Genomic DNA, 72,089 nt, shown 5'->3' with positions numbered 1-72,089 from the left:
CAGTGAATTATATTATTACTTTTGTCAGTTTCAAGTTATTTCAGTGACCATTGTGGGTTTTTCTTTCTTTAACGGAAGGGTACCAACAATTTTGCCTACGTGTGTATTGATAAATTCTGGGGCACTGGACCAGCTTAGCGGAATCCTCCAGAGCTGCATTACGCAGTGGCTTGCAACCGGTAAAGCGCGGATCTATCAGTCTCAAAACGCCACCGTTTAGGGGGACAGGGCCCGCAAACTTTGAATGCACCATGATCTCTCTGGGTACGATGGTCACGCCACTGACCGGAGGAGGTTGCATGTTTAGCAATACAGAAAGCCTGAGAGCCTTCATTATATTCCGTTATATTTTGAATTGTCACCTGTCACCTGAATATAGTGTTTCTTCCTTAACATAAATGAAAACACTGACACTGTATTTAACTGAGGAAGAGGAGCGCTGCTGCGCGTCCCTGTATGTGTGTAAAAAGCAGAGTGTACGTCCGCTGTAAACCTGCCTATGTAGACTCGTCGTACTATCTGAATAATGCGCCCAACAAGGTGCCTGACCACACCTCATTTTAAGACCAACACGCCCATGGGTGCAAGTACATTTGCTACTTACACAACGTGGGCGCTAGGCGTGAAAATGACAACCGCGTCGTTCTGAAACTAGCAATGACCATTGTGCTGCGCTGTGCGATGCTTTGCGCCGGGTGTAAGATAGGGCCCATAGTATCAAAGGTCCCCATGCTGGAATCAAACTGGCAACATTGCAATTATGCGGCATGCACTGTAACCTCTCGGCTACCAAGATGCTCCAGTACAGTGCATTTTTTTATCAAATCTTTGATAGGAAAAGACATGTTCACTGTTGTCTTTGTGATGTCACTGAAGGGGGGGCTTTACACCCCTCGACATGGTACAACACTAAGCTGATGTTGTGCTTTAATTTACTACTTGAAAGCTTAATGATCCCCATGTGATGTAGAACATCATATGGGAACTAGGGCTGTCAATGGATTAAAATATTTAATCGCATGATCGTCTATACTTAATCGCAAATTAATTACACTTTTTTTTTATCTGTTCAAAATGTACCTTAAAGGGAGATTTGTCAAGTATTTAATACTCTTATCAACATGAGAGTGGACAAATGTCCTTGCTTTATGCAAATGTATGTGTATATATATTATTGTAAAAAAGTTAACAACACAAAACTATGACATATATTGTCCAGAAACCCTCACAGGTACTGCATTTAGCTTAAAAAAGCAACAACAGCTGTCAGTGTGCTAACTTGACTTGCCCAAAACTGCATGTGATTATCATAAAGTGGGCATGTCTGTAAAGGGGAGACTCGTGGGTACCCATAGAACCCATTTCCATTCACATATCTTGCGGTCAGAGGTCAAGGAACCCCTTTTGAAAATGGCTATGCTTTGGCCAGTTTGGAGCGTTATTTACCCTCCTTCTCGACAAGCTATGATGATATGTTGGTACCAATGGATTCCTTAGGTTCTGTAGTTTCATATTGTGCCAGTATCTTCACTCTAACTTTAAATCTGAGCCCGCCACAACCTGAAAATTGCAAGTTGCGTTAATGCATTAAAGAAATTAGTGGCGTTAAAATTAATTTGCGTTAACATGTTATTATCGCATCAACTTTGACAGCCCTAGTGGGTGATGAAATATCACTTTTTCACACTTTAGTTTGTAATTTTAAAGTTTATTTAAGGTCATCAACATCGTGACTTGAAGTTGAGCACTTATACACATTTAGCACAGAACCACTAACATGACTCAGCTTTATTTTCTAAACACAGTCGCACCACATTCTCCTGCTATTTTGAGTCAGATGTGACCTCAAGTTTCTGGCTTTTAGTCCTGTGAGCGAGAGGAGAGTGTGGGAGTAGTTTCCACTCCCTGTGGGAGGAAATTCTTAAATTTGGTGCCAACTCACAGATGCCCTCTCTCCCTCCTACTCTTCATCATGACTACCATCTCCGGCATCTCTGAAAGCTGTACTGTCAGATATGGACTCAGGGGTCACTGGAGGCTTCGGGGCATCTCCACTCTAGGAATACAGAGAGGTTTGAAAAAGCAGCTGGCCACATAATTCCGACTGGGACCTGTTGATATCGATCTTCACTTGAGGATAAGGTCTTCTCTCTCCATTTCTGGCTTTTGGTGATAAGGAATAGGATACACATTTATTTTTTACCTCTGCTGTGGAATAGTTCTGTGGTCACCTGCTTTGATATGAAAACTGTACAGCACAGTATGTACTGTTCACATGTCAATATTTTTACTCATTAAATAAAATGCCTTGTTCTGAGTGACAAATTTGTAATGAGATGAGACTTAAAGGTGAGATTAGATGAGCAGAAATGTCTATATGTAGTAAATGCATGCTGGGACAGGCTCCAGCTCCACATGATCCTGAAACGGATGATCAGTTGACATAATGGGATGGATGGGAATAAAACTGAATGGCTGTTAAGTTATTCCACCTGGGGACTGGACTTAATGAGAGGAGAAATGGGGAACCTGATGCTTGAGCAATTGGAAACCACAGATCTTCACTAGCAAGAAAAGTGGTCATTGATACATTCAGTCACATTAACCCCCCTGACACCCGCAAGATCAGGGGCGAACCCGACTGACTTTACTGTCTTTCAGAGGCTCTAGTAGGTTCAGTTATAGGGCTAGAGTGAAGACAGATATCATACGAAACTAGAAAAACCTAAGCAATCCAGTGGTACCAAACCATGTTGGGCAGGAAGCTAAATTGCGCTCCAAAGGTGGGCTATATTTTGGTGAGGAAAAACTGGCATGGCCATTTTTTAAAAGGGTCCCTTGACCTCTGACTTCAAGATTTGTGAATGAAAATGGGTGCTATGGGTACCCACGAATCTCCCCTTTACAGACATGCCCACTTTATGATAATCACATGCAGTTTTGGCCAAAAAAAACATTTTTCATGCAGTGTAAATGTATTTTTTTGCCGATTCTAAAATGGTGTAATTGAATATTTCTGTATACTGGGGTCCCTAAACAGTCCTGGAATTACATAAATTGGGTACCACTTCTATGTGACATCTACTGTTGACCTGCTATCGCCCTCTCCCGCTAATACCCCCTGTACCCCCCTAAAAAAAGAAAAAAACGTGTCTATTGTGGGTCTGAGAGGGTTAACAATATGTAAATTCAACAGGATTTCAACCCGGAGAAGCAGCTGCATGTCATTTTTTTTGTTTGCACATCCAACCAGGCAGAAAACGAATATCAAAAGGGATTTTTTAAAATGTACTGTCAAGATATTTGTGCACGGAGAAGTGAGATGCAATGTATTTGTGGAATAATAAGTACCTCAGTTGTCAGCATTATCAGATCAGAATATATGAATATATAAAAATGAAGTTATACCAAGTTTTTACTTTAAATAAGCATTTTGCTTCTGCTTGCAGTTATTTGCCATTACATTGTGGTTATTGCCTATACTGTTATGGTATTTGCACCCATTTCGAATGTTATCAGTGGTTATCACTACCAGTGTGCTGCTCCAGACCGGCCAAACTGCACCTACAGCCCGTTCTCATTCCCAGGGCGTTAAATACCGAGGCTTTGTCACGGCTGTGTCATTGTCATGTTACCGCCGCACACAGAACCCTTTTTAGTGCCGGTATGAATCGCACCAGGCGTTCCATTAACTGTAATAAATGGAAATCCGTCCGCGGCAACAGTAAACGCACATAGAAAATATGCCAGGAGTGTGGTGGCGTAGTTTAAAGAGCGAAGGAGACGCATCAGATGGGTGGGAGGGGGGTGGATGCGTCCAACACACACAAGGCTTTCACCCAGGAGACCGCTGTTTGTGTCCCATGCTAACCAGGGATACGTTGAATGGCGATGTTTTTTGCATTCAATTGAGCAAGTGACGTAGTTTAAACAGCAAAACGAGACACACTGAGTGGGAGGAGAGGTGGACAGGTCCAACAAACACAAGGCTTTCATCCAGGGGACGTTCGATGTTATTTACACTGTACAAATCGAGTAGTTTTGAGTCCTACTAGTTCTTTGCTAAACCTAACTAAAGCGGTTTTGCTGCCTAATCCTAAAGTGATGCCATGGGTAACTATAGATGTTTTGATGCCAACAATAAAGTGACGTCAAGCGTGACAAAGCAGTAGTATGTGACGAGTTGGGATGAGAACATGTTGGCACCTATCAAATTGTGAAAGTGAAACTTAACGTTGTGAATTGCAACAAAACTACGTGGTTAGGTTTAGCAAAAGATCGTGGTTTGGGTCAAAATAACTAGCCTACGCTTGTTACATTAGTGAAGTACGCAAGTTACATTACAAAAGTGTGGTAAAATAAGTCGATGTTGACTTTTGGTTTCACATGGGGCATGAACAGTTGAGTCCTGTGTTTGTTTGACCCATCCATCCTCGCCCCCGACAACCAGCTCATGCAGACTTTGTCACTCTTTACACTACGTCACCTGGCTTCCTCCTTTGCTCCTGTCATAATAACTACTGCCACTAGCGGTTGATGTCGTCGTCGTCTTCTTGTATTCAATAGATGATAACGGCCTTCTGAACCTACTAATAGGTATAGCTGACCCCTTCTAACCAATATCTTTGAGGGTGATAACCGCTGATAACACCCATTCAATCGTCTGATAACATTTGAAACAGATGTTGTTTTCACAACTGTAACTCAGTTAATTTTGTTCGCCCCACCTAAAAAAAAACAACCAAGAGCTGTAAACATGAGGTATGGGCAGTTTGACGCTCGTCCCCATTAGGGGAAATCCAGTTCTGGTGACTGACGGCACGTCATGCTGCATTTTACTGTGCCTTCTGGGTTTATTAATTATTTTTTTATCTTCTTATCACAAAGAGCTCACAAAGAACTGATTATGAATGATAATGATGCAACTGAATACTGCAACTAAGGCGATATTGCATTTTTTTTTTTTAAATCTAATTTTAGGAAAACTGTCGTAACATAAAGAACACACCACCATACGCATAAAATCTGAGTTAATTTCTTAAAAACTTTTTTATGCAATCAGAACAGGAGCTGCATTTTCATTTGTCACAGTCCTTATAAACATCATGGCACTACATTGAGAGGGTGCATCTCTTTGCAAATGAACTTAAGTATTGACTTAGTTCATCTTCCATCTTTGCATGTAAACTATTAATTAAAAATCAATACAGAAACACAAAACAGAATATTGCACTATTAAATTTTCCAATATTTTGTTACACCCCTACTATTTACTGTAGGTCAGATTCAAGTCCGCATGGGTAAATTCTAAATTATTTTTGGTGGAAATACATAACTTATTAGCTAACTGCAACTCCATAAACAAACAGAGTAGACAGTATTTTCCCAACTTCCAAACTTTTATTTCTCACACGAAACCCCAAAGTGCTTCTCAGGAGATGTCACATCAGTGCTTAAAGTTGGATTCTGACATCGTTGTTGAAGGGAATGGCAGCTTAGCTATGTTTATCGTTGCTCGTTGTCAATAAAATGCTGTTACAAAGGGGTTAATTGGATGAGGCAGCTTCCTTTCAGAGAAGTGTATTCGGCACGAACTAAGAAGACGCTTTGAAGACTGTGACCTTGTCAGCAGCCGGCGAGGAATGATGGACTGCTTTGACACGCGAGGCCCTCAGGATCCTTATAGCTCAAGTCAAGTCGTTGCTTATTCAGAAATGGTGTGCGTGCCCTTGTTTTGCACACAGCCCAGTGTGCCTCGTGGATGTTATCTGGCTCAAATGTGTGTGTGTGTGTGTGTGTGCGCCTCTGTGTTTCTGTACGAGCGTCTAGCCTGCAGAGGAGGCTGATCTGATCCTTGAGAATATCCTCTGTGACAGCACATCACCACTACAGCCTCTCTCTTCGTCTGACATCCCCCTCTCATTACTGCACTGCAACTCTTTGACTGTTCATTCATTGTGTTTTGTCCAAGTCCCCCGTCTTGAAGGGGATGATGTGACAACCCACGAGCTCTGCGAATTTAGAAAGCGTACCAAAAAGAGAGATGGAGAGATTAAGTGGATGGACAAAAAAGAGTGGAAAGACAACCGAGAGTAAAAAAAAGGTTCTTATGAGTCTCATTCTTTTATGACTTTGGTTGGATCACTTTCATCCTATGATGAAATTATTGCCTGAAGGTAGCAATGATTTCCAGGATGCTAATTTTCCAAGACGTACAGGCTGAGTTGTCAATGATAATTGAGCTGCAGTTATTATGCTTTCCTAAAATGCTCATTTAATGTTCTGTGCGACCGATTTAAATCGGAGCAAAAGCCTCCCGAGTGAAAATGAAGCAAATGATTACTGACTTGAAATCATGTTGAGATAGAGACACTATTTTGTGTTGCTGAGAGATTTCAGGCATCAGATGGTGTTGTTAGATAAACCCCAAAGTTCCCCAAAATAAATACAAATCCAAGACGCATCTTACCTTGTCACCATAGTTCAAAGCCAAGCTTGACCAGTCTGAAGCCATTCGGTAATTTATTGTAGGCTACACTGTAGGCAACCATGTCCTGTTATATTTACACAACTAATTTGTTTTGCCAACAATTTAAAGGGACTATATGTCATTTTTAACACGTATAAACATGTTTTAATATTTTTTTAAATGTCAATGTTACCTTCCGCAACTTTCTGGGTTTCCTCTATCAGCCTTTAGACTGCTTTTAATGTGACGAACGCCAGCCCGTTTTTTTCCGGGTAGATCCAAAGGATGTGACATCATGTACGCTCGCAATTGCCTTTATTTTCAGCTCCGCTTCAGGGTTAACAGTGTGCAACCATAGCTAATGTTTGGTTAGAAATAGTCTCTACTTAACGCTACACAACCAGCCACCACCTTAACTCAGACTCCCAACACAAACTCTACGCTGATTGTCGTTGACTTAACAGCCACAGGTGTCACTGTTAACAAGCAATTTCTTACAAATTCTTACATAGAGTCCCTTTAAGGGAAATGTAATTGCTGCTTGGAGCATCTTCACTGGCAACTTTTTTTTTTTTTTTATCACAGAAGGAAGTCTTCTTGTACCACACAGATGTTGTAAGGTCGGGGTTGGTGGGTGTTGCTTGTTCGCATCCTATATCCTATAGTTTTAGCTTTGTACTTCTTATCTTCATGTTTTCAATATTTAACCAAGACAACAATCTAACCATAGAGACATAAATCATGCTTTATTTGCTATGAATGGATGTACAAATTCTCAGGGTGTAAAATACAGATGCTTTGTCATGCCCCTCAGCATGCGATACAAAAGCACAAGTTACCTTTTAGCCCATGAGACATATCGGCTTTCCATTAACTACAATGTACAAATGCTCAGAGAAAAGTGCTCACTGTGGTGAAAAGACACACACAGGGCAGGAGGGGAGGTTCCCGCATGTTAAGATTCACTTTTCACTTTACAATCAGCTGTTCATTTGTGTCCCGTGTTCACAACATTCAGTTTCAGTTTCATTCTCACTTTTTTCCTAAACATAACTAAAGTGTTTTTTGTTTGAAATCACAACATTAAGAACATGTTTACTGCGACCATGAAGTGATGCCAAGGGGTCTGATAAAGCGTATTATGTGTGTCATATGTTACGAGTTGGGACGATAACATGTTGGTATATTGTAGGGAAAGCAAATGAAATGAAGCTTATGCGAAAGTTCAGACAGGAAGACTCTCTTTACGCTCTTTCATTTACAACATTTCTGTCTCTCTCATCTCTACTGGCTCCTACTCAATCAGCTGACTGTGGGTGGTTCATTCGTAAATAACAAACAGATTTTGCCACGTTGTCTCTGAGCCAATAGCCATATCGTTGCAATCAAATTTTAAAACTGTTCTCCTCTTAACTGCTGTCAGTTGTCATTTCAGTGCGACTCGATGCAACCCGCCTCCATCCCATCACCTCCTGTCTTCATCCGATTCAGTGCCAAGGCCTGCTCTACATCCCTTCATTAGATCTTCAGCTACTCCCTTCACCACCACCACCAGTGTCTAGACTCCGGTGGGGGGAATACACCTAATCTCATCACGGAATCACTACCCCCTTTGATATACTACGTCACAATGGAGTGTAATCGCCAAAGACTTTGCACTATTCTTCTTATCATGCACCATGTAATAAATTATTGTTGAATCGATACGGGGTCTCCTGATTAAAATACCCTGTGTGCCAACGTTTTGCAGATGCGGTTCGTATGAACATTTTGCAGATACGTTATGTTATCTTTTCTCATTATGTTGACAAGGCTATTGTTTTCAATTCAGGTAGCATTATATTTCATTACTTTTTTTTCTTAATTAGTTGTTTAATATCTAAATAGTGAAAAATGCCCATCTAAGTCCAAAGTCACATCTTCAAATTGCAATTCAAATTTTGTCCGATCAACAGTCCAAAACGTAAAGATTTTAAATGTACAACTGATATAAAACCTTTAGTCAATGTTTGTTTAATTAGTTTTACTTTAATATATTATCATCAAAATTGTTGTCGATTAATTAATTGTTGATTTTCTGCACTATTGTATACTTTTATATTGTCCCCAGTGCCGCACTGGAGCGATGGAAAAGCATTGAAGGTAGTCAGGCTACTGCATGGAGTGAATACTGCACCATGATTTCAGAAGAAAAAAATATATACAAAACACATTTGTGTTCAGTTAAGCATATTTCAAACAACATCAGATGGAAACTGAGTAAACAACTGCACACCTTTCACAATCACTCATGGTATATGTCACATAAAGACAATTATAACTCAAACAGCACAACACCAAACCATTGTCCTCCTGAACCGAGTTAGTCTGATTACCCACAGGTGCGGATAATGAGCTGCTGCTGCAGAGCACATCCCTCTTCCGCACAGCACTGATTGGATTAAGGCTCACTGGTCACCAGTTTTGCATTGAAATTACTGCAGATTACAAACAAAACAACAAAAGATTAAGCAACGAATGGCCACCGCTAATGAAAATGTGCAGTCAACTGCCACTAAAATAACTTTAATATGTCATGATATTAAAAAATGAAACCTGAAAGGATCAGAAAGAAAATGTAGTGATGAGCACCAAAACCTTCACCAATGCTTGAATAGGAATTTCAGCTGATTCTTGCATTATTTTTTGCATACTCTTAGCAAAAAAAACTGGGTGGGGGGGTTGTTTAGTGTTTCATATGAAGACTATTATTCTACTTTTGGCATCCTGTGAAATGATAATGCTTTAGAGGTATTTTCTCTCTAGCTGAGACACTAATGGTTCAGTGTACAACTGGCTGGCTTATGCTGAGATCAGGCTATTTGAGAATACTTCTCTCTCTGATAACGGTTAGCTCTGCGTCCATTGAATTAAATAGTTTTCAGTTTAATCACGAGGAGCAATTAAAGCAGCAGAGTTCCCCCCCTCTTTATTATTTCTAAGTGAGCGCATCATACTGCTGGGCTGTACACTGCGGTTTGCTGCTCAGTCAGGTCTCCCTGCGGCGATGTCGGCTCTCCTTTATGAATAGCTTAACAGCCACTGTAGATCACAGTGAAACCAATTACTGAGGTGAGTCAAAGGGAGCGGAGATTGAGCTCGCATGAATTCAGATCAGGAGACCTCAAGCTTGTAGCTTGGTGTTATATCACTGAGATATTCCGAACAGATCAGAGGCATTTCAGATAATCCTGATTAAACAGAGGTCCAAAATTGCGCTTAGATCCTTTGATCGCAGTGGGTGGGTATTGTTGTTTTCACCGCAGCGTATTGTGATGATGATGGGGGGAATCATAAACCAATTCAGTCGCTGACAGTCGTGTAATGGGGGACATAAAATATTCAAAAGTCCCCACCTTAAAGTTTGATAACTTGGTTTCCTTTCTGTTGCCTGCTCACTTTGTAAAATAGCAGTTGACAAGTCGATTCAAAGGGAAGATGGATATTCTACAAGAGATTGGTGAAAAGCTAAAAGACCTGAAGTCCGTATTGAATTTGATTCAACCAGACTTGAATATTTTGATCAAGGAGTGCCCAAAACAGAGAGGATAGAAAACAAAAGGTATTTTTTCTTTTTACTTGTCATAGCAGGGGAAGCACAGGTGGAACTAACGCTAATGATGGCTCTGCTCCATTAAGCTGACTAGTAAACCATGCCAGTTAGTCAGCATGCATAACACCAGGCTCTGGGATCTGACATAACTCAATTTAATTCCACCTGTAATCCCACTTGATTTTGTGTATTACCAAATTCTTTAGTGAACAACCCAGTTTGCAGTAAGGATTATTATACTTATGAGCCGTTAAGAGACTAAATTACAGCCCTCTCATCTAATTATGCAAATGACTGCTTGAGTCCCAACAATGCTCTACAATAGAAGAAAAAACGTCTTGAAGAAGTCTCATTTTAGTTCAGTTTGCCACATGCAGCAGCTCGCATGGATGACTCTTCAGATTTCCTCAAAATATAGATTAAATACAAATTGAATGGGTTATTTATGCCATTGAACTTTGTGCTTATATGATGTGCTATTCCTTATGGTACATGTACACATGGGCATTCCTGCATTGGATGCTTGATGGGCTGCCACTAGGCAGGCTGGTCTCATACACCATTCGTAGCTATGCATATGAAAAGTAATGCACTTTAATTTGTGTATATCCACACAGTTTGTGTGTAATTAACGTAATCATGAACCAGGAAATAGAAATAGCGTTGAACGCTACATAGGGAGGAGTTCGGGGTGGATCAAAAAATACTGGACTTCGCTTAGGAGGCTGGCATCCATGTCCCGTGTGAAACCATAAGTCAACATTGATTTATTTGTCACGTAAATTACGTACTTAAGTAACGTCACTTTCGGAGGTATTTTGATCCAAACCACGATCTTTTCCAAATCCTAACTAAGTAGTTTTGTTACCTAATCCTAACCGAGTCAATCTTTTCCTAATTTTAACAATGTAGCTTTCTTGCCTATACCTAAGGAAGTTGTTTCCTGTGAAGACGGAAGTTTATTTTGAAAAGACTGTATGCGTGTAATGAACGGAAATTGGCACATGTTGCATGGACGAAAAAGGAGGAATAACTTTTTCATAAGATACGAACCATTGTATGCAAATACGCACTAGGCACTCTGCACTCTGCACCTGATTGGACGAATGCTTTCCCTTGTGGGCTGCTGCTCCCAGCTTTCAAACCGGAACCAACATGGCGGCTCGTTTGGACTTTTTTTTTTTCTTATATTACAAAAATAGTTCACTGAAATGTGTTTCTGAAAACCTTTTTAAATAAATTTAGTTAGTTTAAGAGTTTTTCAGGAGTTTCCAGAGGTGGCGTGTTGCACCAGACGCCCTTGTTTTGCATGAAGTAGCCTAGACCTCAACTTTATGCCAATGAGGAACAGGAATCGAGACGGTCCTTTTCTCGGAACGCAATGCTACGATACCATAATGCATAGCACGGCTGCTTACATAGAATGGGAACCGTAGAAAAGACGGATACTCTGGACAAGTAACATTGTCCTCTCTTTCGCCTCAGCTTTTAAAATTTTAACGTAGGATATTTAAAAAAATGGTAAACATGTATGTAATATGGTCTGGAGACGCTGGAATTAGACAGCTATATGAATGAAAGTATGATTGTATCAATGTACTGGACTAACTAAGGTCAATCAATCAAGTTTGTTTTGTTGGATTTTTGAATATTTCATGATAAAGTAAAGTCAATAGTCCACACATTGGGACTACCTTATATCAACCTGTTTGTGGTGTGTGCAGTCTCAGTAGTACTACGTCTTAGATCCAGTATGTTCTCATTTCAAGCACACAGTTTGTCGAGAATATAAATACCTTTGATGTGCAGTGTTAACGCACACAGAAATAGGCAAAGAGTCTATTTCTGTTTTGTAGGAAGCATGTGTGGGTGAGGAACACAGTGGGGGGGCTGTTTGAGTCGGATCGGTGTACCCCCATTACACAACACAGTGCCTGGGTTAAATAAAGGGTGATACCACGTCTTATTTGTCTCACAGCCAGAACCTTTCAAGAGTTCTGACTGTGATCAGTTAATGAGGTGAGCATCTTCTTTTTGTCCAGTCTTTAGCGCTTCTGTAGCACATAACAAGCCGTGGCTAATAGACATACTTCCTGTTTAGACGATGCATGTGTGTGTGTGTGTGTGTGTGTGTGTGTGTGACATCATGATGTAATCCTATATGGTTTTTCAGTTGTGTTTGCTGCTGCACAGCTGTCACTGATGACCACAAAGATTGTGTAGCACACAGCACACCGTAGACTTACAAAATAATTGTTAATAGTGACACACATTCAAAAATCATACTAATTATCTTGAAATGAAAACAATTTGATTCAGGCTATTTTTGATTTGTGATGTAGTCAGTCTTATTGCCCAGCTTTAGCCAAAGCACATCAAATGACACCCTTTCGCACTTATATAAAGCACTGAGATGAACATTAAAGTTACTATGAAGAGCTTTTAATTGGTTATGAAACTGCCTCAATTTAATATTGATGCCTTTATATGACCTACATAAGTAAACAAGACCATCAGCGAGAAGTTTGTCTATTTCTATGGATTGTTTTTAAATATTATTCTTTATTTAACCAGAAAGGTCCCATTGCAATACAATATATTTTCTGTCAGGGAGTCCTAGTCAAGATGGTCAGCAAGTAAACAAGTTTCAAATATGAGTACAAACAGCCACAGATAAAATCACAAAGGAAAAACATACAGGAGTCAGAAGCTAAAATAATCAATAACGACACTTGTTAAAAGTGACTACATTGTTCTGTAAAAAATAGATTTTAAGATATTTTTAAACATATCAAGAGAGGGTAAAGATTTCAAGTTAAGTGTGCCTTGCAGCTTGTTCCAAGCTTGCGGAGCGTGAAAGGAAAAAGCAGATTTGCCATGTAGCTCTTTTCGGGTGATTCTTTGTGCTTGTCATTGGTGCCACCGGGTCTGATTCCAACAAAGTCAGATGAAATCATGCAGGTTCACCAGAAACTCCTTCAGCTCAGACCATGCAGCAGGGCCTCCGGCAGCTACCAGCCCACCGTGGACAGACCCAGATCCGGCTCCGCTGCTGCTTTTGACCTGCAGTCGGAGTTCCGGCGGGAGGTGGAGAGCTCGGTGTAATTTCTCTATATACATACCCACACACACACACACTGTATCTGAAACCGCTTACTATAGTAGTAGTACATACTGAATTGACCAAAATGTAGTATGCAGTATGCAAACATAAGCAAAACTTACAGTATGCCGAAAATACCCAGATGTCATACTGATTTAAAAAAAATCTCCAGAATGCATCCCACAATGCAAAGCGCTGGAACGATATATGCTTGCTGCTTGCTATGGTCATAACAACAGCAGCCAAAAAACGCCATGATTTTAAAAATTTGCGTAGCTATTTCATCACTAAATTCACTTCTGAAAATGTTTGAGGCGAGAAATCAACTGTGCATTTTGAATATTAGCAGTTATATGATATTAGATGGCGAATCGAACATTTGCCACCTTGCCAGCTGGGCAGTCACACTCACGAACCGCTATGAGTTGGCCGGAGCTCTTTCGAGACACCGGTCTCATCAACAAGAGGATTTTATTTCCTTGTTAACAGATAGTTTGTTTAAATATCAAAACACAAATGTCCATTATAAAATTAACGGGAACCTGCGATTATCTACCTTTTGAGTTAAAAAGCTCCCCAATCGCCCGTGGGCGTAGCTCGCTCAAGAGCCGGCCAGTCCCGCTCACAGACTGGCTACAGAGCAGCAGAGTGGCGAGGGGAAGAGAGAGATACCTGCTGAGACAACATTATTTGCAGGGATATCACTGTTTTGTTGCTGTAACTGAAAAAGCAGTTAATTTTAAGTAAATTGTCGATCAGTGGTTTATATTTACTGTTTCCCCTCGTTGAAGATCCTGTTTGTCTGACTTGACCATGAGCAGTTAGAATAAATAGTTTAATGGGTGGTGGAGCTAAACCTGCAGTATCTTATAAATTAAACAAACATTGGTCCCAAATGTTTTTGATAATATTTTAATAGTGGTACAAGTTATGTTTTTTGTACAGTGCTTTAAGAGCTTGTTTAAATGGTAAAACCTGGTCTAGCATACGGCAAAATAAATCGCTTTAATTGTTTCATACTGCATATACTACTGAGTAACGCAGTATACAGTGTGTACTGTATACTACATACTGTGTTCGTCAGTATGTAGTAGGCGGTTTTGAATACATCCACAGGTCTAATCTGCCAGATTAATTGATTGTGTGGGTGTTCAGAGGCTTTAACAGAACCACACAGTGTTGGACAAACAACATTATGTAACATGAAACTCTAAGTATTTATATACCTTAATGAGCTCTCAATGAAAACTCGTCACCTGACAATAGAAGAGTTAAACGGTCCGGTAGCGAGGATGTGCCAACGAGGGAGTGAGCGCTGAAAAACAGATTGCTGCTTTTTAGGGGTGTTTGGGTTTACAGAGAGAAAATAATGGGGGCAATATGGCAGCAGTGTATTTTGCATTTATAATTCAGTCCCAGGATTACACAAGAAAGCTGACCACCTGTGCAATATAATTCATAACCAAACAACCAAATGAACATAAAAGCGCAGCAGGGCAGGTCAAAATATGCAGATGTTTGTTATTCCTGGTGCGTAAAGTCATTTGCATTTAACAACAAGCTTTTAAATGTGTTTTCTCCAGTTTGCTAATTAATCTGATTTGTTGAACAACTGTTCACTTTCTGCACAACTCAAAGTAACCTTTTGTTAACATGGAGTTAGTTTCAGAATCTGGGTTTCAGTAATAATCTCACTGGCTCAAGTCGTAAATTGGCAAGTACCAAGTCCCACAGACAAACAAATGCGAGGCCAGCTGCTCCTCTCTTCTCCGCTTTGTTCTGAATCACATCCAATCAACGGATATGGTAACAGGTGGACTCCAATCAAGTTGATGAGACAACTCCTGTTGCAAAGAAACTGGTTGCACCTTATTTTTTAACATTTTCTTTATATATTTCAGGCCTGGAATGTTAAAGTGTCTCTGTTCTTTTGTGGTAACTTTTGGGGATTTCTTAGATATCATTTCATGATATGAATGCTGCCACCAGTGAGAACAAAACCTCTTCCTCAGATCAGAAGCTTAAAATAAGGATGGATGTAACCGTGAAGCAGACATGGGAATGTAACACATGCAGGACTAATTTCCTTTGTTTGTTTGTGTCTACTGTATTCATTAAAAATGTTGTCATCTCTGAAGTACTTGTCATTCACAAAATGCTACTTTCTTTTGATGAGGCCTTGCAAAAATATCTCCATGAATTATGTTACTTCCCTTGCCATCACAGACAATTTGAGAAATATGAATCAACTACATAATAAATTGCATAAACAAAGCTTTTACGCCTTGTCAATTACGTTTCGAGTGAAGCATATTTTCTTTTGGCATATCACAAATATATTTCTACTCCGCAGAAGGAGGTCGGGTTGGATGGGTCAAACAAATACAGGATTTATCCAGGTCTCCGGAATGAAACCAAAAGTCAACGTTTACTTATTTTAATGTTATGTTAAAAAAAAATTGTGTTTATCGTTACGTATGTTACTTCAATGACTTAACAAACATACTCATTTTAAGCCAATCTGTGATGTTTTTCTAAAATTAACCAAATAGTTTTGTTGCATTGTTGTTTTGATTTGTTTCTATTCACAATGTTAACCACACGTTTAAAACTACGACCATAATCCGGGAGAAAATATATTTCCCTTGGAACGTAATTGAGAATGCAGTTTAGCGTGCCACCAGCCCGCTGGAACTACTGGCACTGGGGTTTTCATCGGCCAAATCTGATGCGCCACAGCTGCTAATTAAAGCTCATCCCCCGGAGCCGATGCGTGTTCCCCTCTCGGCGAAGCGGTCCCCCATCAGCGGGGAGGACGAAACAAAAATACACGTTATCCCCTTCTATCTGCCAATCTATTAAAACGTGATGTTACGTAGACTGTACAGCCCCCGGTTCGTGTCACAGTGAACACACAGATGGTTAACATTAAATAAGCCAACGTCACACGTGTAGATTGTAAAATGACAGTGTTATTTTGACCGGCTCTCAGTGTTTCAGAAATTTGGTTGAACCTTTTAGTAGTTGGATGTTTTTTATATAACTGAGGGCTGTAAATTATGATTGTATGGACCTAGTAGAGGTGAAATACTGCCCCCTATTTCTTTAGAGCTGGTGGCTCAGTATTACACGTTGCACCTTTAAAACAGTAGATGGCATGTTGAGCCATTTTCAACCCTTGAAATGCAGATTCTTTATAAAATCTGTAGGAAATATCATCATTAACACCAGCATTGATGTGTTTCATCATAGTACAGTCATATCATAGAGTTCAAAATACACATTTAAGATTCCAGTATAACTTTAAATAGCACCACCTGTATAACGATTGACCATAGACATAATAAAAAACCTGGGAGAAGTTTCTTCATCTGGTTTCTGAACTTTAAAAAAAAAAAAAAGTTGTATTTATTTTTTTTTTGCTTGTGAACTTTTTGCTGGAGAGAGGATTCTCAGCATGGCAGACAGACTAAAGGTCACTCTGTCCAATTTAGTGCTGTCCCAGATGGAAGTTGACAAGCGTGACGTCCGTCCACATCTACAACACTACCAACTGGAATACGGCATGAGATGATGTAGGATGCACTGTTCGATGCAACATTATTAGAGCTCTTAAGTGCAGACGGGTGATTTAAGTTGACTCATTTATGACACTGTTTTACCAGATATTCATCGCCCAATCTGACATGCCGCAAATTTGATATTGGTCAGTCTGACACAGATTGGAACCAAGATTTCATTACACCCATTTTGCACAGTGTGACATGCAATGAACCTGCTGTCTTCACACACACTGGAGGACACAATGGGCTTGGTGTTTGGATATGATGTTGTTATCCTCTCATGAACATGGGGATCAAGGAATCTCAGTAATGAGAGAGGCTTTCACACCTGGACTACCGCAGATCCCTTCTGTCTTCTTTTCTTGCTACATGTTCTATCCTGCTGCATTGATCACTTAAATCCAACCATTTATTTTCCACAACCATTGTATGTGTTGTGAAGCAAGAGGGAAATACAGCAAAAATATATTTAAAATTTCAATAAAAACAATACCAGTTTGTTGTATATGTCTCTTTCAGTGTGCACGATTACAAAACTAAAATATTTGTTGTCCACCTTTTGTATTGGCTGAGGGAGATGTCAATCGAGCACAGTATGCAAATGCCCATACAGTTCTGGCAGGAGGTTTAATCAGACAAAATAAGTGAAAACAGCTGTGTGGGTGGAATTTAAGTATCAAGTCCCCGGCTGCAGCACTAGCTTGGTTGGGCACTTCATTTAACACTGTTGGCAGTGTTTGCGGTTGAGAACCTGGCAAGGGCTCGTGTCTTTCTAGCTGGACAAGCAACTGCTGAGGCGTATCATGAACCATTTGTGTCCATCCCTCGGTGAAGGCCATATCATCAATAACAGCTCTAAGGGAAAAAAAGTTAGTTAACAAGCTGCATTTGACCATATCAAAGCTGTGAGCCACGGAATACAATTTCATGTCATGTTACATGGCTGCAAAATGAGCAACCTTCAATAACCACACACTTTATTCTCGGTCCAGATGCCCCAATTACACTATTAAAGCCCCCCTCCAGCCAGTTTTACTTCCTGTTTTTTGGTTAACTTTCTTTCTCAAACAGAGAATGGAGGTGTGGTTAATAGTCAGACGTAATCCATTACCACGGCAACCAGATTGCATCGTTTTTCAACCCAGTTTAGATGAATTTACTGTTTATCAAACCACAAATGAGACAAGAATTAGCGCAACAAACCGACTCTCTCTCACTCGCTTTATACCGTTTCGGGAAGGTTAGGAGGTGCACCTTGCCTCAGCTCCAGCACCGTCTTTTCTCGCCTCAGCTCCAGCACCGACATTGCACCGGGCTGCACGGAGATTTGTTTATTTCTCTAACGGGACTTTTCTCTTGTTTTCACTTGGGCTGAAGGTTGTGCTCCCCATCGTCCAGACCTGTTAGAGGCTTGCAAACCTCCGCTATCGGCTGCCGTTAATTTATCTCCAGGAGGAGATGTTACAGAAGAGAGCTAGTGAGAGAGGCGGTCAGTGTGTTGTGCTAATTCCGCTGGTGGGATTTCATGTAATCCACTGCGTTGATTTCACCCGTTATTGGTACACACAAATACCATTGTGAAAATAAACACACTAAACTAAGTTGGAGGAAATTACAAATAAAATGAAAACTAGAATGGCACTCGGAGAGCGCAGACGTCCGCCAAGGTGCCGATTGCCCTCCCTCTCCGTTCAGCTTGCACCATCATCCACGTGTATTCTTGTTTATGTTGAGATCAGCTGTACGTAGCGGAGCATCGTAAAACACTTCATTCAAACTGGACAGAAACAAAACAAAACTCACCTAAACCGTCATCATTACTCTTTCCAACAATCACCAAGTGTGCTTTGGTCTAACTCCACTCTAATTTCACCGAGTTTAATATGAAAAAACGCCAAAACTACAGGTTTCCCCCCCCCCGCCCCTTCTCTCTCTCTCTGAAGGAAAGAGGCTGGGTCATGCGTCATCAACGCATCATCAGTTACGCTGTGCATGTGTTATACCCAGAGGTCTTAATGTTCTGACGGATCAGAATCCTTAAAAAAAATCCTGAATCCGGATCATGATCCAGTTCGCCACCAAAATCTAATGGATTGTTCTGGACTTTTTGCAGAATTGCGGACTTTTGGAGTAATCCTGCTAACAGACAAATACACAAACCAACGCCGATGAAAACATAACCTCGTTCCTAGGCCTCCGGCCTTGGAGGAGGTAAAAACAAGTTGGGCTAGCTAACTACACCTAACTAGAAAGACAAACTGACAGAGAGATAAACAGATTTATCAGTTTGCTGCTGCTCAGACTCAAACGAGCATGAGTGCGCCTGCAGCATGGAGGATAACGTCTGACCTGCAGCTTCTATTATAATCATACCTCATATTTCCATTTTAGCTACAACCTCCTTTTTTAACTTTGAGCACAAAATTAAGTTATTTGTCAAAAAAGAAATTGGCAACAGTGTGGCTAATCAAATTTGTCAGGAAATGACTCAAATAAATATGAAATATCATAGAAATGCCCAAATACACTGGAGGGGGGCTTTAAAACCTGTTTTTAATTTCCATTATTATATCAAAGCAGAATGATTTCCAAAAATGACATTCTATTTAAGTTTGTTTTGATGTAGGCAGTGTGGCCTTAGTCACTTGTCAGTGTTGCGAATCTTCTATTTTAGTTCTTCTGTCTTTGTTGTCTCCCCTCTGTAAGCATCATTTCACCACAGTGAATGCAGTTTTTTGAAAAAGAGTGAATCAATCCAAGGGGATTTAAAGGGGTGCAAAGCGGTAATAGCAATGGATTAAGAGGGACTCAGTAGAGGTTTGAGTTAATATTGAGTTGCATTGCCAGTGCTGCAAAGCAATTTTTGACAGGCGCTCTAGAGGAATACAGTGACGGGAGTGAAAATACATTGATATTGAATTTTCATGAGGACCTTCAGAGCAGTGCAATTACTATGCCTGTTTTTTCAGTTGTAGCACAATTGCACTGGGGATATTTTCACTCAGTGCCTGAATAGGATCAACTGCAGTGGTTAGCTGACCTTCTAATAAAATATTAAGCCAAGGCAATAACTGCCTAATCTTAATGAAATTTTAATTTAACTTTTTTTTTCTTAGTATGAAGGACATGGTAGATGACGTGTGCGTGAATTGAATTCATTTCTTTTTACATTTTGGCAAAAAAAAAAAGTTTATTCATGACCTTCTCGCATAAATGTTGAATTGTGGGAAAACTATTTTTTTTTTGTGGTGCTTTAGCAACCATATTATAAAAGAATTGGCGAAAAGGGTCGTGGCGAACGCCAGGTAGGGATGAGGTCTTGGTGGATGGGTTGCTCTATAAACACCAGATTTTCACCCGGGAGACCGGCATTTGTTGACTTATTTGTCACGTAACTTCCATACTTCAGTTACGTCACTTCTGGTGTTATTTTAACACATATCACGATCTTTTCTTTAACCTAAATAAGTATTTTTTGTCACGTAACTTCTGTAATAAATTTACACGACATCCGTTGTTGCGTAACCACTTCCTGTGTGGGGTAAATTAACTACGATCTTTTCCTAAACCTAAGTACGTGGTTTTCTTTCTTAAACCAAACAAAATAGTTTCCTGGGAAGACGGAAGTCTATTTTGAAAAGACTGGAGCGTAAATTGATGCTGGACATTTGTAGGAAAGCACACGAAAATTGAGGATTAACATTTCGGAATATATCATACAAACTGTTGTGAGAATATGTAGTAATTATACAACCAAAGACAAAGTGTGTATGCATCCAAAGAGCACAGACAGTGCCACAGTGAAGAGTTTTAGCTTCACAAAGGGGATTTCACACACAAACTTGGTTGTGTAATTTGCTTTATAATTGATTGTCACACTGCCTCCTCTGCTTCAAATAAATTTGACAAAAGGTTAAATTCAAGGCTTAAATTAAATGGAAATATTTCTCAAATTAAGAATGAATGTTATTTCTTTTTACGATGGCTCAACGCCTACAGGTGAGACATGCTGGTGATTCTTTTTCAAAAACATTAAGAAAAACTCTGACACATTACACAAGTAAGCTCTTTCAGCCCTAATTAAATGCAGATGTCCTCATGCAGGAAGGTTTCATGCTATCATGTCAGATAGCCCTGCAAAAAAATAATTTGTCTCGAATACCTTTGGCCCTCTGTTAACGCCACAGTCTATGGAAGATGTATCATTAATTTATCTGGAGAAATGATGGACAGAAATGGAATATGTGTGTCCCACATTCAATATGTATATAGCTTTTCCCCCTTGGTCAGTGTCTAGTCTTGAGGTGTAGGTACTCTACATCCATGCAGTAAGAAGTGTTCACATTAAATTTGCATCACTTTCAGTGCATACATTTTTTTGTAGGCAGAATGTGGTGTCCCTCTCAGCAGAAGCTCTCTCAGGAGAGCTGTTTTGATCCGTCGGGTACACCATCTTTCTCACCGGTCAGCGAACCTACCCATCCACACATGCAACTATTCTCATTGACCACATGCATTCGGGAACAGAGCTGCTTTGGGTTCAACAAAAACAAGTGAACATTAGAATTTCAGTATTTTGTTCATACTGTAAATGAAAAGGCTGACCAAATGCCATGTTTGCAATGTTGCTGCCCCAACAGACCCAGACTGACGGTCTTTCTGTGACACTATGCAAAACATTTTGTATACCTTACAAGTATGAAATTCTTGGTTCTTCCTTTTCCTTCTTCTTCCGTTAGTTGATTGGGATATCCAGATTCATATAAATGTCAAACACATGAAATTTCATTGGAATGGTTCTCAGTAAGAAGCTTTATTTTCATTGTTGGTATACAAATAACAAAAGATTCAAGCTCTTTAGCTAAGCCTCACTGTTTGCATCTTTACCTACAGTTTAATACTTTACATTAGTTTACACGTGCAAACAAACAGCTGCATCACAGGTGTCTTGCTAAACTGTCTAGTTACTAAAAGTTAATATATACCTTACAGCCGATCAGAATTGAGAATTTACAGTGGCCATGGTATAAATAGGAAATATTCTTCTTAGGAACCATTGGGCAAAATGCCATAAAACACTGGGCATTTCATCAGTATATCACATTATCAATATACTTGGAAATGTCTGTACATTGTTCCATAACTACCGGATTATATGATACTTTTCCTTACATCGGTACAAAAGACATTTCAACATGTACTGTCTGGCCATGTACAACTACTTTTGAACATAAGGAGTTGAATACTATATTCAGTAGACGATATGAGGGGGGATGCCATCCTCCTTGTAAGCAAAACTACCAAAATGCATTCCCCTTGTTATCCTGCTATCCCCCTTCTCCATCCCCTAGTAGCAGAGACACTGCAGAGTGGTTGTTTAGTTGAATATGTTATTTGTGTGTATGTCTAGTCTGCCTGAGTCATTGATCTGACTGAGGTTTGCAAAAGTTAGAATATATGACCCTGATTATGGCCCTGAAATATCAGTAGCCCAACTATGTTTTGTATTGATGAATCTGTGGCGCTGTCCGTGGTGCTGAAGTAACATACAGATTTGTAATTGCAATTTTCTGTCAGTTTCGTCTTGCATCTATAATATTCTCTAAACCAGCTTTTCTCAACCAGGCCTCAAAGTACCACCTAGTGGGCCGCGGAGGTACTGCCATACAGTTACAATTATTATTTATTTTTTTTGGTAATTTACAAAGTGTATATCTAAATGTACTCAAGAATTGATAATTCCAGTGACCAGTTATGTTTGCATATAACCACATCAATCACAACACATCATCAGGAAGAAACAAACGTATCTTGCCACTGTTAGCTAGCTAAGGTTCCCTCAGATACACAAAATTGATTGGTTTTGAAATGAATAAATGATGTGGGAGGGAACCCTGCACCAGTAAATGTTCCAAAGCGTGTGATGAGGAAATATGAAAGATAAAAATGTTATTATTTTATCATGTTTTTTTTGTTGTTTTTTTGTTTTTTGGGAAGGTGGTCCTCAGAATTTACAAAAGGTTGATGAAATCAATTTGTGTGTAATTCTAAATCACAAACCAGAAAATAGAAATAGCGGCGAACATCCCACATCGAGAGGAGTTCCGGGGGTGGATGTGTGCGTCAAAAAACACCAGACTTTCTCCCAGGAGACCAGCGTTCATGTCCCGTGTTAAACCAGAAGTCAGCATTTATTTATTCGTCACATAAGTTACGCACTTAAGTAACGCCACTTCCAGAGTTATTTTAAGCCAACTCACGATCCTTTCCTAAGCCTAAGTAGTTTCTTGCCTAATTCTAACCAAGACAATCTTTTCCTAAACCTAAGTAAGCAGCTTTCTTGCCTAAACCTAAGGAAGTTGTTTCCTGTAAAGACGGAAGTTTATTTTGAAAAAAATGTCTGCATGTAACGATCGGAAATTGACATGTGTTGCTGGACACCCGTAGGAAAACGAATTAAAAAAGTGAAATAACTTTTACGTAAAATATCATACAGACTATAACTAACTACTAACTAACTAATAACAAACCATTCAAGAAGCACAAAGCATATTAATGTAATACAGTGATTCAATTAACCCTCCTGTTGTCTTCGGGTCAAATTTGACCCATTTTCAAACTTCATTATATCATAAATATGGATGTCTTTCACCTAATTGCCCCAAAATTACATAGATGGTTCCCTTATATGGTCTTTGCAAAAATATAAATAATGACCACTACTTTCGTTGAATTTGGGGTATTTTATCCAAAATTATAGCACATGTGGTGTTCCTGGGTCAATTTTGACCCGGTGGTGCAATGTGTCAAACCCTCATTAAACTTTTTTTTAATATTATAATATTTGTAATATTCTGACTAAACTTTGACATATACCGGTCTGTGATTATCCATCAACGTTATTCCTCCATTTTTGAGTATAGTCCAAATAATTCATAATTTCTGCATTTTTTCCTTAAAAAAAATGAGGTTTCATTTCATATAAATTAGGTTTATTGACCATGAATTCCCCAAAAAAGTGTAAAACTTGTGGTCATGAGTTGAAATGAAGTTGGCCAAAAAGGTGTAATCCAGAATTGGGTGATAATTTATAATGTATACTTTAAAAACAGTCAAACCAGACTGGGTCAATTTTGACAACAACAGTTGCATGGTCGACGGGAAGACAACAGGAGGGTTAAAGAGAGTTATAGTCTGCATGTAGATTCACATTTAGCCTTGACAGATTTGCCAGATTTGTATTAAGATAATAATATACATGCATCTGTAAAATCTAAGTGGAGCAACAAAAGCCTTAATACGGTGCCATATGTTGTGCACCAAACAAAAGCAGAAAACCACTTGGCAGCAAAGCTGCTATGTGTAAATTGTTAAATCAATTTTGTCAATTCAATTTCCCTTATTGCAGAGTTGCAGTCCATATAGCAGAGCAAGATAAGACATAAAAGATAGAGAATAAGAAAACAAGATCTTATCATAGATTATTTATATACACAGAGTACAGTTTGCTTAGAGAAGCAAAACGGATTAAGATAGCAGCTACCACTTCTAGCTTTTTTTCTTGCCATTGTAGACCCTCTCACAACCTTTGTTTGGCTGTCGTTAATCCAGTTGAATAGAGATGAAATTAGGTCACGGCCAGCTGATAAGACAATAGCCCATGAATAAATGCTGTTGAGGAGCAGTAAGCCCACTTCACATACTGTACAGGCCAGTTCTGCTTATACAATGCTTTTAAAATAAACAATTTAATGTCGGACTGCACAAAAGACATCACACGAGAAGCTCTTACCGAGTGGAATGAAATTACAACAGTGCCTAATCAATTTGGGACTTGGGCTTTGGTTCATAATTCAGTTTTAGAAAGACATCAGGGAACAGTGTTGTGCTTGATTGTTTGCAGACAAAGGACCTAAAACTGTGTGTATAGTGTGTTTTCATTTCATTCCCATATACACAGAGTAAATCATTATTGTTATTATGTTATTACTATTAACTTGGTGGTGGGCAAATTTACAGAGAAAAAAAAAAAAAATGCCAACTAATATTGATTCAGTCCAAAAGCCAGGAAAAAAAATGTTGCCATTGTAGGTTTCAAGAAATTGAAATTGAATGTTGTTGTTTTTGCATTCGGTCAGAGCAAGTGACGTAGTTTAAATAGTAAAAAGAGACACAGCGGGTGGTCGGGAGGGGAGATGGACGGGTCCAACAAACACAAGACTTTCATCCAGGAGACCGCTGTTCGTGTCCTCTGGGTCACGTTACAATCAGTTGTTCGTTCATGTCCCGTGTTCACAAAGTTCAGTGTCATTGTCAACGTACAAATGTAGCAGTTTTAAGCCCAACCATGTAGTTCTTTCCTAAACCTAACTGAAGTGGTTTTGTTATGTTATGTTTTTTCTAACCTTAACCAAGTAGTTTTGTTGCCTTATCCTAACCAATCATTTCACAACGTTAACCACGTGGCATTGCATTTCTGCAAGCGTGATACAAGGCTGATGTAAAACATATCTTTGGTTCAGAAACATCGACATTCAAGGAATCGGTGGTTTGCAGAAATGTCCAATACCAACATTTTCTTCTGGCTACTGGGTCAATTGATTAATCACTGAACAAAAGACACTATGAACCTGGATACAAAACGTGTCCAGTTACCTCCATAAGGGAAGGGTAATTACAAAGTATGCACAAAATAAGCTAGTACATTTCTTAAATTGAATAAATACTACTCTACTTTTAAATGCTAAAATGAAAAGTGGAATTCAAAGAGATTTTAAGTAAATTTTGCCCTACGTGACTATTTAGTTTGTGTATTCATTGGTTTGACTCCAAATTTGCTAATGACTCACTTGTGGGCTGAAACTGGAGAATATTGGGTTTACCAATATCTGTGGTCTGGAATGCATACAGTACGTGCATGCTGTATATTTCATTATCCATCTGTTTCTAGCTTCCATTGCTGAGTGCAGGCAGGAACGCAGCCAAGGGAAGGTTAGTTATAATTCAGTTTGAAATAGACTTTCAAAGTAATGTGTGTTTTTGAGTTCTCCACAGCACTCCTCTGAGTGAGTCCATAGAAAAAGGCATCATATGTATTATATTCTGGTATGGCATGTTAATGCAGGGACGATAAAAACGGTGTCCTTTGTGCTTGCTGTTAATTTGTTGTTATAGGTTTTTCTTTCAGTTCAGGGTTTTCTCTTTGTAAATGAGGCAACCATTTGTATGTGGTGCTCAGTTCTCAGACTGTCAGCCATTGATCTTGGGCTGCTGGTTCGATCCCCCAAACTCCTAGCTCAGAGATTTACATTTCAAAGTCGTCTTAGCTCAAGGCTACGAATCCCAAATGGCTCCAAATGTATGTCTATAGAAAAAAATGTCACTTGGAACAAAAGTTTCTGTAAAATAGATGCAATGTATTTCTAACAATGGCACTTATAATAATACATTGTAAGAAGAAGTAACCACCAGATGTATGTGGGATATGCTGTTAGGGTTTCTGATGTTGATGAGATAAATGAAAAGCTTTTAAACTTTAAAGCCTGGCAGTCTTGTAGAAAATTGAAATGCAATTTATTAGAACTTGGTGCTCTGAGTGAGACGTTAAAACCATGCTAACTCATCCTATAGGGCTGTATGGAAAGGTTTCCAATTACAAGACGATTTCCAGTAAACACAAGAGCTCTGCAGCACCATGCTGCAGAAAACAACTTGGACAAAGGGAGCTAGCTTGCATTTAAGATAACCGCTTTTCTCTCAATGAAATGACAAAGTCTTTTTCTTCTCATATATGGCTTATAACCAAACCAGACTGTATTGTGTTTACTTGAATGTCTTTCATTTTTCTATTAACACTGAATGGGATATTTCTTGTTTGTCGAGCGTTGAAGCAGAAAGTGCAACGTAAATATGGAAGGAGGGGAGGCTTGAGGAAGGTGCTGGGTGAGGGATGGGAACATAAAAGAGAATGGTGTGCGAGAATGAAGAAGTGCATTTTCTATATATCAATTTTTATTCTCACTGTACACTCAATGCAAAATGGGAAACTCCATAGGAAAAAAAATACTTTTCAACAGTGCAGCTTTTTCCTCTCTTTGCAAGATGAAGGTTGGTGTCTGTCTCTCCTATCAGCAAAAGGACGAGCTCTTGGAGGAGGTGCAGAAAATGCCCCCCAGGCATGTTTGATGTGTTGGATTTCAATGAAGCTTCTCCTGGGCCCCCCCCGGTCAATGAACAGCCTCACTGGTGCGACTGCCTGAACTGACAGGAGATGCCTGGGAGCAGAATAACTGCAGAGGGGATGCAACAAACCGCATCAATAAGATGGCCTACTTAAACCTTTTTTGTGTTTTTGACAATCACATCTGTAACTGGCATCAGGCATCAGGCGAGGGGATCTCTAATGTGGAGTTACTGCAGATATAAGGTAAAATCTGTGGTGAAAATAGTTCTCTTGACTTCCCTGTAGCTCTGAGTCGATTAATAATCAGGTGGAATAAATATGCTCAGATCTCAAAAAACATATAAAATGTATTAGCAGTGCCCAAGGCTGTTAGTGATGTAATTTTCTACATTTGAAGGACTAATTTCTGCTAGTTAACAGTAAGAGATCAGTATTTCAGTTTAGCTTGATTGCTTCCCTTTTCTTGGCTGATTTACCGCATGACCAAAAATTACCTGTATGGTTTGTTTTTAATTATTATTTGGGATTTGCTTTACCTTATAAGTATCACAATGTGTTATGTCAACGGGGAGATATGCTTTGAATAACAGCGTAGTTAAAATGTAAACTGTCAGACACAAGATACCCACAAACACCTTCACCCTTATTGAACCATATTGCAGTACTTTAGAAAACTGTTATTTCTCTCAACCTTTTGAGGAGATCATCAGCCTTGTATGGAGTATATCGCTGTATCAATGTGCGCAGATTAATGCAAGGTTGTGGCTTTCATGTGCATCTAGCCATTTTTAATAAAAAAGAACCTTCCACTGCAGGTGAGCTGCTGTGGAAGCAATTGAGATGAATGCTACGGTCAAAGAGCTACATTTCTCTAAGCTCTCACAGGTCTTTTATTGGCCGATAGTGGGAACATTAGCAAAACACATGCCATTACCCTTGAGATTTTTAGTCTCTTACACTGATGCTAATATGTGGAATAGCTTTTACAGGTTAGTCATAAAATCACAACTACGATCTGAATCGAAGACAGTATTTCTGCCCTCGCCTTTTTATTCTTCTATATTGCCACCCTGCTGCAGCAGCTGTGCTTGATACAACCATCATGGTTTTGTTTGCTGCTAACGGCCTGTGTTTGCTGTGACCCGTGTAAAGGGAGAACAAAAGAGGTCAACCTCTTTGAGAGAGCCTAACCTCGAGACACGCTGCAAATTGGGGTCTTTGTGTATAGCTGCCATTAAATGCCCGCTAGGTACAATCGAGCTATTATACTGTTTCTGCCTTCCGGTGGCTGACCCTGCACAACCCTTTTTCCTCCACTCCGTTTTCCCCCGTCCACCCCCTCACACAAACATACCTGAGTGCACTCTTTTCTGTCTTTCCTAATGCTCCAGTTATCACTCACTATAAAGTAGGGCTGTCAGAGTTAAAGCAATAATAACATGTTAACGCAAATTTGTTTTAATGCCACTAATTTCTTTAACACGTTATGCAATCGATCTGTCGGAGATTGTAGCAGGCTCAGTTTTAAAGCCAGAGTGAAGATACTGGCATCATACGAAACTACAAAAACCTGATGAATCCATTGGTACCAAGTGGTACCATTTCATACTGGCTTGTAGGGAAGGATGTTAAATAACGCTCCAAACTTGCGCTAAATTTTGGCGAGGAAAAACTGTCATGGCCATTTTCAAAATGGTTTAAATGGTACCCACGAGTATCCCCTTTATAGACATGCCCACTTTGTGCTAATCCCATGCAGTTTTGGGCAAGTCAGAGTCAAGTTTTTCATGCTAAATGCAGTACCTGCGAGGGGTTTCTGGACAATATTTGTCATTGTTTCATGTTGTTAATTGATTTCCAATAATAAATATATACATATATTTGCCTAAAGCAAACATATTTGCCCATTCCTATGTTGATATGAGTATTAAAAACCTGAGAAATCTCCCTTGAAGGTACATTTTGAACAGATAAAAATGTGCGATTAAATTGGGATTAATCATGGACAATCATATGATTAATCACAATTAGATATTTTAATTGATTGACAGCCCTAGTAAATAGTCAAAAAGGACGACCCCGGAATGAAACATAAAGCATTCTGCATTATGTTTTTCATCATTCTTGAATTGGCACCCTTTAATCTTTTGACTGAGTAGTAGCCCCCGTGCTTCACCCAAACCAAATGCCACTGGTATAAAAGAATCCAACATGGCAGTTGCAAGAAAAAAACAAATACCTTAAACTGATTCTGATTACTGAGCTTGGAAAAACATGATGATCTTGAACATGCCACAGTAATCTTGATAAGTTTGAAGAGCAACAATGTACATGTAAATATATTTATGCAAAATATCTGACATTACTGCAAGACACTGCTTGTGTATCAGTGTGTGTGTATGTGTCTATAAGAGTGGACAACTTTATTTGCATAGGGCCTTTTACAACAAGGCAATTCCAATTTACATAATACATTAAAAAAGCATTATGGAAAGATATGCAGTATGCGTACAAACTGAAAGCAAGAGGAGCTCAGAGTTTTAAGTAAACAGTGAATATGGAAAAGGGATTAAAACATACATAAAGATTGAGACATTGGACAAGTAATAGAACAAATTGAAATGAAAAAAAACAAAGACAAACTGAACAATTGGTCCAGCAATAAAAATGTAAAAAAGCTGTAATAAGTTTAACACAAAGCACATTCTTTCCAATGATGCTTTACATACACATACATTTAATTTGATGTTAAAAAATGCAACAACATTTTTTTTTTTTTTTACCTGTTTGATATGTTTTGGTTATGTAATTTAGGGTAATATAATTGATAATTTTGCCCAGCCCTGCAATAAACCACAAACATTAATGTTTATAATGAATATTATAGTTTTGTCTTATGATAGGTGTGTAATGAGCCGCTGTGTACATAAACCAAGTAGTGCAATTGGTTAGGTAAAGAGGAATTAGATGTGTGAAGGAATTATTTAATCAACTCTAATTGTCAGTGTGTGTGTGTGTGTGTGTGTGTGTGTGTGTGCGTGTGTGTGCGTGTGTGTGCGTGTGTGTGTGTGTGTGTTTGTGTGTGTGTGTGTGTGTGTGTGTATATATACTGTATGTGTGTCATCAGGTTCTTGCTTTTCCTTCGGAGCATTTCCATAGAATCTCTTAAGATGCACTGGGTCGCTAAATAGATAGAAAGAAAGGATTACAGTAGATTCAGACAGGATTAATGATTTAATCTAAAGCCCACTCTCAGCATGAACTCTCTTCTGAGATCATAACCTCTATTGACCTTTTGCTTCATTTTCTGTTTTATGCTGACTATTAAACAAGGGCTAAATTTATCATGATTCTTTAAAATATTTCAGTGCATGCCAACACGTTCTCACTCCCAACCCGTCAAATACGGTAGCTTGGTCAGTGACCCAATGCCTCAAACTATGTCGCTCTACGTACCCCTCTAGCGTCAGTTTTGCACGACAGTCTTGCATTAGTCAATATCTGCTCGTTACATGCATACATGTCTTTTCAAAATAAATAAGTATTTGTGACGTAGTTAATTAGGCTACGTTACATACGCAACATAAGTTAAGTAAGCTATTTAACATAGCTTGTAACCAATGTATTGTTTAAATAATGGGGCACAAACACCGGCCTCCTGGGTGAAAGTCCTGTGTTTATAACCCATCCATCCACCCGACCTCCTCCCTACAAAAAATGTTTGTTCTTTATAATACGGCACCTCACTTCCTTTTTTACTCTCGCCATAACTACAGCCAGAGCGTCATAATTTGTGAAAATGAACAGGACGTGCGTGTACGTATCTGAGTAAATAAATTAAAGGTATTTAAAAAGTTAACATTGAAAACATTTTACATTTCATAAGTATGTATTTATGTCTCTTCTGTATCTTTCCATTGATGTAACTATTCTCTGGCTTTTTAGCCTTGGTTTGTGTCCATTTACTCTTGGGAACAATATCCGCTCAATTACTCTGGCTCCGTTTTACATTAACCCCCTGAGATCCAGACTGACTTTACTGTCTTTCAGAGGCTCTAGTAGGTTCAGTTTTAGGTCTAGAGTGCAGTCACAGATATCACATGAAACTATAAAAACCTAAGGAATCCATTGGTACCAACCATGTCATGGTAGCATGTCGGCAACCCCCCTAAAAAGACAAAAACTGGTCTATTGTGGGTCTCAGAGGGTTAAGCATTTAGCGGACACTTGACCTGAGCTCATGGGTTGAAGGTGGCTGCCCGCAGATGTAATGAACCAGTGTTTGTTTGGTTTATTTTACAAACCAAAACCATGCTGCAGACTGGGCTGTTGATTCTCAGTGGGATTGGCAGCACTATCTGCCCTCAAGCAACCTTTTTCACATTTCAGGAAGTGTTCCAGTGTTAATATGAATAATATTGCTTAATGCATATTTAAAGGATTTATATGGAAGATTTACCACCTACTAAGGTGGTTGGTGTTCCCTTGTTGAACTATGTAATGTAATCCCTCCTTAATTATTGTGAAATTTTGCCAGTTGTAATCAGAAATGATCCACTATTGTATGTAAAATCTACATAAGCCCATGATATCCAATGACAAATTGTATGTTTTGCTGATTTACATTAGATGCCATACGGAAACAGTTATGACACAATAGTAACATCATATTTGGAAATATATTGAGTAACCACCAGTGGTGATCAGAGCAACATTTTATATTACTGGTTAAAAGCCGAATGGGCTAATGGGCCATTAGCCTTTAGCAAACTGATGTTGCTATGGTAACTGCAGGCATTTACAGTATGTGGTCACAGTTCTGCTAGTGTAGCCACCATGTTTGCTAGCTACACATGTTTGCAGCAGTCTCTAAATTACAAGTGTCAAGTCAATTATGTGTGTCAATCGATGAACATTGTTGGCGTCTACGTAACAATGTACAGGGAAAAGGTCAATATCAGGTGATTCAAAATAAGTCACTGAAATAATTTGACTGTTTTTGTGTTTGTTCATGTGTCACACTTACAGTGCAGTGCATAGAGTAAGCAGTACATGCCAGTAGAGCGTGCACTTTTACGCAGGAAGAATAGCAAAAGAAGGTATCACACACCAATCGAAGAAGCTTGTTCACTGCTACTGCATCAAAGTTCAGCAATTATCGTTTTTTACAACATCACCAAACCTACCAAAACCCATATTGTGCAAGCTTACTTATAGAATCATTCTGCTTCGATACCTTCTGGGACATAACTTACTTTTGTGATTGGTTCACTGTACATTAGCTTTTATTGTTGTCTCACCCTTCCAACCAATTTCAGTCGGGGCAGTAACACAATTTCAATCAGTCGCTTTGAGTTCATAGTATCAGAAAATTGTGCAAACATTTCCATTTCATTAAAGTGCATTCACATGAATTGTCCCCATGTCTCCTTCTCTTAGTGAGCTACACCATATTGGCTGTCATTCATTGCAAAAGATCCTTGGAAATGGGATAATATTATTCTATGAAATGAATACAAATTAAAGGACAGGCTTTTATGTGCAGGCTGAATACGGGTGTTTTGCACCGTGTATGTCATATGAAGAATATGAAGGTTGTCCTATAAACATTAACAACAGGTTGCAAGAGTTTACAAAAGAGCCCCATATTCTCATGAGCATGTAGGGCGGTTATAAGGTTGTTTGTCTGTCTTCTCTAAAGAAATATAGTATGCCACACATCAGGCCACTTTGTATGCACCATTCGGAGCCATTTATAAAAAATGAGACGGAGTGCATTTTAATTACAGTGTACTTCAAAATCCTTTTAAGCAGAAGTGAACTCAACTCGTGAACCCACTCCAGTGAAATGGTAATTAATGAGAGTTAATGGAGTTCCTCCAAAATGTGTTTGGATGTCAACCGAGTGTGAAGTAATACAGATGTGGTAAGAAGTAATGGAGAGAATGTATTCTTTTTTTCCTGTTTGTTTTTTATTTTGACAAGCTAGTAAGGTGCACATATTGTGTTATAATATTTTTGTATAGAAATATCTAATATATAGGGTATTTTGTGATAGATTAAAGTCACTTGGAAAGGAACTGCAATATCAGCCTTAGACTAATAAAGTAAAGTGAGACCATCCATTGAAGTCACTCCAACCCATATGCTCCGACACAAATTGGCAACAAACTCACTGACAGTGAAGTTCATTATTTTGAATGAGGCTGCAAGGTTGACTAATTGGTGCCATTGGTATTGGCATTAGAAACAAATGTAAGTATAAACAGTCCAGACTTCTGATAAGCCAATCTGTGTTCATCAGATTGGTGGTTCAAATGTCCTGTTTAAATTCCACCTTGGAGCAATGTGCTAATGCTTTAATTTGGCTGGATTTCGTAGTGTTTGCAATGGACAGCTCACACAAACGTGTCATTTAATGATTTTACAGTAAAGCCGAACAGCAGAGATGCATTGCAGACTTCTCAATGTGTCTCATTTAAGATGCTTTTTTTTGTTCCAGCAGTGCCAAAACTGGACATAATAGACCTAATGCTCTCTAATGACTTTTATTACTGCTGAAAATGCTACATTCATCGTGGTAAAATGGCTTTGCTCTAATTATGTTTTCAGCAGATGCCACGCATGAATTATGATAACCTGAAACATAGTAAGCTCTGCACGCGGCATAATCCAAAATCTTAAAACCTGAAGGTGCTGTCTGTGATTCATATGTGGACTAAAGGTCAGTCCCACTTTCAAAATTCAAAACACAGATATGGAGGCTGCTATTATTCAAAATTGATTTATAAGCCTTTAATTAAAAAGATTAAAAGAACAATTTAGCATTGCACTCCAATAACCAGAAGCAGAGCTTTCTATGTCCTTGTGCTCTTCTACATCTTACATTACCCACAATGCAACTTGACTGCCGATCACTTTGGTCGGAGATATAATGCTTGTAGTGACTAATGTTACCTGAGGTTCTAGCCTCAAGCAGAGATAAGTAGAGAGGGTTACAGAGGTCTGGTAACCTCACTTCTTTCTAACTTCACACCCCCTAGATTTTTTAACCCCTTATATTCTTCAGCGTCAACCGATGCGTCAACCAATGCTGCAAAGTAATGTCACTTGAGGCAATGTTTCAGATTGCAGGCAACTTTTTTTTGGAACCACAGAACTCACTGAGCATAGATGTCATTTCAGCACCGCCTCTATGCTTCAGCTCTGATATAGACCACAGGATTTATTGTCTACATATAGCCCTGTTTATTATCATATTTTAAAAATGTCATTACATACTGTATTTTAAAAATGAATACAAAACTGTAAATATTTAACATAAGCACTGCACACCCCCACGTTTACAGTATAACTGTTTATTTTTTGGCACAGATTCACAGATTGAAACAAGGCCTAGGTTGAGACTAGACATCTGCTACACTTTCACTTTTCATCCTTGAATAACCTTTACTAAACTAAATGTCTACAGACAAATAAACCTTTCAGTCGAAAGGCTTTATACTGTACAACGGTTTCCACTTATGCAGTAGTACAAACAGACTTTGATGTGTAAAATTGGTGTGCTACCATGCTACTCCAACCAAGTGTGGGCCTCTGTTTCTGGTCATTTTGAAAAAAAAAAAAAAAAAAAAAAAAAATAAAGAATAGAATAAAAAATTTACTTTTACGGTTTTCACAGAAAATTTCACAGAAAATTACTGCAAATGTGCTTTTTGAATTTTTTAAAGAAATTACCAAGAGGGGACTTGCATTCTTGAGCGATGTCTACCTATCAAAGAGGGGACCTCCGTATGCTGCAGTGGAACTGTCTGTACCCATTGTTTCACCTAACAAGTGTTTGTTCACCACAAAGACTTTATTTATTTCTCTCAAAAATTTATAATATGACTTTAATGTTATCAATATTTAAACATTTATCTGTGAAACAAATATCACGAAAGTAATCATGTCCACTTTAATTGAGAGTAAATCATGTTTTACCTGCAAATCAGAAGTAAATTGGCTGCATGCATTAATATCAAGGACTGCATTATTAGCAACATAATTTACTGTATCTAGTCTTTGATTATATAAAATGTTTTCTTGAAGTTACATTTTAAAGATTAATTACAACAGTGCTTTGATTTTAATTTTCTCTTAAGGGAATTCATATTCTCCTCTGCTGGTCATTTTTATGACCTGTGTGGAATGGTGGATAGACATTTTAAAGAGGGCTCCTTTCCATCCTGTAGAATAATATATTTCTTTAGTATTTTCTTTAAATAACTTCATTGGAGTCAGAAGAAAAGAACAAAACATTTCTTCAGGGCATCAATTTTAAACTCATTCATGAATATAGCCAGGTCAGATAAAAGATACTGATTTTTTTTTTGTTTTTTAACAAGGATAATTTGCTAATGTGCTCCATATTCACCCATAATTTCATATTAATGTCGCTTCTGTCAGTTCAAACAGAGCAAGGGAATCTATCTTGATGAGAAAAACTCTATTTTGATATGAATCACAGAATCCATAATTGTTGTCAGAAATGTTTCCTTAACATGTACAGTTTAAATGAAATAGGCACTGACATTCTAATGATGGAGTTACATGCTTCCCATCTCAAATCGAGCAGCATGAAAGGATCTTTAAAGATTGTAAAGACCTTTTAAAGAGGGCTTTTTTTGCTTTCTCTTTAATAATTGAGAAATCAATGCAACAGTTCGATCCCCGGCTCCTCCTCCTCCATATGGAAGTGTCCTTGAGCAAGATACTTAACCCCAAATTGCTCCCAAAGGCTGTGCCATCTGTGTTTGAATGAGTATTTAGATTAGATCCTGATGGGCACCATGCAGGTTGACACCTGTATGAATGTGTGTTTGAATGGTTGAATGCTGACATATAGTGTAAAGCACTTTGAGTGGTCGGAAGACTAGAAAGGCGCTATATACTGGAACTGTAAGTCCATTTGTAGTGTACCTTCTACTCATGTCCATTGTTGCAATGCTGCATCATTAGACAGACGTCAGATATGTTCCATCTTGTTTGTTCACCAATACAATTTAATCTTCATGTGACACAGATTGCAGCCATCATGAAAAAAAAAGTGCACATGAAAGTCTATTTCAAGTATCTTTTTTTCCCCATGACAAAATATATTGCATGCATTTATTTGCATTTCTACTTGTGAACAATGGAATATCACCTAAAGGCTCTCTGGCAAATGATCAAACATTAAGTTATTATTCTCTGTTAAACTTTACACATTACTACTGATATTGGCCTAATGTATGCATCCATGCAGGATAATGAGTGTCACTATATACCATTTAACAGGGGACCAGTGTCATTTTATTCAAACAAAGAGGGGGCTTCAGTCATTCTGTGGAATCCAAGCAGGGACTATCTTGTCCTGGTTGTTTTCTATTTTTCTTCCCTTTTTTTTAAGATTCTAAAATACTTATCACTCTCCTGCCATCTGGGTAGCCCTTTACTTTAACACAGTGTCAAGCACGAAACTTAAGATATCCACTAAAGCTGAGCCTATATATTTTGTTACAAAAACATAATAACAAATCATGTTTCAAGAGACTGGTTTCTTCACCCAGTAGCCTGTTTAATAGCCCCTCTAAGACTGCCTGAGGCTACAAGCCATTCAAACTATGGATAAGTGTTAGAAATGATGTGTCTGAGTGAGTTGTTAAAATCCCTATCTCCAGCAAGCAGGAGTAGTGTTGAGCATGGACTTAAATACTTAAAATCTCACTCAAAACTAAAAATCTTGTAAAATTGCCAACCCAGTCTCACGGGAAGGTGTATAAATACCACGACATTACACGGACATTCCTCTTGCCATGAGTACGCATTTTAGCTTTTTCACATGTCATTTGTACGCCACGGTTTAGGCAAGAAAACCACTAACTTAGGTTAGGGTAAGGGAAAACATCATGGTTGGACTTAAAATAAGTAAGTAAACTAAGTAAAACACGTAAGAAAACAACTATGAAAACGCGTCACACACATCAACAAAAAACGTGAAAAACGTCACTAACGTAATTTACAAAACAAAACACTATTCAAAAACGGTCTCAAACACGGGTCTCCTGGTTAAAGGTTTGATGTTTGTTGGACCCATCCACCTCGTCATCCACCCACCATAATGGTCTTTCTCAATTGTTATACTACGTCACTAACTCTTACCGTAGCATTTATACATGGATAAGTTTCCATTGCAGTCAGTACAGGATACATGACATACAAACTGCCCAGTTGCATAGCAGTTTGTGAAATAGTCACGGAATTTAATGTATTGATTCCCGTACAAAGACATAAATGTCACATTTTTTTTTGTAATGGTCATGCAGCACAAAATCAATTTGTATGTAATCCACATAATTGTGAACTGGGAAGTATAAAGAGCGGGGAACGCCACGTAGGGAGGAGGTCGGGGTGCTGGTTGGGTCAAAAAACACTTTTGCACAGTAGACCAGTGTTCGTGTCCTGTGTGAAACCACAAATCAAAGTTGATTTAATTGCCACGTAACTTCCGTATTTATGTTATGGCACTTCCACAGTTTTTTTTTTTTTTTTTTTTTACTTTTTTTTTTTTACATTTTCAAGCCTTTATTTATAGGACAATGGACAATCTAAAAAGGGGACGATATGCGGAAATGGCTGCAGGTTGCATTCGAACCCGGGCCATCGCACTTAGGACTCAGCCTTGTTATATGGGCGCCTGCTCTGCCAACTGAGCTATCGAGGTGCCCTCTCTTCCAGAGTTATTTTAACCCAAACCACAATCTTTTTTTAAGCTTACTAAGTAGTTTCTGTCACAGAACTACCATACTTAAGTTACAGCACTTTCGGTGTTATTTTAACTCAAACCATGATCTTTTCCTAAACCTAACTAAGTACTTCTATTTTGAAAAGACTGGAGTGGAAATTGACACATGTGTCACGTGTTGTTGAAAGTCGTGCTCAGCATCATGGAAAAAAAGGGAAAATTGTGTCTAAATCAAATAGATTAAATTTCGTGACTATTTCACTTACTGCCGTGAGACTGTGTTGGTAAAATGACACAGTGGAATCAAGAAGGCGTTCTTATTGCACGCTGAAAGCCTTGCGCATTATCGTGGCATTTATAGGCCTTTTCGTGCGAACAGGCTGAAAATTGCACATGCACGGCACAGCAAACCGACATACATCATCATATCATCATGAAAGTGAGATACAACTATTATCATGACCCACATTTCAACTCTATTCAGAACAAGTGGAGTGTACATATGGTGTAGAGCTGTGCTCCTCAAATCTAGTCCTCGGGGTCCAGGACACTGCTGTTTTTCTAACCCACCAGGTGGTTAATTGCATTCACCTGTCATCTCAGGTCAAAATCAGCCCCAGATCACAAACACAGAGTGAAGATTGTCTGGCAGAGTAGAAAGCCAGCAGTACTCTGAACTCTGGGAGCTGGATGAGTGCAGCCATATACACACCTGTGTCAGGTTTTAATTGTGTCAATGTCAAAGCCTTGCATACAAAGTTCAATTTTTTTCTTGTTCTTGAGCATTCAACATCACATTTATGAAGACAAAAACACAATACTTAAGTGTTATGTTATTTCAGGAGCTGCTGGATGCTTCAAAGATGTAGGGACGGTCTGAGAGCATTTGGTTACATAAATAAGCAAAACAAGAATGTTTGGTTAAGTGACAACTAGATTCTGTAAGTGCAGATTTGGATTTTTCTCCAACATTCCTCTCAACATAGGAGCTTGTGTTGATACTGCAGAAGATGTCTAATTACACATTCTCCACTGTGACTGAACAAGAAACGGTCACCTGCTACGACATACAGTTTGCAGCTTTCAGTCTACCTTCATTATACTGCACACTCAGCAAAGTGAAGTTGTCTGCTGAAGAGGCAGGCTCATGGCAGTCCTTTGTTCATAATTACTGCAGCTACTCGCACCTCTGCTGTCAGCTAAAACTGGCTCAATTAAGAAAGTTCCTCACATTTTGTTCTATTGTTTCATCTGTTTTCTTTTTGCTATTTTTGTGAGTTTATCTTCACATTTTTACCACACATTTACACAGTGACACACTGCTGCATGACTACTTTCACGATATTACTATTTGTTTACATTTAATTAACCAAACCGTCAACACTTGTGCTCTTTGCTCATTTTAAGTTTAATAAAAATATGTGGGTTGAGTGTGGATTTCATGATATGACAGTGGAGTAAGTGTAGAAATAGAAGAGGAAGTAATAAATTTAAAGTCCTGTGATTTAGAATTTCTATTTGAGTGAAAACAATGTGATTATGCTTAGAGTTTAGCTGTCTGGAGTCTTTTCGTTGATACATGAGCATAGAAATAGAATAGAAAAAAAATATATTTCTTGTACATTAGCTTCAGGTTTTCAGAAAAATGTGTGCATAATTCCATTTTTTTGTTTACAATATAATTTTTTTGCGGGAATGTTGCCACAGACATCCATTTCATAATACTGAAACTATATAAATAATGCAAAACTTTTATCAGTCGGCCAAAAGCTCAATCGCCATTGTGTTAGTGACCAATCAAATCTTCAAGATTGCCACTTTAAAATTACACACTAACATGCTATTTACTACGCTAAGACAGTATGTGAGATAATTAATATGTCGAAAACTTAGTATGAAACCAAAAGTGCGTGAATTGCATACTATTTCCGGTGACATATTACAGTATGCTACGCTGGACACTACGGCATAAATATCCCACAATGCAATGCGGTAGGGACAACAACGTTCATAACAGACGTTGACGGACAGCTCTGTAAAATTAATAACGCTTAAAGTTAAGTGTAAGTATAAGATTTCACTTAGCTACGCCTTATATATATTTTAAATTTATTCAGACGTCGATTCTCACGAACCGTCGTTTTGCTCACATGTTGGCACAGGTTACCATGGTTACACGTCTCCAACCGGCAAGGAGGCTCTCAGGAAGTGACGACGTAAATTACTGCTCAGTGCGTTCAACAAGATGCATAGTACTGTTTATTCACACAAAAGTATGTTGAACAATAGTACACATATTAAGTATATAGTGAATAGTATGCAATTTTGGACATAGCCAACATGTCACTGGTATTGCCAGAAGGAAGTGTCAGGTATAACACTGGAAACTGGTGAAGGACAACACGGGGGGGTTGCTTAGCAACAGGGAACGAGTTTTTTTCTGTCAAAAGGCCTAAATTATTTTATGAAATAAATCCAAGCTTCTATCTTTGTTTTATCTAATGCAAAATGTTTTATCACATGTTGTATAAAAGCAATATGGCTGGGCCTTATGACAAAGCTGAAGGCAGAGTGCTGTAGTTCAGCAGTTCTCAGGTGTAGCGGGGCCTTCAGTATATTTGTTCTTATCACTCTGAACACAGAAAGCACCCTCTGCACAGTTGTACGATTGATCACATGATAATACATTGCGAAACACCAAATCTGGTTTAAAGATCACATGGTTTCGCAGTAGTTGAAGGTCCCGCCCCCCCTCCTCTGCTCTGCTCTCAGATGGCTGCCGTGATGTCTCATTCTGTCAGTGAGATGATGGCCACCGGGGCTTAGCAGCAGGTAGGCATATATTTCTGTTTATTTCTCAGCGCCCACGCACGGTAGCTCTCAACAGGTGATAAAGGACGAGTGGAGGAATCCCGCTAGCATGAGCCCTGTGGGCTTCATTGTTAATAAGACCAGTCACCACCTGCATGTTTGGAATACTAAAAGATCTGCTGCCAGCAAATAAGTGGGCTGTAGAGTAGCTTATATACAGACATACCTTTTTTCCTATCATGTATAAAACTGACTTTTATTGGTGGTATAGGAGTCTAGTTAGCTGTATTATATTGCACTATACTATTAGTAGAATAGGCCCAGTAGTACTTGTAGAAGTATCAGGGTTGGTCGTAGGGTTATTGATGACAAGAATCTTCTAAAGGTAATGTGACTTTATTCAATGCAATAAATACAATTTATTTTAAAGTTACTTTGAGGAACGTTTAACTGGTTATGAAACAGTCTCAATATAATACTGATGCCTCTATATGACCTACATAAGTAAACGAGGCCATCAGAGAAGATTGGCTATTGCTATATTATTCTTAATGCTTATCATCGATGCCACGCATGGGTCGGATTCCACGCAAAGTCATGCAAAAACCTGTAACTAATTATTGTTTATTCTTATTCTTATTATTATTATTACCTCCTCCAAGGAGGTTATGTTTTCGGTTCGGTTTGTTTGTCTTTTTTTCAGCAGAATTACGGAAAAACTACTGGCCCCATTTTGATGAAACTTGGTGGAAGAGTGTAGAATGGACCAAGGAAGAACCCATTACATTTTAGAGTGGATCTGAGTCACAGGGCTGATACACGCATTATTTTTCACTTTCATTATTATTGCGAGATAGAGCATTTTTTTGGACTTGGTGGAGGTCTGCACTTTCCGAGTTAGTATTATAATTGTGGTTGCTGTATTTATTCAAATTGTGTAGATAATTTTAGGATAACATTTTTTTAAAAATACCATCAAAAGTAATCGAACCGTCCACACTTTTCTCCATATCTTTTAAAACTTTTCTTTTCTTTAGGCCACATTCCTGCAAAAACAGGGATTTTTTTTGCTTATTGTTGTTGTATTGTTATTATTTTCTATACACTGCAAATTAGCAAATCAATATATCAGCATTTTTAACACAACATAAAGTAGAGATTGTGTGTAGGAGGGTTCCAATTATTCATGATATTATGAACAATACAATATTATTTCATTGCCTGTTTGCTTTTTTGCTTCCTTTTCCACAGATACATTCACAAGGAAGCCTGCCTATCACCTGTCAGGAGTGTGTGTATATGTGGTTTTACATTTGTTTTGTTAGAACCAATATCAGCTTCTGATCTTAAGAGTGAGGACATTTTGAGGTAACTAATTTATTAATTGTAAAGACAAATGCATATAGGATTCAGTAGGTATTATGTGCTCAAGTACACAGTGCAATTTCATTCCAGTTCTTATCTCATTTGGCACAAAAATAAAAATCCCCAAAATCATCTATAAAAATCCTGAAGAATCTTAGAAAAAAAACATCATGTATATTACTTACTCCATGCATATTATACAGACGTAGGCAAAGTTGTTGGTAACGTTCCGTTAAAGAGAGAAAAACCCACAATGGTCACTGAAATAACTTGAAACTGACAAAAGTAATAATAAATAAAAATTTACTGAAAATGAACTAATGAAAATCAGATATTGTTTTTGAATTGTGGTTCAACAGAATCATTTTAAAAAACAAACTAATGAAACTGGCCAGGACAAAAATGATGGTACCCCTAGAAAAGATGTAAAATAATGTGACCATAGGGACATATTGAACTAAGGTGTGTCCTGTAATTAGCATCACAGGTATCTTCAAACTTGTAATCAGTCAGTCTGCCTATTTAAAGGGTGAAAAGTAGTCACTGTGCTGTTTGGCATCATGGTGTGTACCACACTGAACATGGACCACAGAAAGCTAAGGAGAGAGTTGTCTCAGGAGATCAGAAAGAACATTATAGACCTTCATGTTAAAGGTAAAGGGTATAAGACCATCTCCAAGCAGCTTGATGTTCCTGTGACTACAGCTGCACATATTATTCAGAAGTTTAAGGTCCATGGGACTGTAGCCTACCTCCCTGGACGTGGCCGCAAGGGGAAAATTGATGACATATTGAAGAGACGGATAATACGAATGGTAACCAAAGAGCCCAGAACAACTTCCAAAGAGATTAGAGGTGAACTCCAAGGTCAAGGTACATCAGTGTCAGATCACACCATCCGTCACTGTTTGAGCCAAAGTGGACTTAATGGAAGACAACCGAGGAGGACACCAAATCATAAAAAAGCGAGACTGGAATTTTCCAAAATGCATATTGACAAGCCACAAAGCTTCTGGTAGAATGTCCTTTGGACAGATGAGACAATACTGGAGCTTTTTGGCAAGTCACATCAGCTCTATGTTCACAGACGAAGAGATGAAGCATCCAAAGAAAAGAACACTGTACCTAATGTGAAACATGGAGGAGGCTCGGTTATGTTATGGGGCTGCTTTGTTGCATCTGGCACAGGGTGTCTTGAATCTGTGCAGGGTGCAATGAAATCTCAAGACTATCAAGGCATTCTGGAGCGAAATGTGCTGCCCAGTGTCAGAAAGCTTGGTCTCAGTTGCAGGTCATGGGTCCTCAAACAGGATAATGACCCAAAACACATCTAAAAACACCCAAGAATGGCTAAGAACAAAACATTGGACTATTCTGAAGTGGCCTTCTATGAGCCCTGATCTAAATCCTATTGAACATCTGTGGAAGGAGCTGAAACATGCAGTCTGGAGAAGGCACCCTTCAAACCTGAGACAGCTGGAGCAGTTTGCTCACGAGGAGTGGGCCAACATACCTGTCAACAGGTGCAGAAGTCTCATTGAGAGTTACAGAAATCACTTGATTGCAGTGATTGCCTCAAAAGGTTGTGCAACAAAATATTAAGTTAATGTTACCATCATTTTTGTCTAGGCCAGTTTCATTAGTTTGTTTTTTTAAATGATTCTGCTGAACCATAATTCAAAAACAATATCTGATTTTCATTAGTGAATTTTCAGTGAATTTTTATTTATTATTACTTTTGTCAGTTTCAAGTTATTTCAGTGACCATTGTGGGTTTTTCTCTCTTTAACGGAACGTTACCAACAACTTTGCCTACGTCTGTATGTGTGCAGCAGCATCAACAGAGTGCTGTCCCATTTTCAAGATCAACTCCAGCTCCCTCTCGCTCTGTTATGACAGGAAGTTTAACTTTAGGATTAACTGTTGGATTTGTCCATTAAGAGCTTGTGAAGAGATCACATCCAGCGTGAGGCTACGGCCTACCTCCACTTGGAAGGTCAGGTGCCAGGGAGCAGTTAGAAATGTCTGATGCTTCACAGTCACCTCTTCTGACTGTTGAGTGAAACTATGAAAGAACTCTGAACAATAAATGAAAAGGTACTTACAGGGCCTCGCCTTTCAGCAGTGCAAATGCATCCCCTTTCCTCCTTCCCCTAAGAGCATAGAACACCTTTGCATCCAGATAATGTGGCTGTAATGGACTTGTGAGCTGAGAGTGAATGTCCTTTGGGACGACAGACCAGCAAATCCAACGCAATCAACAAAGTGATTGAAAGCAGCGTATAACTGGAGACTGTCTCTCAGTGGGATTGAGAGTTCTAGGAACCCTTTCAACCTTTAAACCCTTTAGAGGAACTTGTGTGATCAATTGCATGTAGGCTAATGGTTAAAACATTAAGTAAGAATTTGCAACAACAAGAAAACCTTGGGGGGAAAAAATGATTCAGTGTCGTTAAGGTAAAATTCAGATTTTGGCCGACCAATTTGGTTGTGTTTGTTAAATCCTTAAATATTGGAACAAAAATGTGCATTCTATAGTAGGTACTCCTTGTTCTGCTTTATTAGAAAAATACAGAAGCACGTCACCTCATACTCCTTTAATGTGTTGACTTGAGCAATGGATTATTTCTCTCTGCTCTCTTTCTTCCAACTACATTAGTACACCTAATGCACTATTTTCTAACACGCTCCTTCTAGTTCTGTTAAGTCTCCGTACACATTCAACAACCACTACAGAAAGGTATGTAGAGAGGGAACCAAGATGTAGCATTATAAAATACAGTAAGATGTACTTTTTTTTTATCTTGCATTGAAAGATAAAGAAAAATAAAATAACAATAAAGTTTAAAGTTAAGCTCATGGTCAGAGGTGCTGCAAATCGTGGAGTTTGCGGCGCTCACGGTGCGATGGGAGGATGTGGTAGATGAAGCAAGTCAATGAAAAATCCTTCCGAGTCTCCGAATGGAGGCAGACAAGCAGAGTTGGAAGCCTATAGCCTGCAACCCGTGGAGGATGGATGCTGAGGTTTTGTACCATAAAGGCAGTGTAACAGTACTAGGTGAATTTGGTATTCATGTGTTGAGTTGGCTGTAAAGGGCTGTGTCAGGAGCAGCAGTGGGAGACTGGGGCACAAAGACACTGGGCTTTAAACTATACACACATTTTGCAGGAACTCTGTATGAAGTATATAATCCACTCTATGCGAGTGAAGTGGCGAATTAAACATTCGCTTCTGGTGGCAAATCAGATTCGCAAATTTGCATCTTCCCATTGCGTGGAGGTCAACTTTGGTGAACTTTGACTGGCGAAGACGTGTGTGTGTGTGTGTGGTTGATCCCACTTGACATAGCCCACATTCAGCACGAATATAGTCTCGCGCAGCCGATGGTCTCTCGCCTGCATTCGCACATGCATTACCGTGCCCTGAATGTGTCGGGAATTACAAGAGGTTACCAAACTAAATGTGCTACTAAGAAAGTTTAAAGTGTTCCCTACTCCCACAGGCCTTTCTCACTGCAGACATCTTGACTTGTTTTATCAGGAAAAGCACAGGTGTAACTAATAACATTTACGATGGATCTGTTCCATCCAGGTGTTCCAGTAAGTCCTGACAAAGAGCCAGCATGCACAATACCAAGGCCCTGGAACTGGGACAGCTAATTAGTATGCAGCTATCATTAATGTTTTTTAGTTACATCTGTTTTTGAGTGCAGTCTGTACTACAAACCCACACAGCCATGAGGAAGGTTTAGTTAGGAAAAATTAGAAACACACCTGTATGGATACCATGTATGTTAACATTGTATGGCCTTTAAGGATTAAGTAATTACATCACATGGTTAAGGTTGGCAAAAAGATTGGTTACTGTATAACACATGAGTCATTTTGCATTATTTTGTTTATATCAATTTCTATTATTTTTGACCAATAATTACACTTGAACTGAAGCAAGATTTCTCTAACGGAACTGGCTTCGTCTGAATGTTCCCATGTTTTTTCCACCACAGTTGTTATACACACATTTTAGCGAACAAGCCTGATCAACCCGATCTTATGGGAAGGAGTATAAATAGCCTGATATTTTAAGGACATTCTGCGCAGATTAGGTTTTTTGCTCAAAATAAGTAAATAAACTTAGTAAAATACATACGTAAACATAAAATATTTACAGAAAACACATCACAAACGTCACAAACATCACAAACGTAACGTAACTCAACAACACTTTGGGACACAAACACCAGTCTCCTGGTTTCCTGTTTGTTGGACCCATCCACAAACAGCCTTTCTCACTTTATATTACACGTCACTAATTCTGAGCGTAGCATATTCACGTAAATGCGTTTACATTGCAGTCAGCACAGACTACATGTTGTGAAATGACACGCAAAAAGCAAGAACGGCGTTGTTATTGCACGCAAAATGGCTTATAAATTGCTGTGTCATTCATATGCCATTTTGTGAAACCGGGCTGGCATGATAGCCTGCAAGGTGATGCCAGCTTCTTAAGCAACTGTACCACTTGTGTCATCTCGGTGCAATACTTTACTTTACTTTACAAAGCCTCTTTTGAAAAAATATTGCAGTATTCTGAAAACCATTCATTCATTCCTCCCTGGGTGTGACTGCTGCTCACTCCATTTAGATGACTAATATTCACTGTGCTGCACTAGAGAACAGAAAATTAAATTATTGTGTTATCTGGCATAGTCAGAGCTCCCAGTTCTGTTTCCATCTCTGTCTCCCTCGCCTGTCTCACCCACACTGATTTACTCAAAATCATAGAGCGGTATAGTAAATGTGACAATTGTGAGACATGGATTGGAATCAAATTTGGCACAAATCAATCTCGAACAAAAACAAGCGTAAGAGTCCCCCCCCCCTATCACCCTTACACCTCTGTGTTTGACTATTGGTAGAATTTATCTTTTTAAATTATATAAATACTGTATATATATATATATATATATATATATATAAATTATGAAATGCGACTATGCAAATCAGGTTGTTAATTGCTACTCTCTAATGGCTCATTAACTAAAATGTGTCAGTACCATCACATTCCGGACACAGTATTGTGCAAGACATTCATTTAATGAACACATTATATCACATTTTAAAATAACATACCAGTACTTACTGATTTATTTAGTTGAGAAAAATATAAATGTGTTATTTTGATGCCTTTCAGTAGTTAGTTGTGTATTTTGGGGAAAGAACACACATAACAGTGATGTTTTAAATGTTATTCACAGTAAGGTGATGTTACATTTTGAATAATTTATCTTTAATTGCTAATCATTTTTTGCAAGAATTCCATACAAAAGTAGGGATGAAAACTGTATATTCTCCCGTGATGGGAAGTGCTACGCTACCTTTACATAATTGTTTCTGCTCTCATTACAACATGTCAGCTTCATCATGTGTTTCAAAGCTTTAGAGAATAATCTCTATCTCTGCCAAGTGGATGCCATGTGCACTAAACATACGCATTCATTAAAAATGTTCACCCCGGAGAGCATGACAATGGCAGCAATGAAATGAAGACCCATGAGTGGTGTGCGAGTTCATTTGATACCTTCCGTAATGAGGAAGATATTACGCCTCTTTGACAATGTGGTCTCTTGTGTGAGCTTGGTCCTAATACCCACTAATGAACTGTGGTTGTCAAAACCCACAATCACTGTCAGCGGAGAGGGAAGTACCCAACAGGGACTACCCTCTCAATTATCTCTACTAGTATTGGTATGCTGCACCATTTAAAACCATTTAAAAGAAAATACTATGTAAATGAGTCTGTGCTGGACCTTTCTGGTCTCAGCTGGGTTTTTCTATCTTTGTAATATTTTAATTTGCATTGGGGACAGTGGTGTATATAGGTTTTTGGTTGGGCACCAGGGAGGGCAGAGTAACTTTTAATGATAGATTATATTTGGTTTAAATGTGTCCCATACGACCTTAATTATCCGAAATGACCTAACTGACCTAAATTCATCTAATCCAGCAGGCTGGTCTCATACACTGTTCGTAGTTATACCTACAAAAAGTAAAGCACTGTAAATTGTCTAGGTCCCACAAAATCAATTTCTGTGTTACCCACGTAATTGTGAACCAGGAAATACAAAGATCAGCGCACGCTGCATAGGGAGGAGGTTGGAGTGGAGTCTAAAAATTCCGGACTTTTGCCAAGGATGCTAGCGTTCGTGTCCCGTGTGAAACCAGAAGTCAGTGTTGAATTATTTGTCATATAACTTGCATACTAAAGTAACACTTTTGGAGTTATTTTAAGCCAAACCATGATATTTTCCTGAACCTAACTAAATAGTTTTATTGCCTAAACCTAAGGAAGTGTCACAGCTCTGGCCTGGTCTCACTCTTCACTCTTCACTCTGCACCTGTCTACAATCAACCTAATCAACCCACAGTTCAAGAACACCAGTTTTCCTGCCAGTCCTCGCCAGATTGTTCTGCCTAGTATGTGGTATACTCTCAGCCGCTCTGTACCATTGGTTACTAGAGTGATTCTTGTGCTTTTTCCTCGTGCTTCCTGTGTTAACATTGTGTTCTCCTGTGCTCCAGGATTCCAGTGCCAGCCTCTCATCGAGCAATCTTCACACGCCGCCTCAGTTCATTCCCCCTGCCATTCCAACCTGCTCATCATCCTGCCTGTCCCCTGCCTTCTCCAGCGCCCCTCATCACCTTTTATTACAATACATCCACCTTACTTTCAACCAACAACCCAGCTGTGTCTGTGTGTGCTTCATGGGTCCTAAACAACAGCCCTAACAGGAAGTTGTTTCCTGTGAAGACGGAAACTTAAAAGATTGTATGCATGTAATTTGCGGAAAGTGACATGTGTTACTGGACATTTGTAGGAAAACAAACAAAAAATGAGAAATAATTTTTTCGTAAGGTATCATATGAACCGTTGTATGTAAATATGTTGCCTAGGGAGAAGATTTGGTTGCAGGGTGGGTCCAAAAATACTGGAATTTCATCCAAGAGACCATCATTCGTGTCCATTATGAAACCAGAAATCAGTGTTGATTTATTTGTCACACAACTTACGTACTAAAGTAACGCCACTTCCGGAGTTTTTTTAAGCCAAAACATGTACCATACCACCATTGTATAACAATTTGTTGCGTATAGGGAGTAGATTCGGGTGGAGGGTCGGTCCAAAAATATCGTAATTTCATCCAGGAGACCAACGTTTGTGTCTCGTGTGAAACCAGAAGTCAACGTTGATTTATTTGTTAGGTATCTTGCGTAATTGAATAATGCCACTTCCAGAGTTGTATTAAGCCAGACCATGATCTTTTCCTAAGTGGTTTTGTTGCCTAAACAGAAGTTGTTTCCTGTGAAAACGGAAGTTTATTTTGAAAAGTGCATGTAATGAGGACATTTGTAGGAAAACGATCATGCAAACCGTTGCATGAGAATCCCTTGATTCTTGGCTGTCAATATTTAAGGAAAGTGGAACTGTTTGTTTGTGTCGGGATCATGCTACACTGATCAATTCTTCCTTTATGAAGCTCTCATTCACCCACCCATTCACACACACACATACACTCACACAGCTGACCAGCTCAGGGTTGTGTGTCAAAGACACCGGGGATGGAACCACCAACCTTCCTCCGGAGCCCCTCTGAGGGCTCTTTATCTTGCTCACATGACATTCTGTGGTAGCACCACAACAATCAATGACAAACTGTAGATGAGACACTTGATCTCATTTTGGATCATGACCCCCGATGAGGATGAGAATATTAAACCTAAAAATATGATGGAGAGGACACCGAGGTCAATACTGAACATTATTCCGACGATGTCAGTCAACTGAAGAATCGATACAGAGAGGCACATGCCATCTGCAGCACCATCGCGTACCACACTTGCTTAAGTCGATTTTGATTGACAAGCATAAACAGAAACCCAAGCTAAAGGACAAATAGAAGCTGCATATTTAATAATATTGTGGCAAAACTTACTGTTTGGAGCATACTTTGCATGCAGAAAAAAATTATGTTTTACAGAAAATAATGGGAGAGAGATGGGGAATGACATGCAACAAAGGTCTCTCGAGAGACTTAAACTGGGAATTTTATGGTTCGTGGTCAACCCTTTACACTGCTAAGCCACCAAGGCATCCCAAAAAAACAACAACAACAAAAAAAAAAAAAAAAACAGAAGTTGATTATGGTACAGGATTGGTTTGAAAAGTTTGTGAGGACATTTTGGTACCTGTTTTGCCATAAACATGGGTTGCCATTGGAGTCCTTCCTACAGTTATTGTTGACAATCCAAACTTCTGTAAAGGAGCAAGCTAACACATATTAGAAAATGTGATACTCAAAACGTAGTATAATTGCCCAGTTTAATACCCCATTATTATCTTCTTTTGTAACAAAATATTACCCCACTTTAAGATTACTCTAATATTACCCCATGCTTTTTTAAATAAAATATTTCCCTGATGTGAGATTATTATTTTGATTTATTTTTGAGTTATCTTAAAGGAACAGTGTGTAGCATTTAGGGGGATCTATTGGCAAAAATGGAATATAATATTAATAAGTATGTTTTTTTAATGTACATATAATCACCTGAAAAAAAGAATTGTTGTGTTTTCATTACTTTAGAATGAACAGTTCGCGGAGCCCACCGGCATATTTCTACGGTAGCCCAGAACGATAACATTACTCGCTCAGGAGTTAACCCCCGTCACTCTACTCAGCCACCAGGAAACACGACATTGAGGAGCAGCTCCTCGGTATTGAGGAGCTGCAGTATATGTATTTCTGCACAAACTGCAACTTCCACTGTACATTCCCTTGATATCATCAAAGCTAAACTAACTCTGTTTACTGCTCCAAATTATCTACAGCAACTGTCTCTAGATAAGGCCATTCGCATTTTCACATCGGCCACCGTAGTTCTCCTACACGCTTGGCACATAGAGATGTTGCCAGCTCTTACATACTGGACGTTTAACATGTTATTTGGCTATTATTACGCAGCAGTTATGTAAAGGGATATTGCAATTTGTTTGCTGGTCGACTGTCACAGGTGTTCAAACACTAGACGGATTTGAACAGTGAAGTATTCATGACAAAACGTCATGAAGCCACATCCTGCAATACAGTATGGCAGTAACAGATTGCTATATACTGTATCGTAGTGTGAAGACAATGGAGTAGAAGCGCTGCTGGGTCTCTGTGGTAATCACATACAGGTGCTCTTTGGATCCTTCAGGTGTATTGGGCTCATTCAGTCCTGTGAAGGGCTCATTGCATGGGTGAAAAAAAGTACTAAATGCAAGTCTCCCTCAAAAATAATCCAACATTGCAACCAACATATGTTGATCGCAATGCATTGGTAATTTTAAACAATTATTGCTATGTAAAATAAAGCCATTTTAATTTTGTTCAAACACTACAGTGTGCCTTGGATTATTTTTGAGGGAGACTTGCATTTTGTACTTTTTTTCCACCCATACAATGAGCCCTTCACAATACTGTATCGTAGTATTTGCATTTACTTTGGACAGGACTTTCTGCAGGATCCAGCCATAACTCGTGGCATTTTTTTCTTTTCTTGTGTAAATAACTTGGTTTGCATCCAATGGTTAAATAAGGCAACAATAAATACTAATTAGCATTCCTTCCCTGCTCTACATACGTGCTACATTTCCCTGCTCTACACACGTCTCACAGTTTTCGCCGCCTATATCCTTCTCCCCTTATTGTTCTGCCTACAGGGGCATAAAGCAACTATGCATACATATCTGTCATCACAAGCAATAGTGATCGGCAGCCTTGCCTATCCATTATTACCCATGAAATTCAACGAGTGAAGCATAAAATTGAAATGAAGAGCTGATCTGTACTGTGATGGCTCATTTCCTTATTCCACATCTCCACATTAATTCTAATTATGCCCAAGCTGTCCCCACTTCCCTTCTAGGAGAGGTTTCTGTGTCAGGGTTTCTGTCAGAGCTGCCTTCCCATGATGAAGTAGCAGGGAGAGCCAATATTCCTCACTGCCAGAGATAGGCTTCACACACATCTGGAGGCCTATTTATCAGGCGGCGCCTCCACCGGCACAGGAAGACACACATAGATGCACCTAAACGTGCTCAGAACAGCACACAAACAAAGTGCTACACAATATGTACATACATCATGTGCAATTACCATACATACATGATTACACATTGTATTACTCACTGGTGTTTGGAGTCGACACCCGTACACACCGACCCACGTCTTTACATTGTTGGGTAAGACGAGAGATTCTAGAGCTAAATCCATCCAAAGAAAGGAGCACATCAGCTGCTGCCAAGTGGCAAATATTCATTATATGAACATACCCAAATGTTAAATAACGAGTCCAGTTTGTAATTCTGGGCAATCTTGAATGTTGCTGTATGATGATGTTGTGGTTGGTTGTTGTGGTGGTGTGGATCAGCTGGCTGGATATAGTTGTGGGTTGGAGTAAGAAAAGACAAATATTTTGGTAAAACGGTGTTCTCTGGAAAAACTTTACTACTCCATATTATATAAAATATGCTTTTGTTTCTACACAATAATTATAAATGATGTTACACGTGTCAACCTTTGCAATGAGATGACTTGCCATTCAGGACAACCCGTTCTCACTCCCAACTCGTGAAATACCGCAGTTTGGTAAGTGCACCAAGGCATCGGAATCCGACGCATGGAGGCACCCTTTAGCAGCAGTATGTGAAAGCCCGGTTTTCAACTAACTCCAATATAAATCCACCCACAGTGTTATTCGACGGACGGAACAAGTGATGTAGTATTAAGAGCGTCCTTAAGAGAATTCCCTATGTGGTGGATGTGTCAAACAAACACAAAACTTTCAACCAAGAGACCGGTGTTTGTGTCCCGTGTGAAACTCAAAGTAACATTGACTTATTTTGTCACGGAAGTCTTTAGTTACATGACTCGTCAGTATCATCAGTCCAGTGAAGTTAACGTCAGACACAACCGTTTTCTAACCCTACCTACGTGGTTGTGTTGCCTAAACCTAACTTTCTGTGAAAACATAAGTTTATTTTGAAAGCACACTATGCATGTAACGAGCGTATATTGACACGCCTTCCATGGTCCGTCCAAAAGCAACGCAAGAGGGGTACCCCGTGTGTCGGTGTCGGTCTCGGTCTCCGATGCTGAGAGGCACTGATCAAGTGGCAGTATTTGTCGAGTTGAGAGTGTAAATGTGTTTTTCAGGGTGGTTATAGAGGATTAGCACTGTACAAGCGATGGTAGAAACGATGGTAGTTTCTTCCATTTTGGACATTCTATACCTCAAAGCTCAGCACTGTCAAGACGGTTTGCAATTGGTCAACAGCTCCAATTTGCAAATCAAAGTTGAAGCCAAAGTCTACATGCAAAAGCTCATGCAAAAGCTCTACACAGATTTACGTTTCCTCTGCAGCAATTTCATTGAAATGGATTGATTTCAGTCTGAAATGTCTCTGTTATAAATGCTGTGACTGGGCCCTGAGTCATAGTCACTGCCTGGTGATACCGCCTGAATTAATCAATTTCTCTTGAAGGGAATTTACTTGGCTTTTCTGACTGAAGGATTCCTTCTTTTACTGTAATACCTCTGAAAATGCCTCTAAAATCTCAGAGTGACTAGTGTATGGTCCATGTGAGAAAAATATTAATTTACCGTTGCAATATTTATTTTGTGATTGTCAGTACAAAATAATCACTTTGGAAAGACCACCAAGCCAAATTCCATTAAAAAAAAGGAAGAAACCTTACTTGTAGCATTATTTATAATATGTTTAAATCGTGAATAATTTGGGTAGCATGCAAATGAAAACAAAAGAAAAAAAACTTTGTTATTGTGTATAAAATACTCGCTAGTGTCCACATGAAATAATGGTACATGGACAACCAATATCAATGATGCTTTTAAGGATTGCAAAGAGCTGTGTCAGCACATGAAAGCCTCAACAGAGATTACTGTAGATTGTCAGTTATTTGGGTAAAATGAAAATGGGAAAAAAAAGTAGTAGAAACAAACCAAAACAATAATTCCTACCATAAAATTGCCACCAGCCAAAGCCATAAAGAATATGCTGAAGTGTTTTTCTGACTGAGTGAACTGCAAAAAATATATGGACATTATTGTTTTTTCTTTTTCTTTTTTTTTTACTGTATTCTCTCTCGGTATTTCTCTCGCATCATCTCATAAACATTTAATTTCCGTCTCTTCAGCCTGAGCCGGTACTCAGGACAGTCCCACACAAAGTCAAATTATATGGGCCACTGCTTCACAGACAAATGCCTAGAATTAGCATCTGAATATGCATTGTGCCCCAATCTCCCACACCAGCAAATTTTAATTTAAATATACAACCTTTCTTGAGGTCTGAACTGGCTCGCTCAAATGAGTCCAGAGTACCTTTTATGTTATGTCTACACATTTTCATTGCAGAGTTGCTCAAGGTTACAAAAGGCCATTTGTTAAACTGTAATGGATTTTCTAGTAGTTGTTATATTCTGTGATGAAATTGCACACCGAACGACCGGCTGAACTGTCTTGATGGATGATTTTTCATGAGGCTGCATTATGTATAACAAACCGCTCTTTTTGTGTTAGTTTTCAAACTGTGCACTCACAATTTTCAATATTTCATGTAATTTGGAGAAATGTTTTCTGTCAGCTCCCACTTTCTTGATTGGATGGTTTCTCTCAACCATTCCCAAAAACAATCACATACTATGAGAACCTGGTTTAGTCTTAAAGGGTAACTTAGGTTTGTCTCATGTGTTTGTGTCTAACTGACTAATAGGGACAACATTTTTTTTAAATTGGTCCAGTATTGAGGGATAATTAGATAAGATGCAAAACAAGCTATGAGGGCAAATGAGCAGTGTCAATGTAACATTACGTTCACTATTGTTATTATACTGTAAGTGTCTGTCCAGCCTGGTCTCACTAAATACTAAATGGCGTATGAATGACACGCCAATTTGTAAGTAATTTAGCGTGCAATAACAATGTCATTGCTGCTTATAGGTGTCATTTCACACCATGTAGTCTGTACTGACTGCAATGTAAATGCATCAGCGTGAATATGCTATGTTCAGAGCTAGTGATGTAGAATAAAAAGTGAGAAAGACTGCTTAAAGTGGGCAGAATGGGAGGCGAATGGGTCAAACAAACACAGGACTTTCAACTAAGAGACCTGTGTTGTCTTGACAACATGTTGTCACAACATATGTGACATGTTTTCCGTACTTATGTTACGTTGTTTACGAACATATTAACTAAACCTAACTAAGTGGGGTTTTTTTGCCTACATGTAAACCTAACTGCAGCAGTTACCGTAGTTTTGTTGGCTGACCGTTTCACTGTAACGATGTGGCATTAAATGACATAAAGCCTAAAATGCATTATCATGACACGTAGTGTCAGTAATACCAAAGAAATTTCAAATAGGTTATTTATCACTTAATTAACATGAGATTTGCAGACCTGTAAAATTAAGTGTTAACAAAAATATTTTAGTTTTGGTGATGTTTATAGAAATCTTGCAGGAAACAAGTAATTGAGAAGGCAAGTGTGAGTTTTAATGGCAGGCTAGTCTAAAGGCTGTCCTGAGCTGAAACTGAGCCTCATTCCCAAGATCACGGGCAGCTGCCTGGTACAAAGGGGGATAAAAGACAACAAACATAGTCCAGGGCCACACCTGTGCTGGCCTTAAAAGGGATCAGTAAAATTTAAAATGAATCCTATTTCATAGGAATGTAGGAATGTATAAAGATAAGATGTTTTCTGTGAAAAATACAAGATGCTGCATTCTGAAAGAGTTGAGGTCATTCTTATTCTCAGAGAGGCCATAGATAATTTATTTTTCTCATCTACTTAAAAATCACATACTGTGCAGTGCAGACATTTATAAGATGATGACTCTAATGCAGAATTCATACCAGGCAGCAGCAGCAAAGTGTGTCTCGCCACAATAACAACATTTTTCTGCAGCCGGGAGGCGTGTTCATGTGTTTCAGTTGGGAAGAGATTCTTTGTAACATGGGTCAACATGTCACAGGTTCTGTTTATTGATTAGCTTCCGGTACTCAACTTTAGTTTGGCCGCACTTTGCAACAGAAAGAAAAGCCCACAGCTCGCTGAGCTCGGGAGCGGCCGCCGCAGCTGTTCATAGAGATGCCAGCTCACCACAGGCTGTGCTTTGCCGCTGCTCCGGTGTTAATTCAATGTAAGAATTAGTAAATACTTTACAATGAAGAAAAATCTGAATCAAAGATCAGCATCAGATTAGTGGCTGTTTTAAATGTTGGCCTAAAAGTGTCAAGTTATCAGTTTTGATTCTGCTTTTGTCACGGTTAACATCTGACATTTGACGTACAGATCTTTATCACACATACGGCTATATTTTATTCAGATCAATACAAGCTATTTAACTTAATTAAATTTCTTTCTGTGCTTTTTCTTCAGCGTGAAAAAAAACAACTTTAAATTAACTTATGTGCACAGAGAGAAATACACAGCCCACACAGCACCATGGAAGGTGTCAGGTCAAATTTAAATAATCGACACGGTAATTGGCTATAATATGTAAATTTCGGGTATTTAATTAGAACACGGTTGCCTGCAAGTTGCAGAGAGGGCAAGAGAGAGAAGAGAGAAGGAGGGAGGAAGAACAATACCACATCCACAGGAGGTTATAAGAGGTTATTTAAAAATCTTCCACACCAATTAATCACTTCCTGTGTTGGGGAGAGATCAGTGGACCATGACCACTGTGTCCATGCTCGACACCGGAATTTAATTTGGGCAAATCTTAAGTGTCTAAATTAGGGGAAACATAACTGATTCACCTTCGCCTTGGAATTTTGGCTGATAAAACATGCATTCCTGTTTTTAATTTGAAGTTTTCATAAGTTACCCTCACGCACACACATACATACGTATATATAAAGCCCCTTAATAGATAGATAGGAGATAATAAATAGAACAAAACGGGCCAAGGCTTTTCTCAGGCAATTTGTATGTTATTAACTGTATTTTAAGTAACCATGTAATATGCAAACATTTTCAGGGGCATAAAGTGTAAATGTACTCTCTTTTTCATACCCCAGATTAAATATGGTGTCTTGAGTTCTCTCTCCTTTTCGCTCTGTTATCCTCACAAGGTCAGTCATCACCGTCATTAACCCAGTGAACTGCTGACCTGAGAGAGTATGTGCGATTCATTCTGCGCTCTGCAAATTATCTGGCAAATTAGCTCTGCCAAAGTCAGAGCGAGGCAATTACCTCAATCGTCTGAGAACTCCAATCAGAAATTCATCTCCATGACTAACACACGGACCTCCTCCGTGCTCATTTGGGTATATTTTTAGGTTATTTCCTTTCTTTTTTTCTTTTCTTGGTCATCATGTTTCTCTTCATCACGTCAGGGTGAAATATGTTTCTCATTGGCATCTCTGGGTCTACTTACTGTAAGTACAGTGTGCAGTATTTCAGTGCATGTGTCTTAGGGGCATTTTGTATCCATGAAAATTAGATTAATTAAATTAATATCTTATTAATATCTTATCCAAAGGGTGTCAAATAACGAGGCATTGTCACGGCTGTCTGTATTTGGTACTGCCGCACACGGCACCCTTTAGCATCATTATAAGACACACTTGGCTCTCCATAAACTACAATGTAAACCCATCCATGGCAACAGTAAAGGCTCAGAGAAAGTTCGCCGGGAGCAAAAACACACTATGGACAGGAGGGAGTGGAGGTGGATGGGTCCAACAAACACAAGGCTTTAATTCAGGAGACCACTTTTTCGTGTCCCATGTCTTCAGTTTCACTTTCACGGTACAATGTTTGTTTGTGTCCTTTGTTCACAATATTCAGTTTAATTTTCACTTTACAAACTTAGTAGTTTTAAAGGTACCGTTTGTAACTTCTTACACGTATAAATCATTGTGGGTCGGTGTCCCATGCGCGCTCGCGTGTGGCTACACTGTTCAGACTCAGAGTCCAACACAAACTACATGGAAGCACCAAAACCGTAAAGTTATATCTAGTAAAGCCCGTCTTGCAAAACAGTGTTGACTCTTCCTGCTTCGGCCCCCTGGTCAGAAGACACAGGGGAGACCGTAGCTTTGGTCTCCAGGGCCGGAGTCTCTGCTGTACTCTGCTCCGCTGCCTGCTGGCCTTCACTCACACGCCACGCTCGTTCTCGCTCTTTCGTTCCACTCTCACGGTCATGCGCGCACACTACACACTGCAGAAGAGATGGTTTAGCTCTGAGAATATCTAGTGAATGTACAGTGGAAGTTTGTGCAGAAATAAATGCTGCAGCTCCTCCAGACCAACAGAGGTTTCCCGTGTCTTGTGAAGTGACGGGGCTCCGCAGAGAGAAACGTTATCGTCTCCGACCAAAACTCCGGTGTCTCCCCTGTTCCCTCCGACCACGGTCAGGAGGCTGAAGCAGGAAAAGCCAACACTAGGATCAGCATTGATTCATGGAGAGACCTTCATCTGGTCAGCTAACATTACTGCCAAGCAGCTGAAATATAGAGTGATATTGTGTTTTAGCTGACGTGTGTCGCCCCTCTGTTTTGACCGATGCTCATTCATGTCTATGTAGAGCGAGAGCGAGCAACAGGACGCTGACTTTTGTTGACTTGGCCACAGGTGTCGCTGTTAACAAGCAATTTCTGGTTCTTACGTAGAGTCCCTTGGGGATACCTAATTTTAAGAGGAAAACAACATCAGATACTATATGCAAAATATCTACAATAAAGGGAATGAAGTGAAAAATAGTTCAGAAATCGATTTGAAGGGTTAAAAGGTTCCCTGCCTCTGCTTTAAAAGCCTTGATCACATTCTTCTTTCTTCTGACAAATCGGACTCACTGTTCCACATTTATCTTTAATTACTAATTCAGCAAGACCCTCTGAGCCATACCACCTTGCTCTTTGTTCATTCTTACAGGCATTCTTCCCCTTGGCCTTCAATCTCCCTCTGCCACCTTTCACATTTCTCTCCCTCACAGTGTCTCATTTTTCTCCTCATATTTACTCCTTCTTTTTCTCCTTTTCATTTCCAGAGAGCTCGCTCCAGTGTAAGAAGAATCATGGCTCTGGTCTATGCAATCTATCCTGTCCTCCCCCCCTCAGTCCTTTCCCTCCAGCGCTCTTTTCATTTATCCTTTTCATTCATTAATGACCTGCTTCGACTCTCTTTAACTCCAGCACGCTGGTCTATATTCGAGAGACAGGTTGATTGAAGGATGGTGCCCTCTGTTAAGCACCACTTGAATGTGATTGGCCTTGAGAGGCATTGTGTGGCCTATTGCAACTCACAGAGAAAAACATAATGTGAAAGAGAAAGTGAGAACATATTGACAAAACATATGCAGTAATGTCCAAAATCAGAAAAGGATTTGAACTCAGAGCTATATACAGCTATGAGTTCATGTTTTTTATACGCAGCTTCAATAGCGAGTTTCCTTCCTGTGCTGCAGTGAATGAAGCAGTACATCGACTCTCTAGATCAGTGGTCTCAAACTCAATTTACCTGGGGGCCGCTGGAGGCAGAGTCTGGGTGAGGCTGGGCCGCATCAGGTATTCCACAAAAAAAGCTTTGTTAAAAAAAAAAACAATCTTCTCAAACGTCATTATTAACAGTTCTTTAACTTGAATGGGTTCTTCTGAACATGAACGGTTCTTCTGAACATGAACTGTCCTGAACATGAATGGAACATTGAAGAACATGAACGGTTCTTCTGAACATGGCCTCTATTGCGTCTCCCACTTTTCCTGAAATTGTCTGTGCTCATCACCAACCTTTCTCTTCACTGCAGGCTTTGAAAAAGACATGATTGGGGCTGTGTGACAAGATATATATTCATTCCACTTGGTGTCACTCCGCAATAAAGTTGTGCCTGCTGTGTTTGTGTTGCTCTGCAATTACACCACCAAACCGCTAGTTGGCGGCGGCGTCTCTATGAGTTTCCTTCTTCTTCTTGTACTACAAACAGAAACTGAACGGAGTTGGAGCTAATAACTGTTGAACCACAGAACTTTTACTGACATTACTGCAACGCCGAAAAGAGAAAATATATCTGAGTCGATTTGTGTGAACAAACATTGAAAAGATGGAGGCAGAGAGAAGTAGAACTTGGTCCTGGCCGCTCAGCAACGCTGAGAGACTGGACCAATCACAGCTGTTGCGGTCTGCGTCGCCGCGACGTGTAGTTACATTTCTGGAGAGGTGCACGTCAGGCTACGGCGTCGATTCAACGCAGAAGTATAAATCAAGCTTTAATCAGGCTTATGCGATGTTACACGGGCGCCGCCATAGTTGTTGTGAAATGTTTCTCTGCTTGCATCAAGCCCGGCCGATTGCCCGCCCCCGGGAGCCATATACCCCACTGTGATTGGTAGGTTCGTTCAGCTCGGGCTCGCGCAACAAAGGGACCTTCCACGGCAAACTGCCATTCACATAAAACTCGCGGGCCAAGGGCGCCTGGTTAGCTAAGTTGGTAGAGCGGGCGCCCATGTAACAAGACTTGGTCCTGACCGCGGCGGCCCGGTTTCGAATCCGGCCTGTGGCCCTTTCCGCATCCACTCTCTCTCTCCCCCCTTTCCAAGACTCTATCCACTGTCCTGTCAATAAAAATGAAAAAATGCCCCCAAAAAAAAAACTTTATAAAAAAAAAAAAAAAAAAAAAAATTTGCGGGCCGCACTAACATTAAACTTTCATATCAAGGTGGGGGCCACAAAATATCGTCTTGCAGGCCGCAATTGGCCCGCGGGCCGCGAGTTTGAGACCCCTGCTCTAGATACATCAAAACTATGAGGACAGCTGTAGGCCACCCTGTTTGGCAAAGTAATGAATGGTTTCTTTAACTTACACTTCCAATACATCTGGCAAAAAGTTAAAGGCCTAAGATGCTATAAAACAATAACAAAATATAAATGATAAGACAATTTAATTGTTTGTGAATGTGAGCGTGAATGGTTGTCTGTCTCTATGTTTCAGACCTGTGATAGCCTGGCAACCTGTCTGGGGTTTACCCCACCTTCACCCAATGTCAGCTGGGATTGGCTCCTGCCCCCCCCCAACCCCCCACCCTCCCAGCCACGACCCTGAATAAGCAGTTACAGATAATGAATGGATGGATTTATTATATTAAATGATATATTAAAAAAAACATAAATGTTATAGGAATAATACAAATATAAAGGACAATCAATGAGAAATCAATGCTCTTTAACACAGTTTTGGAAGAACCTTTAGGCCACTAATCCAAAGAGTCATTACCTCACAAACAGAATCACAATAATAGCCATCCATTCATTTCCATTTGAACTGTTGCCCACACTTTGGGCTCCATTGGGTTAATAGAGTCCTTGGCTGTATACGTTGTCCATCCAGAACGACAAATATACACATTTTTTGATCCGATGCCACTGTTTTCGTCACTTTATTTTTGGCATCGAAACTGCTATAGTTACCCATCCACCTCAACTCCCGCCCGTCAGGTGTTTGTCTTTTCGCTCCTTAAGCTACGTCATCACATTGACTCCCGGCACACTTTCTCAAAGCGTTTACTGTTGCCACGGATGGGTTTACATCGCAGTAAATTGAACGCCCAGTGCGTTTGGTATCGAACGCCGATGCCGTTGACAAAGCCTCGGTATTTGATGCCCTAGGAATGAGAACGGGAGGCATTGGACTGACAGAGGAAGCTCACACATAAAGAGGAACAGGGCAAACTCTTCTTAAAAATGCCTTAGCTAGAGGATACAAACTTAGGACCTTCTTGGTGTGAGTTCAGAATTAAGCCTCAATGATTATGGTAAAAATGACAATACATCAAATAACATTAAACATTCTAAAAAAAGTGCTACACTGTACAAAGGTTGATTAAAAAGGAAGTGGATGATTTAGATGCTTTGTTTCACCAGTCCCTTTTTGGTCCCTTTTTGGTTGGAGTGCCCTTTCATGAGGATATGTCTGGGCCCAATGAGACACATCCATGCTTCATTGTTGCCCTAATATCATACCAAAGTGCCCTTCTCGTCCCCCACATGCTTCTAGTTGGCCCAAGTGCCTCGTTGGTAACCCTAACTGTTGCCCTTACTGTAAGCGAAGTAGAGGAGCTCCTTTTTCCTTTATGTTCGTGGTCCTCAGAGAGTCTGCGCACGTCTCTAGAGGCCAGTGACACTGGCCGCTGTCTAATGACCACCGAACAGTTCTTCCAGCAAAAAAAATGAGGCACCAGTCTAAGTGCAGAGGGTGCCTCACTTCTCACGTCCAGGTCAACATCATCAGATGAGGGCTGGAGAAAGAGCCAAAAGTGGAAGCCCGACATCATTGGTCAGTATTTTATATACCCCGGGAAGACACTGCAGTGAGTCTGGGGAAGAAGTAGCAGCGCTGCATAAAGGAGAGCAGAGATGAGCTAATGTGTGAGAAGGCCGTTTGCAAGTTGTCAGTGAAGTGAACAGTGGAAGACAAGAATCTATTAAGTAGCAGACTGTTCTTTGACACTGCCAGCAATTTGCTCCTCGAGGCTTGATGTTGCCATCGCAGTGAGTGGCCTCTGCACTTTATAATCAGAGATGCTGAAAGGCATTATTTGAAATCCAAGTGAAAACACATTGCCAACGCTTAAATAATTCAATCTCAACCTTCATGGTGGCCACAGGGCACATTCATGAAAAATGATTAATGCTATGTGTTATATGTTTATGCCCCTATGAGTACAATATGTCATTTTTTGGCATGATGAACGATTCATAACACAGTCCTGCCTCCAGTGGCACATTCTGAGTAATATACCAACTTATTCTCATACAAGGGGTCGCATGATATCTTACAAAAAAAATGATTCCTCCTTTTTCATTCATTTTCCTATGAATGTACAGAAACACAAGTCAATTTTACGCTCTTTACATGCATACAGTCTATTCAAAATAAACTTCCATCTTCACAGCAAACAACTTCCTTAGGTTTAGGCAATAAAGCTACTTACCGGTAATTAGGGTTCAGGAAAATTTCGACTTAGTTAGGTTTAGGCAACAACACTATTTAGTTAGGTTTAGGAAAAGATTGTGGTTTGGGTTAAAATAACTCTGGAAGTGGCGTTACTCAAGTACGTAACTTACGTGAGAAATCAACGTTGACTTCTGGTTTCGCACGGGACACAAATGCCGGTCTCCTGGGCGAAAGTTCGGTAATTTTTTATCCACCCCGACCTCCTCCCTACGTGGCTATTGCCGCTATTTATATTTCCTGGTTCATGATTAATAATTACACACAAATTGATTTTGTGGGATATACACAAATTACAGTGCATTACCTTCCATAGGTATAGCTACGATCAGTATATGACAACAGCCTGAAAATACATATATTAAACATACTGCTTATGACATTATCGTGCTTCAAATGGAAATTGAATAAAAATGGTGTATCTGCTTGCTCTTTGAGTTACAGTAGATATCCACTATTTTGTTTAGATTTCGTAATTTACTCGTGCTGAATTTGGACAGCAAAATTCCTCAGTTTGACGGATACAGTTTGATTGATACTCTCTATTTGGTGTCTCTCCCTCAACTCTTCCTCATAAAAAAGGTACACAGACAAAAGAGATGAGAGTGACTCCTAAAATAGGGCTGCTTTATAACAAACAGCATGCAACAGTGGACATGACAGCCTCCCACTCCTCTCTCCCCTTCAGCCATAAGTTAACAAAGAGTGAAGACTGCACAGAACTGGAACGCTTTCAGAGCACTCACACGCCAAAATCCCAGCCCTATCTAATGTCACCCTTGAGTTCCAAGGACTGAATTTAATTTCCAAACACAATGCTTTCAAGATCTATTGTCATTTATTGTGAGGTGAGAACAACTAAGCATTTATCCATTAGAGAGATATTCCTCTGGCAAGCATGGGTTTGCATAACGTGCATCATTTATCAATCTCAGCTGAGACAGTGGACTATTATTGTTATGCCTACAATCATCAAGACCCATAGTGAATATAAAATTGGATAATAAAGGATTCTGTTTTCTATTGAGCATACAAAAAGAATTGCTGCAGCTGTGTCCTTGATTGTGCTTGACTAGGAAGAGCCACTGAATGTGAATAGTCATATTCAGTGGATCCAATCAAAGTACTACTCACGCTCGCTGAATGCTGCTTGTAATGCGCTCTCAGATCTGTCAAACACTGAAGGTTAGACGAAGTGAAAACAGAGTGATGAGAATATTGAAATTAGTGAAAAACCACACAGATATCATACGACCATTAGCTCGCACCGTGAGTTTATTTGTTAAACTGCATATCTATGTGGATTTTCTTACTGTACAGTCGGTAATTACTACTAAATTACTTATAGCTGAGGAGATAATTGAGTTAATTTTGGCAGAAAAAAAGCACAAAACATGGAATAACAACCAAGTCTCCAACAACATTACAGTCCCATACAACTTAACTGCATACAGACGTGGACAAAATTGTTGGTACCCTTCCGTTAAAGAAAGAAAAACCCACAATGGTCACTGAAATAACTTGAAACTGACAAAAGTAATAATAAATACAAATGTACTGAACATTAACTAATGAAAATCAGACATTGCTTTTGAATTGTGGTTCAACAGAATCATTTTAAAAAACAAATTAATGAAACTGGCCTGGACAAAAATGATAGTACCCTTAACTTAATATTTTGTTGCACAACCTTTTGAGGCAATCACTGCAATCAAGCGATTTCTGTAACTCTTAATGAGACTTCTGCACCTGTCGACAGGTATTTTGGCCCACTCCTCGTGAGCAAACTGCTCCAGCTGTCTCAGGTTTGAAGGGTGCCTTCTCCAGACTGCATGTTTCAGCTCCTTCCACAGATGTTCAATAGGATTTAGATCAGGGCTCATAGAAGGCCACTTCAGAATAGTCCAATGTTTTGTTCTTAGCCATTCTTGGGTGTTTTTAGCTGTGTTTTGGGTCATTATCCTGTTTGAGGACCCATGACCTGCAACTGAGACCAAGCTTTCTGACACTGGGCAGCACATTTCACTCCAGAATGCCTTGATAGTCTTCAGATTTCATTGTACCCTGCACGGATTCAAGACACCCTGTGTCAGATGCAGCAAAGCAGCCCCAGAACATAACCGAAAGTCCTCCATGGTACATTAGGTACAGTGTTCTTTTCTTTGGATGCTTCATTTTTGCGTCTGTGAACATAGAGCTGATGTGACTTGCCAAAAAGCTCCAGTTTTGTCTCATCTGTCCAAAGGACATTCTCCCAGAAGCTTTGTGGCTTGTCAATATGCATTTTGGCAAATTCCAGTCTCGCTTTTTTATGATTTGCCACCTCCTCGGTTGTCTTCCATTAAGTCCACTTTGGCTCAAACAGCGACGGATGGTGCGATCTGACACTGATGTACCTTGACCTTGGAGTTCACCTCTAATCTCTTTGGAAGTTGTTCTGGGCTCTTTGGTTACCATTCGTATTATTCGTCTCTTCAATTTGTCATCAATTTCCTCTTGCGGCCACGTCCAGGGAGGTTGGCTACAGTCCCGTGGACCTTAAACTTCTGAATAATATGTGCAGCTGTAGTCACAGGAACATCAAGCTGCTTGGAGATGGTCTTATAGCCTTTACCTTTAACATGAAGGTCTATAATTTTCTTTCTAATCTCCTGAGACAACTCTCTCCTTAGCTTTCTGTGGTCCATGTTCAGTGTGGTACACACCATGATACCAAACAGCACCGTGACTACTTTTCACCCTTTAAATAGGCAGACTGACTGATTACAAGTTTGAAGATACCTGTGATGCTAATTACAAGACACACCTTAGTTTAATATGTCCCTATGGTCAAATTATTTTCAATCTTTTCTAGGGGTACCATAATTTTTGTCCAGGCCAGTTTCATTAGTTTGTTTTTTAAAATGATTCTGTTGAACCACAATTCAAAAGCAATGTCTGATTTTCATTAGTTAATTTTCAGTAAATTTGTATTTATTATTACTTTTGTCAGTTTCAAGTTATTTCAGTGACCATTGTGTGCTTTTCTTTCTTTAACGGAAGGGTTCCAACAATTTTGTCCACATCTGTATGTTACAAGGAAAACACATTTTCTCCTGGATTACGGCGTGTTTTAAACAGTTGTAAACACATGTTTAATGCTGTAAATTGAAACAAAGCAAAACAAAAAGGTTTAGAAAGCATCATGGTTTGGCCTAAAATGAATCAAAATTTAAACAAAATAAAACAAAAAAACACAACAAAACTACTTTGCTAGGTTTAGGCAACAAAAATACTTGGTTAGGTTTAATAAAATAACATAATGGTTTGGCTTAAAATGACTATTTTTGTTATTTTATTAAAAGGTACAGCGTGTAGGATTTGGCAGATTGCAACCAACTGAGTACCCCTCCGCTCACTCCTCCCTTTCCAAGACTTCAATATCATGAGCCACCGAGTGCAAAACCGTGGTAACGCCGTTAGCCTCGGCCATCCTAACCATATTGACAGTAGTTTAGGAGCAACAGAAGTTAGACTGCAGCTCACGTTATAGCAGTTTCACAAGCTTATCACAGAACTACGGTGGCCATCAGATAAGGTAAAAACAGGAAAGGCTCTCTTTAGAGCCAGTGTTTGGTTTGTCCGTTCTGGGCTACAGTAGAAACATGTCGATGCAACATGGCGGACTCCGTGAAGAGGACCCGTTCCCTATGTAGATACGAAGGGCTCATTATAAGCCAACACATACACAATTCTTAGTTTCAGGTGATAATAAACAAATTAAAACATAGTTATGAATATTATATTACATTTCTGCTAAGACATCGCCAAAAATGTTTACTCTGTAAACTGTTCCTTTAAGCTACGGTCATTAATTTTGCACAAGACACGAACAGCAGTCTCATCAGTGAATTCTCTGTGTTTGTTAGCTTCATATTTAATGGACAGGTATGAGAGTGGTTTTGATTTCCCCATCTCTCTGCCCAAATATTCCTTTAACAGTTAATTTCTCTATTCCAAACTATATTGTATGTCATTACTACTTCTCTGAAAATATAGCTCTCTGTAGTTTTCAGTTTTCTATGCAGCCCTGACACATCCAGCATGCAGTCCAATGAGGGCCTGGAGAACACGAGTGCTTAACAAACATGGCAGTCCACCTCTAAGCTTGCAGTCACCTTACTCGGATTACCTAAATGCTTAACTAAACACAACATAAACGCACTCAACTGAGAGTAAATATTTATTTTGTTACTATTAGGAGATTTAGAGATATAATAGTGGCCCAGAATGTAAAAGAGAGCAAAACACAACCCAATGCTAACAGGTCAATACAATATTAATTTTAACTTTAGATTTTGCCTGCTACTGCTTAAGCTCAAGTTTGGAAAATATTGCAGGGGTGACCTCATTTATTCCCTTTATTTCAAAACTGGAAAAATGTTAAACTTGACACTTAAAAAAAGGTACAAGGTACTTCATGGAGAGTAACACAGACTGATGTGTCCCACAGAGCAGAAGGTGTCACAAACTGAAGAAATAATGATGTTAGATTATTTTCAAATGAGGGTTTCGTGAAGTTCAACTGCATATTTTCTGTGTAAAAAGAATGACCATCTCCAGTTCATCAAGGACAAGTGCTCATCATGATTGTAAACGGGTTTGAATGAGGCAGTGATGAAAATAATTGGCTTGTGATGGTACCAGCTCTGACGGTACATTGTAGTGTGGGGCATTGTGTAAAAGTACAAGGAATGAATGAAATTTCAGTGCAAGACTCATATCGAGGTGGCACTGTGAATACAGTGTGGGTGTACTGTAGGTGTGTGTGTGTGTTTGTGTTCTTGTATTTGTTACCTAGTGATGACCAAAACAAGTTTTTAACCAACAGAGTAAGGACATTTCTGGAAAGTGAGGACATTTTGGACGATCCTCACTTCTTCAAAGTCATGTTTGAGGTTTCAGACTTGGTTTTAAGGTTCAGGTTAGAATTAGGTTTAGGTTAGGTTTAGGCGGTCGGGGTGGAAGGGTGGATCAAAAAACACCGGACTTTCGCCCAGGAGACCGGTGTTTATGTCCCGTGTGAAACCACAAGTCAAAGTTCATTTATTTGTCGCGTAACTTCCATACTTAAGTTACGACACTTCCGGTGTTATTTTAACCCAAACCATGATCTTTTCCTAAACTTAACCAAGTAGTTTTGTTGCTCAAGCCTAACCAAGTTGATCTATTCCTAAACCTAAACTAAGTAGTTTTATTTTGAAAAGACTGAAGTGGAAAGTGACATGTGTGTCACGTGTTTTTGAAAATCGTGCTGAAAATCGTGCTAAGCGTCGTGAAAAAATTAATAAATTAATTAAATAAATAAAAATTTCTTGACTATTTCACAAACTGACGTGATACCGTGTTGGATGGTTAAGGTTAAGGCCCAGACACACCAAACTGACATCAGAGAACTAGTGGCGACAAAGGCCAACTGTTGCGTTGCCTCATGTCAACTGTGTCTTGACCAAAAAGTTGCACTTCAGAATCAGAATCAGAATCAGAAAGGTGTTTATTGCCAGGTGTAAGGGGTATACACGAGGAATTTTCTTTGGCTTTGTTGGTGCGAGACAAATAGTATAATAACAAGAATTAAATAAAACATTAGAATAAAATAAGAATAAAAATGTACAATTTACAAATAAGCTATAAAAACAAACATGATATAAACAGATAGTGCAAATATTGCCGGTGTGCAAACAAAACAATCAGGTAACAGAGGGAGAGAGAGGGATACTGTAGGGGGTGGTATTGAGAGTGTATGAGAGAGGGGGAGAGTCAGTGTCGGGGTAGGGGGGTGGGGGGGGCGGGCCGTAGTGTGTGTGTGAGGGGGAGACAGTCACAGGGGGGCGGATGGGCTGTTGGAGAGCCCCACTGCCATGGGGAAAAAACTGTTTTTGTGGCGTGAGGTTTTGGTCCTGATGGACCTTAACCTCCTGCCAGATGGTAAAGTCTGAAATAGATGGTGTCCAGGATGGGAGGGGTCGGCCACAATCTTCCCTGCCCTCCTTAAGGTCCTGGAGGTGTACAGCTCCTGGAGGGAGGGAAGGTTGCAGCCGATCGCCCTCTCTGCAGCACGGATGACCCGCTGCAGCCTGGCCTTGTCCTTGGCGGTGGCTGCGGCGAACCAGACAGTGATGGAGGAGGTGAAGATGGACTCGATGATGGCCGAGTAAAAGTGCACCATCATGGTCTGTGGCAGGTTGAATTTCTTCAACTGCCTCAGGAAGTACATCCTCTGCTGGGCCTTACTGGTGAGGGAGCTAATGTTTAGCTCCCACTTGAGGTCCTGGGCGATGGTTGTGCCCAGGAAACGGAACGACTCCACCGTGTTAACTGGGGAGCCGCGCAGGATGAGGGAGGGGAGCGGGGCTGAGTTCCTCCTGAAGTCCACTGCCATCTCCACTGTCTTCAGAGCGTTCAGTTCCATGTGGTTCTGGCTGCACCAGGATGCCAGATGGTCAACCTCCCATCTGTAGGCAGACTCATCACCCTCGGAGATGAGGCCGATGAGGGTGGTGTCGTCTGCAAACTTAAGGAGCCTGACAGATTGGTGTCTGGAGGTGCAGCCGTTGGTGTACAGGGAGAAGAGCAGTGGGGAGAGAACGCAGCCTTGGGGGGGCACCGGTGCTGATAGTCTGGGTGTCGAAGACTTGCTTCCCCAGCCTTACGTGCTGACTCCTGTCTGTTAGAAAGTCAGTGATCCACCTGCAGGTGGAGTCTGGCACGCTCAGCAGGGAAAGCTTGTCCTGTAGCAGAGCTGGGCTGATGGTGTTGAATGAGGAGCTGAAGTCCACAAACAGGATCCTGGCATAGGAGCCAGGGGAGTCCAGGTGCTGGAGAATGTAATGAAGGGCTAAATTTACTGCGTCGTCTACAGACCTGTTGGCTCTGTAGGCGAACTGCAGTGGGTCCAGCAGGGGGTTGGTGATAGTCTTTAGGTGGTGGAGCACAAGGCGTTCAAAGGTCTTCATAATCACAGAGGTCAGGGCGACGGGTCTGTAATCCTGAAGACCTGTGATCCTTGGCTTCTTGGGTACCGGGATGATGGTGGAGGCTTTGAAGCAGGCCGGCACCCTGCAGATTTCCAGTGATGTGTTGAAAATCCCTGTAAACACTGGAGACAACTGGTCTGCACAGTGTTTCAGGGTTGCAGGTGAGACAGCGTCTGGGCCGGCTGCCTTGCGGGGGTTTTGTCCTTTGAAGAGCCTGTTGACTTCCCCCTCTTTGATGGACAGAGGTGTGAAGGGGGGGAGGGGTGTGCACAGGCTCGGTGCTTGTGGAGAAAGCTGGGGGGTGCTGGTGTTAACAGTGTTAACTGCTGGTGGCTGATGGCTGGGGGGAGAGGAGATGTAGTCAGGACTGGCACTTTGTCTGTCGAATCTGCAGTAGAACTCATTCAGCTCATTTGCCAGTCGGAGGTCATTCGTGGAGTGGGACGGTTTGGGCTTATAGTTTGTGATCTGCCTCAGCCTTTTCCAGACTGAGGCTGAGTCGTTGGCTGAGAACTGCTCCTGTAGTTTCTCTGAATACTGCCGTTTGGCCTCCCTCACCGCCTTGCCAAACGCGTATTTAGCCTCTTTAAAGCCCTCCCTGTCACCACTCCTAAATGCCTCTTCCTTAACCAAACGAAGCTGTTTGAGTTTGGCTGTGAACCAGGGCTTCTCGTTGTTATAGTGAACCCTGGTGCGCGTCGGTATACAGCTGTCCTCACAGAAGCTGATATACGACGTCACAGCCTCTGCATACTCGTCCAGACTGTCAGTGGCGGTCCTAAACATCTCCCAGTCCGTGCAGTCCAGGCACTCACGCAGATCCTCCACCGCCTCGCTGCTCCACTTCTTGGTCGTCCTCACAACCGGTCTAGCCAGTTTGACCCCCTGCCTGTAAGAGGGGATGAGATGGACCAAGACGTGGTCGGAGTTTCCCAGCGCAGCGTGGGGAACGGCGTGATATGCCTTACTAATGTGGCAGTAGCACTTGTCCAGCGTGTTCTCCTCTCTGGTCGGACATTTAATAAACTGTTTATATTTTGGGAGCTCCTGTGATAAGTTCCCCTTGTTAAAGTCCCCAAGAACGATAACAAGAGAGTCCGGGTTTTTCCTCTCCACCTCCCGTATCTGGTCGGCAAGCAGCCGCTGCGCGAGCTCCACGTTAGCCTGAGGCGGGATGTAAACATCGACCAGAATGAAGGAGGAGAATTCACGGGGGGAATAAAATGGTTTGCAATTGATAAATAAGGATTCCAGATCCGGAGAATATGTCCGCAGAAGCACTGTCACGTCCTTGCACCAGCCGTCGTTAACATAGAAACATATTCCCCCTCCTTTTGACTTGTGTGATAGCTCCGGGTCGCGGTCGGCTCGGAACAGCTGGAAGCCGGGAAGCTGCAGCGCAGAGTCCGGTATAGTTCCACACAACCACGACTCAGTAAAACACAAGACTGAAGAGAGGGAAAAGTCTCTGTTGTTTCTCACCATCAGCAGCAACTCGTCCACTTTGTTGCACAGTGAGCGCACGTTGGAGAGGAATATCGCAGGCAGCGGAGTTTTCAGTCCTCTCTGTCTGAAGCGATTCAGCACTCCAGAGCGCTTTCCTCTCCTGCGCTTAATCGCTCGGCCGAGGGCCACAGCTCCCAGTAAAATGTGCATTAAATCCGCTGAAGGAGCCAGAAATGTGGGAAAAAGATCTGCTGGGGTGGATTCCCTGAGGTTCAGGATGTCTTCTCTAGAGAAAACAATCCGTGAACTTTCACAAAAAACAAAAGAAATACAAAAAAACAAGAAAAACAGAGCGCACCAATTCGCCGAGGCAGCCGTAGTTAGCGCCATCTTGGATGGGAAGCTTGGATTGATCATAACGGAAAAAACTACAGCTAACGGCCAACTAGCACGTACGTTCTGCACCTGCATGAGAGTAAATAACTCCCCATACCAGCAGGTAGCAGTGGTCTTGTCATTCAAAGAGGGAAACCGGAAGGCCTCTGGCTGCGGATATACAAGCCAAAGTTATGATACATATATGAAATAAAGCGTAATTTGCCGACTATTTTCACACCACTCTCACTCACCACTTAGCTTCCTTCCAGATGGCCATGTCATTGTGAAAATATCCGTGTATTGGAATGATCAGATGAGA

At 39.9% G+C, this 72,089-nt stretch overlaps 1 long non-coding RNA gene across 1 annotated transcript; it reads left to right on the top strand.

Moving 5' to 3' along the window:
• The first annotated feature begins 32,866 nt into the window (after window positions 1–32,866).
• On the top strand, window positions 32,867–50,609 carry LOC119479498. Its single transcript, XR_005204691.1, has 3 exons — window positions 32,867–32,877; window positions 49,007–49,009; window positions 50,544–50,609. It is a non-coding gene; the product is annotated as an uncharacterized LOC119479498 (long non-coding RNA).
• Window positions 50,610–72,089: the final 21,480 nt, after the last annotated feature.

The sequence above is a fragment of the Sebastes umbrosus genome, chromosome 2 (genome assembly GCF_015220745.1).
Source record: "Sebastes umbrosus isolate fSebUmb1 chromosome 2, fSebUmb1.pri, whole genome shotgun sequence".
In the NCBI taxonomy this organism is placed as follows: Eukaryota; Metazoa; Chordata; class Actinopteri; order Perciformes; family Sebastidae; genus Sebastes; species Sebastes umbrosus.
This window is presented reverse-complemented; position numbering and strand designations above follow the sequence as displayed.